The sequence below is a fragment of the Ictalurus furcatus genome, chromosome 14 (genome assembly GCF_023375685.1).
Source record: "Ictalurus furcatus strain D&B chromosome 14, Billie_1.0, whole genome shotgun sequence".
Classification (NCBI taxonomy): Eukaryota; Metazoa; Chordata; class Actinopteri; order Siluriformes; family Ictaluridae; genus Ictalurus; species Ictalurus furcatus.
The window spans coordinates 23,407,545-23,462,551 of record NC_071268.1 but is presented as its reverse complement, the minus strand read 5'-3'; the positions used below and the strand labels follow the sequence as shown (position 1 = coordinate 23,462,551).

Sequence of the window (55,007 nt, the reverse complement as noted above, 5' to 3'; positions counted from 1 at the left end):
AAGTATTGAAAATATTGTCATGCGTCACTACATGACTTTATTAGAAGGTCTCGGCATGCATGCGCACTTGGAAAAGATTCACACCTCCCCTAGTGGTTATCTGGGGTTCATACAACCAGTTACATACCTAACTAGCGTTTACATACAGTATGCAAGTATGAATACGTATGGTATTTCAAGTAAAATGTCTGCAGTGACATGCCGTCTGTATACGATATCTGGTTAAACTCTAATTAATCTGTTCTTAACAAAGCAAGCCAACATGTTTACTCAACCAATCATACAGTATTTATTTGTTTTTGTATGTACATGCTGCAAGAGTGTGCTGTGTTACTTTAAGTGCTGTCTTTGCCATGGTTCGGTAGATTAACCTCTGCCCTGGTAATCTGTTGGTTTCCTCCTTACCTTAACCCATATAAAAGACATTTTATAGCCAGGTTTACAGCCTACAGGTATCTCTGCCAGCCAATCTAAGTATCATTCAGTGCTGTGAAATAGGCCTTCTTCATCTTTGTCTATCCTACTCCCTTTATTTGAGTGAACTTCAGATGTGAACAGATCATCTACTCTAGGGGTGTAATACAATGACGTCATTTAAACACAAAGTGGGAAAATTAGAATATATATATATATATATATATATATATATATATATATATATATATATATATATATATATATATATATATATATATATTAAATATAAACCTTACTATTAGACCCCTAACAAAAACCATGAAACATGGGTAGAACAGCGTTGCGCCTGCACGGTCAGCATGGTGTGTTCATTCTGTCTCTTGAGTCCTACTTCACTCAGGTTCATAACTGCTCTCACCTAGAGATGTGTGCAAGAATGTTTTTGTTTTTTTTAATCACCATGTGCAACTATTATTTTGTTTGTACATAACCATGAATTTAGTTTCACGCCCACAGGAGTAAAAACCTTCCACTCCTGTGACACATTTTTTTTTCTGTTGCATCCCACTACATCCGTGTACCTTTCTGGCAAGCTGTCTTGAGATTAAAAAAAAAAAGTATGCACTAAGCATTAATATATGTGTATATAGTATACACTGTATCTGTTCAATCTGAATGATGAAATTAGAGCTTATGAATATCTGCTACAGTGAATACAGATCTTGAATGCGTCTTCATTCACACTCACTACTCAATGTTATATTGTAATATTTTATTGCAGTGTATTAATCCACTAGGCAAGGAGTTAAGCGTAAACATAAAGAAAAAAAAAAAAAAAAAAAAAAAAAGCACAAAATATTACCAAACGCAATACACCGTAATATTTGTGTATCAAATGACAAGATCCTCCCTGACGTAACCAATACATCGATCCATGATCTTTAGGTTTGATACTATGCTTAACGTAAATAAAGATTTATGAGCTATGCATAGATTTGCGCTGTGCCAATATTAAACAGAAATGCATTTTTCTCCATGTCATTTTGATTGTCAAATCATGCAATTATTATTATTATTGTTAAAAGTTACAAAATAATTTAGACCCAAAGTCCCACCTAATTGTGTGTCTCAGTTTAGTAAAAAATAAAATAATGATAGTAAAAGGCTTTAAATGCAAGCATTCACGCTCCTATAAACCGTGCAGATTTTGAATGATGAATTTATACCATCAAACACCATAATTATTATCAAGACGCTGAAGGAAATCTAGTCTTTCGGACCCCAGGTCAAACTTTCATTAAATGACTTCATACTGATTAAAATAAATCTGTTTCTGATTGCTTGAATTTCTATTCATGTGCTCTTTTTTTAAAATTCTAGTAAATACACACACTGAATATATTACAGCCCACAATCAGGCATCAACTGATATTCCACTATATTCCCTCCACTAATATTGGCACGCTCTGTAAATATGAGCAAAGAAGGCTGTGAAAAATTGTCTTTATTGTTTAACCTATTGATCTTTTGTTAAAGAAAAAATGAACAAAAATAGTCTGCTCTCATGGATATCAAACAATTGCAATACAGGTTTATCCAAACCAAAAAAAATATTTGCTAAATATAGGTATGCAACAATTACTGGCACCCCTATGAATTCATATGAGGAAAATATATTTGAACTATATTTCCATTTATATTTTACTTTTTTTTTTTTTTTTTTTAAATCTCAGATCCCTTGCCATGTATTCTCCAACCTCATCAGGCATTATAGGAGAAGACTCAGAGCTGTTATCTTGGCAAAGGGAGGTAGCACAAAGTATTGACTAAAAGGGTGCCAATAATTGTTGCACACCTATATTTAATTTTATATATATATATATATATATATATATATCTTTTTTTTTTCTTTTGTGGATAAACCTGTGTTTTGTTTGATATCCATGAGAGCAGAGTATTTTTGTGAAGTGCAAAGATCAAAAGATTAAATAATAAAGACAATTTTTCACAGCCTTCTTTGCTCATATTTACCAACGGTGCCAATATTAGTGGAGGGGACTGTATTGTCTACTAAGCAATGTGTCTCAGGTAGCATTGACGTGTAGTGTGTCTTGGTATTTTACGTAAGTGAATCTGTACACAGTGTGACATCTTATTGAGACTCTGCGTTGAACAGGTTCCAACTATGAGGACCTAAAGTTCTGTAAACTGTATCTGCACCAACAAATAATCCAAAAAAAAAAAAAACCCCCAACATTAATCCCATATTTTGTTCCCCATTAAGAAGTGTGTTATACGGAGTGTAGAGAGAGAGTGAAAAATCTCACTCCAGTCCAATACTGATCATCAGCACAGAACTCCTTTCACAGATTTCCTCTGGGCTTTTAATGTAACGGTCACTGACACAATAACGGAGTGTATCTATGGGAAATCTTTTATCGAACTGCTGAGTGTAGAAAACTTGCCACAGAATCTGGGCGTCTTTTAGTTTGCATCTGCAAAGAAGAACCCTAACTTGGCTACGGACATCTCCCGTCGCAAGCGCATCACCTCACAGAACATCTGCTCGGCTGCAGAGAGAGAGAGAGAGAGAAAGAGAGAGAGAGAGAGAGAGAGAGAGAGAGAGAGAGAGAGTGCGTTACTCCATCATGTGAAACACTGTATATTGAGTCTGAAAACTGAAGTCTCTTAATCACAAGCATATGAAGGTGATTCATGTGAGACCCGTTTCGTCACTCACCGTCATGTCTGACCAGACCCTGCTGGATGTATCGGATATAAGTGAAGAAGTTACACACTGCTGTGATCTGGCGTCAGAGAAAGAAAGAAGTCAACACCTACGTACGCTGTCGAAATTAAAAAACGATCATGTTTACTACAAGTATGAAGTATTTACTTCAGCCTGTGTGGAAAGTACAAAGACAGACAAGGAGAGGTTTGTACCCTAGCTCTGCTGGAGGGAGAGATGTAGTAATAATTCTCTTTATCTCCCAGTTTGATGCGATGTCGGCAGAGGTGGGACATACCGCTCAGGGCACACTTCCTGTATCCGCACATAAGAGACTTATTACCAATGCTGTCAAACATACAGTAGTCTACTAAACATCCAGTACACCACCACAGGGGCAGGAAAATACATTTAAAAGTACATTTAAGAAAATGTATAGAGTCCAACCAAAACCCAGGTTCTCCTCCCAACCAACAAGGTTAATTCTCTAGTGTTAAAGTCTAAAAATAACTAGTGCTGGTGTTATTTATGTCAGGCAGGGGTGTCCAAACTGTTTTCAGTAGGGGCCAGATTGAACCTCATTAAAACCAGTCACACTGCATTTTAGCTAACTGTGTTAACACAGTCTGCTGCCACCATCAGGTGAAAGGAAAAATTGCAACATGCTGACCAGCGGGCCACCTATCGCACTTTGTAACAGGGAAGCCGTGGTCCAGTAAACATCTGTCTACAGGCCGCATTTGGCCCTGGGGCCGGACTTTGGACACCCCTGATGTAAGGAATAAAACAAGAAAAACAAGAGTGTGCTGTTACAAGATGAAGCTTTGATTAGTGCAAAGTCCCCTGTCCTAAAGTTATAAACTGTTATATCAACTGTTATAAAGCTCTGACACTAGAGACTCCTTCCGTAAACATGACATAATTGTCTCCTTGCAGAAAACGTCACCATATCAACGATGACAAATTTTTCCTTTGAAAATTGCAACGCTTTTATTTTTAAAAATCCATGTACTATTAGCCTTAGATTATGTGGCGCCACCACCGTATGAATCCCTGTTTAAACTGTAATTACAGAAATGTTAACATGTTAGAACGAGTGATTTAACATAAACATGTGATTTGCCTCATAGCCAACACTACTGTCAGAGTTTCTGTTACAGAAAATCATTCAACACCTTCTAACCAATCAGATTCGAGCAGTCAACCAACAGCTGTCGTATAAGACGATATAACATCATGCTGTAATTTCATTGTTCAACTAAAAATGTGGTAATAAACTGAGTCACTATGCACTTATCAGATCTTGTAGGTATCTTGGGTACTTTTCTAACCGACTAACACGGAGTAGCTGCTTGGACATAAAACTATTTTGGGCACTGGTTATTGAATTACTCCTTTCATGTGTTACATAATAAGCAATAAAAATGTCTAAATTTTTTTTTTTTTTTTAAATGTCACGCTACTGTTCAAACTAATATTTAACAAACCTAAACACTGTGATACACATCATGTATTGTGGATATGTTTCCAAGTAGCTCGATACGACATTTTTATTATTACAGCGACAACTAGAGAATCCAGAGAGACAGTTCGGTAGAAACAAATTCAATCCACAGCAGCACACCAAAAGATACATGAAAGGGAAAAGGCAAGAAGCTGAATTAGAACAGTGATTTGACGTGATAGGCTTCTAAAGTCACTTACGTCTCTACCGGTGCTCGGCAGCCACTGCAAAAACAACCCCATATCAAACTGTGATCAAACTCTGATTAAAAACATAGCCCCCAAATCATAATGCGATTTGCAAGCCCCATAATTAAACCCATGGTGTAATATATATATATATATATATTTATATATAAACACATCATGCAGAGCCCAGAAATGTTGCCATAACATCGTGTACGGTGCACGACTCACTTGGGTCCTCCAAACTCAACAGTCGAGGCTTTGTCCGTGGATATTGCGGTCAAAGCAACAGGCTCAATAGTCAAAAAGTTATTCTCCACAGCATTCTGAACTGAATGAGACAGCTAGAGAAAGAGACAATGACATCTGCACCAGTCTTCTTTTTCACTGTATACAAATATAAGGAACACATATGCATACAAGCTTGAACAAACTTACTTCTGAGCACGTGAAAGAGAGACAGGGCCCAATGTCTTCTTTGTAGATTCGGCTCAGGAAGGCAGATGACCGATCCAGACTTGGTTTCTCTCTCCAAGACAAAAACTCGGCAAACAACATAGAGTCCAACTATGAAGAACAATAAACATCATGATTTTATTTCAATTTATTTGTTTGGAATTCCTCAGTTAATTAAACATAAATGTACTGCAATAGTGGTTAGCTAATTGCCGAACATTAATTATACCACAGTGTGGTGGAATCTCGATTCCGATTGGTCAAAAGATATGCGTTGTGTTTGTATAACCTCACGGCTCAGACAGCAGTTCTGGCTGGAACATGAACCATAGGGTTACATCAATGCCTTCATTGAAATACGTTATTGTTTCTATAGTAACAGGGACTTGGTGAACGTTCCACATAATCCAAGAGTAATAATAAACAGATTTTTTTTTAAGCATGTTGTCGTTTAACGAAGAATCATCGATGTGGTGAAGTTTTTTTTTTAACGACACATCTATTTAACATTTCTCGAGTGTCACCGCTTTGCAACCGTAACGGTGCCTTGCAAAGTTTCCCAGCACGTGAAAACCTTCAGGACACACAAGAAATCTTCAGTTTCTCAGTAAAAGGACAAAGCTGTGTGTTTTGAGAGAGACAGAGATGCTTCTGTTTGGCATATTCTTTTCTAATCGAATACAAACATTTTCAACTACAAATTATTTTATTCAATTCAAGATGTGTGTCACAGTTATATACACCGTATATAACTTGCAGTGAAATGAAAACCTGTCCTACTCCGCATTAGACTGTGCATTTAAATATTAAATAAAAATTTTAAAAATCTGAAATGAATAATAAATAATAATATGAAATATTTGTACAGGAATGTGCAAAAAGGGATGCACAAAATATGCAGTTTGTTAAGTGTACATAATATGCAAGTATGTTACGTGTAGTAACAACATAAAAGTACGAAGTGCGGCGTGTCGATGGAGTGCAGAGTCACTGGAGAGATCTTATGGAGTTCTAAGGGATTTTTTAGGGCTGACATATCCGTGTTGAGGCGAGGTGTATGATAGCCTGACAGAGGAAGCTCCTCCTGAGCCTCTCAGTTTTAACCATCAGACTACGGAAGCGCTTTGATTGCAGCAGGCTGAACAGATAGTTACCGCGGTGGGTGAAGTCCCTGCTGATTTGAGCAGCTCTTGTACTGCATCGCCTAGTGTAGATGTCATGCAGAGAGGGGAGAGCAGACCCGGAGATGCGCTCGGCTAAGTGCACCACTCTCTGCAGGGCTTTGCGGTCCTGGGTTGAGCAGTTATCAGCAATAACTTGAGCGAAAAGTTAAATCTCAGAAATATTTACATGAATTGCAGAATTTCTTCTTATTTGACATTCGCTTTAATGACAGTTGTGCATTCGAGCTGGCATGGACTCATCACTGATCAAATCCATCCGAGCGTTGTCGGAAAACATGCTTCGCTGGAAGGAATTAATAAATCTCAAGGAAAATCTGACCTTTTCTACAAACGATTTAACACACATTTGCTTAAATATAAACCGTGACCTAGAAATAGTGCAAAACTTGCAAACCTAATATTCAAGATATAAAAAATGTTATTTCTCAGTTGTAAAATTTTACAAAGTCTAAAACTTTGCCATCTTAGACTTTTGGACTCCGCTGTATATTCCGTGTAACCCGGTATATATTTAGCATTCAAAACATACGCTCAATCACAGTGACTACGGAGCAATCTTATTCAAAGTCTTCTACATGTAAAGGAATGTAGGATTATTTAAGAAACGTATCTTGTAGCCCTACTGGCCAACTGTATAATATACGCCGACTCTCAATATGGCGACCAAAAAATGTCAGTATGAGTAAAACAGGCCGTGTTGAACTCTGTAGTCAAACTCTGTAGCTTCATTTTGATTCTAGTGTGCAGACAGCAAGTGGGTAAGCACAACTAAGTATCTGAGCCCCATACCTGACAGTTACCTGGCAACAGTAAGCTCCTGCAGAGTCACACACTGAGCTGGACAAGACACAAAATAAGAGAGGAAAGAAGCATGAGCTGCAGACTGAGAGAAAGCGAGAGAGAGAGAGAGAGAGAGAGAGAGAGAGAGTGAGAACAAGAGTGGTGGAAGTAACAGAGGAAAGGGGAGAATTGTAGATGAAAGTTAAGGTCACAGCAAGACCTATGAAAATAAAAAAAATTACCTCTAGAGGAAACTCTAGTGAAAGCTGGATGATTTTGTAATTGCCTAATTCCTGCACCGTGACATAATACTGTCTTTGCATATACCTCTTTTTCTTCCCGGCTTATATGTGCGTTTTCACTGGGTGACTCTGATTGTAGCTGAGGCAGAGTAAGGGTGGCACTCTTGTGGCGCGTGTGTCCTCTGGACCCTGGGGACAGTAGCTGGGGGTGGAGCTGGCGGTTAGGGGAGGACGGGGTGGAGGTCAACACAAGCGTCTTTAGCGCGGTCACTTCTGCCTGTAGCACATCAATCTGAGAGAGGGGGGAAAAGAAAAAAAAAGGTGAATAGCTGAGACTGATTTTAAGGATGGATTTACATATGTAGTAAAGTAAGACCCTACCTTGCCCTGTGCCTCTTTCAGTTGCTTTTCTGCAGTTGCCTGTTTGACATTGGCCTCCCGCACCATCTTGTGAGCCTCCTGGAGAAGTGATTTCAGGGCTCAGGTGAGTAACAGTAATATAGTTACATTAATACATTAATCAACTACTGAAAATTGGTATGTTCAGCCTCTCTCATTCCTGCTTTAAAAGAAACAAACAAAATAGGATTATACCACTGGCAGTCACATACGATTATGTGCTATGATGCTGATGTTCCTATTCACCTCAAAGAGACTTGCAGTCAATTCCTCTAGTTCCTGCTCCAGCTGGTTTCTCAGATGAGACAGTCGCTCACATTCCTCCCCCTTTAGTTTCAACTCCTGCAGGCAATATTAACAAACCATTTATTGAACAGAATAGCTGACTGTTAAGCTGTACCGTAGCTGCAGGGCCCATATTCATCGAAACTGCATGAGAAATTTAATTAGTTTCATCTCTGGCATATCTCTATGATCAAACAAAAATCATATGGTTAGAGGATGTGCAAATTTCCGCATAAGACCTGAAGAACAGTTCACGTCATTTTCAGTACTCAAATCAAAGCTAGTTCCTAGACAACTTTATAGACTGAATATAGACTTACAGTCCCCTCCGAAAATATTGGAACGGCAAGGCCAATTCTTTTGCTTTTGCTAGACACTGAAGACATTTGGGTTTGAAATCAAAAGATGAATATGGGACGATAGATCAGAATTTCAGCTTTCGTTTTCTGATAAGTACGTCTAGACGTGTTAAAAGACTTAGAACATAGCACCTGTTAGACTGACTGTTTAAGCAATTAATAGCTCGGAATGTCTGCTCTTGGTTTGAGCCCTGTGTTTCGCCTATGAAGACTGCATTTGTTGTAAGGATAAACCAACAGGAAGCCCAAAGAGCTGTCTATGGGAGAAAAGCAAGCCATTTTGATGCAGAGAAAAGATGGAAAATCGAAATTAGAGCCACTGCAGAAACATTGGGCATAGCCAATACAACAATTTGGAATGTCCTGATAAAGAAAGAAACCACTGGTGTACTGAACAACCAGACATGGGACAGGTGGGCCACGGAAAACAACAGCAGCTGATGACAGAAACATTGTGAGAGCTGTGGAGAAAAACCAAAAAACAACAGTTAGTGACATCACCAACAACCTGCACAGGACAGGGTGAAGGTATCACAATCCACCGTTTGAAGAAGACTTCGAGAGCAGAAATATAGAGGCCATACCACAAGATGCAAAAACCACTCATCAGCAGTAAGAATCAGAAAGCCAGACTGGAATTTGCAAAGAAATACAGAGATGAGCCACAAAAGTTCTGGAACCAAGATTAACCTCTACCAAAGTGATGGAAAGGCCAAAGTGTGGAGAAAGAAAGGGTCTGTTCATGATCCAAAACATACAAGCTCATCTATGAAGCATGGTGGAGATAGAGTCATGGCTTGGGCTTGCACGGCTGCTTCTGGAACATTCTCACTAATCTTTATTGATGATGGAACTCATGATGGCAGCAGCAGAATAAATTCAGAAGTTTACAGAAACGTTCAGTCTGCTAATTTACAAAGAAATGCATCTAATCTAATTGGGAGGAAATTGGAAAGTGGAAGGTTTTAGACTGACCAAGTCAATCACCAGACCTTAACCCAGTTGAGCAGCATTCCACCTCCTGAAGACGAGACTGAAGGGAGAAATCTTGTTGAAATATTGATATGTCGCCCGATCTAAAACAAATAGTTGTGTATATATAGTATGACTCTATTAAACGAAAAAAAAGTGCTACTTTATTTACTGCCGATGCTGTGTGCCGCCATGTTGATTTGACGTCACTCTCTGAACTTGGAGGAATTCGGAGCGGAGGGAGCATTTTCTTTGCTGGTCAGAGGTTGGGAATTACGAGTTATGTTCTCTAGTCAAATGTAGCATAATGTCTTGAAACTCTCCGTATCTATTTATAAGTAAAAGAGTTTAATTTAATTTGATCTTGAGTAACCACTTTATCCTGGGCAGACTGGCTGTTGATTCAGAGCAGATTCAAAGCACAGCAAAGCAGGACCAGACTATCCCAGGGCGTGTGGAAAGATTTGTTTCTCAAATGCTCTACTATCCGATATTTACAATTTCTTTCCAATGCGTCTCTTTAAATTTTACGTAAGCACATCTTGCCCCATCTCATCACATATTCAAGTGCTGAACACAGGAATAGCAGGAAGATGTACAGTAAGAAACGTTTAGTCCGTCTGGAGGGAAAAAAAACGTTTGTAAATATTTATGTACTAATCAATACTTAAATTTACCCCATATATTTTCCTTCTACTCCTGTGCTCAGCATTGAAACAGCGTAGCGAGCTAAAAATGAAACGTACGCTGTATGAAGTAATGAAATAAAATAAAAAACCATGGGCTGCAGTAGAATCAAACATGATATGGTGATACGGATGAGAACGAGAATGATGCACCTTCTGCGCCTCGTCCAGCTGCTCTCTGAGGAACTCCGTGCCTTTCTCTCTAATCTCTATAGAAGAGCTTCGTAGACGAGACATGCTGTAGGCTTCTCGTCTCTGAGCTTCTGCCTCGTCCTGGAGCATCGTGTCCCCTCGGCCTTCTCCAGACTCTGTGCCAGGTTCCAGCTCTGCCTCTAGGTCTATCAACCTGCAGAGACAAACAGCACATGACACCACTTTTGTCATGTCATGTCATGTCATGTTTGTAACCAACACTTTGATTCAAGATGAACTACTAGTAGGCCTAGTTTATTTACACTTCATAAATATACGAACACAATGTGGGTGTACCTGTGTGTTTACAAAATAGGTCACAACATGAAACAACTTATTTATTTCTACGAATGCCCACAAACCAAAACACTTAAACCATAACCCTTGTTTAGTCTTAAAACAGCCAGAGTATTCTTGGAAAATATGTTGAATGGTAACTAGACCGGAAATCCACACCCTTACCCCGACGCTGTTTGACAGAAGCATCCGCTTCAAACTGCTACAAAACTGCTACAAAAAAACGATGAATAACCAAAACAAAACAGCCGTTTGAAGTCGTTTCCTCAATAGTATCCACAAACGAACTTCTTTAGAATAGGTTAGGTTTTAAAATAAATAAATAAATAAATAAAAATACGCCCAGACTCTTGAAGCGCAAACACAACAAACTCGTATAAGGTTTCAGAAGGTGTTTTGATTTCTCACTCCGAGACACGGAGCAGGAATAGTTTCGGTGGTTAGTCCAGCTGGAGCCGGTCACATGACCCTCGGGCGTCGCTCAGATTCCGAAAGCAGTGACGAACGCGCTCAGAAACCTACAAATTGGCCACGCCCACAAAGGTGTGTGACGCAATGACGCTGTATTTGCATTTGAACGGGGCGTGGCCTAAATCTGAAGGAATTTTCTTTCTTTTTCTTTTTTGCACACAGACTGTAGCGACCCAGAGGTTGAAATGCCAGCACTGTCAGCACGGTTCTGACTCTGACTCCAACAGCCCCTGCTGGGAAAAAAAAATAACAACAACAAAAAACAAAACAATAGAAACCCTCATAGAATTTGTAATGGTTTTAATGGTTATAATGAGAATTGTATTGGTTTTAATGGAAACTGTAATGGTCCCTGTGGGTCTCTACTGCGAATTTGTTGCCTTCTACTGGTGGCACGGTACAGTATGTCTAGTGGATACGTCCTTCTACGTAATGGAAACCATTTGGTAATGGTCTTAATGGTTAACAGCTGATGGTTTGTAATGGTATTTGTAGTGGAAAAAATTTTCTGTGAATTTCTGTGATGGTTTTTATTGTTTTTTGTTTGTTTGTTTGTTTTTTCAGCAGGGAGTTCATAATTATTCTCAACTTGAAATGTACATGGGACACACTATTTGTTTGCAGTATTTTCTCATGAATTTAGTTGGCTCTATTTCCCAAAATACAAATAAACTAGGAGTCTAATTTAAACCACCGCCAGCACAAACTTCTTACACTATATGGCCAAACATTTGTCGAGACTGTGCTTGTTGAAAATCCCATTCCCGATTTAGTTCCCACTTTGCTGTTATAATAAGCGCCATTCTTCTAGGAAGGCTTTCCATTAGATTTTGGAGCGTGGCCGTGGGGATTTATGATCATTCAGCTACAAGAACATTAGTGAGAACAAGCACTGATGTTAGATGAGGAGGTCTGGGGTGCGGTCGGTGTTCCAGTTCATCCCAAAGGTGTTTAGCGGGGTTGATTTCAGGGCTCTGTGCAGCACACTCGAGTTCTTCCACTCCAACCTTGGCAAACCATGTCTTCATGGAGCTCGCTTTGTGCACAGGGGAACAGATTTGAGCCCCTTAGTTTCAGTAAAGAGAATTTCCTAATGCTACAGCATACAAAGACATTCTAGACAATTCTGTGCTTCAGACTTTGTAGCAACAGTCTGATGGACTTTTACTCCACTGGCAATGTACAAGTTGCTACAAAGTTGCACTGTCCGTTTCAGGTTTTTAACTTTCGAGCCTCTCAATGAGGCACCACAGCATTTATCAGTGCCATTCAATTCATTCATATATTTACTATATTTCACCACTAACTGTTTTGCACAGTGTTCTTGGGTAACTGGAACAGCACTTTTTTTTTTTTTTTTCTTTTTTTTTTAAAGAAAATGTTATTATTTAATTATTAATTTAGCTAGAGTAACCACTTTTTCTTGGTCAAGGCCATGGTGGATCCAGAGGCTATACCATAAAATACTGTGCGCAACACAGGATTACACCCTGTAACAGACTCAAATGTTATAATTTTTTAATAACAATAAGAATTATTATATTATTATTTGTAGGCGCTGGAAATTCTCCAATAAAATTCCATTTTATTCATTCTTACCTCAAACTTTGAGCTATGTTGTCTATGTCTGTAATGCATAACCACAGATTCTCTCCACTAAATAAGGAGTCCCTTTTTTAAAATAAAAAATAATACCGATTTAGATATTAACATACAAATTTCTTTCATTGAAAGCATTCTACATGTTCTGACCCAACACCTGTGCGTCGTTATTATGTGATTTTTGTTTCTCAATACATGTAAACGTTTCAAAATACTTGTCTTTGGTAATCACACTTATTTAACATGTGCACTACACTGAGATAAAACTGATGTAGTCTGAGTCTTCATTTAATAGCAATACTAAAAAGCTAGGGTTATCCTTGCATTGTAAATAATTTTGCATTCAACAAAACATACTTTCCAACAGGACATTCCTCTTTTTTAGCTCTGCTATGCTTGCTGTGCTGGTGACCTGAAGAATCCACTTTCCCAAAAAATGCATGGGAGGAGTACAGTGCTATTCCTTTGCTGCCCGTCACCAGGAGTTCATATCCAGGGCTAGGTGTGGATACTGCTGGAGGAGAAGACGAAATACACACAGCGTGGATTCCCTCAAAAGCATCCATCTTCCAGGGAGAGCTAAGAAAACCATGCCTCCATGGTTCTTAAGTGTCTTCCTGTACCTGGATATGACAAAAGACCTAGAAAGTGATTTGTCTTTTCACAGTAAAAGATGACAATGTGATCACTCTGTACTAATGTCTTTTAGAGCTGTCCAGAAGTATCAAACCACTCCCAGATATATTTTTCTCACACTTCAATGCTAAGTTACAAGTGCCTTTTTTAATATGTGTGGTTTTTATTTGCAAGATTCTCTCACACACACTGTTTGTGTGTGGTCAACTTTTCCAGAACACTGCGTGCAAATGTGTAAGTGCTTGAACAATAAATAATAGTTATAGTCCATATAAAGTTACAGTCAGGTCCATAGTAATTGGACAATTGAATGATTCACAATTTCATGGCCAGGTGTGGTCTGTTTCCTTGTTATTTCATGACAAATTAAGAAGATAAAAGGTCTGGAGGTGAGTCCAAGCATTGAATTTGCATTTGGTAGCTGTTTGTGGGAACTCTCAATATGTTTGTCAAGCATGCTGGAGGAAGTGTTATGGCGTGGGCATGTATCGCTGCCAATGGAAGTGAGTCACTGGTGTTTATGGTGGGTCAGTGCTGGTACACTGCAGACATGGCTATTAATCTATTGATTAGCATTGTCTAAAGATTTGAGAAAGGGAATAACAAATTTTAATCAGCTCTGTCCTTGTCTAGTCAAAATAGGCAAATGTTAAATGGTTGAGCCTAACTGCCAGAGTTTTAGCAAATGTTTATGGTCACAGTTCAAAGGCCTATTGGGTTAACGTCAGCCATTTCATCGTCCCAACTTAACACTAGCCCAGTGTTGGCAGGGTTGTTATGAAAACTGCTCCTTTGCTAACAACAGCCCAACCATGTGTACGTAGAGCCACCCAAAGATAGTCAATGGGCCAGTGTCAGTTTGTTACCTGAGTAAACACTTATTTCAGTGGGACCCTTTTCATTTTTGAGACTGGCTTCATTCAGTGATGGTGTGACTGGTCTTTATTGCCGTAACCCACATGAAAAATTACTATAGTATTTTAGAGTAAAATGTAGTAGAATTCCTGTAGTAAATACTATAGTGAATTTGAACCTTACTATAGTAAAAATACTGTAGTAAATTGCAGTGAATTGTGGTAATGGAAACACTTTAAAATACAGATCCGTCATTAATGATTAATTACACAGGAAGAAATGAATAATGCGGTATTAACTTTCTAGTAACTGCTATTAACTAACTAGAAACTCTGATTAACATATTAGTAAGTAATAGCGCTCAGATGAACGCGGTAGTTCACTATTAGCTCATCAATAACTACTATTTCTTTCATGCCTCCTGGAAAACTCCTAGTTATTAATCGTTTCTTAGTAGTTCTCCAGGAGGCATGAAAGAAATAGTAGTTATTGATGAGCTAATAGTGAACTACCGCATTCATCTGTGCGCTATTACTTACTAATATGTTAATCACAGTATTTTTTCATGTGGGAATTCTCAGAATAAAGGTTAAAATAGATGTTTTAGTCTGTTGGTCTTTGTCATAGTGTACATACTGTACATACTATACACTAAACATCACTAGCTGTGTATACTGCACAGTAATAGTCTGTACTCCACTGCTTTGGATTTTATTAAAGTAAAACGTGTGGTATAATACTAATACAGTACATGTGCTGATGTGAAGTCTGTAACAAGCCTTTCGTTGCCCTAAAGCTCATCTTTTGCATATTTGCGGGCAAATAAGGTGAAGAATTTTCCATATCAACCATGCTTTCACAGATGGTGTTACTTGAGGTCATGGTCTGTTTCTGATTTGTCCTACACTATCCCCCCCCCCACCCCCCACCCCACACACACACACACACACACACACACACTTGAGAGCAGGTTAATCTTTGTCTGTGGTTTCCGTAGTTGTATTTACTAAACTGTAACTGTCTGTTCTTTAGACTCACTTACCTGTAACTTGTAGTGTACTATTTGAACATAAATGTTTCTGCATTTTCTGTACTCACAGGTTAAGGAATTTCTTGTGCTCATGTGGTTTGCAGATTTGGCAATCATTTCTCCCTCCTGCTTAGGATGTTTTAGACTTCTTTGGGCCTCATGATATCAATCTATGAGCAAACATAAAACCCTGAGACTATGACTAATGCTGAACACACCTGAACACAGAACTAACTGTAAATTCCAGAAGTCTATCTAAATGTTTTTGGTGCGCTAAAATAAAGTGAGGATGATTATGTAAATGTCATGCTGCAATTGTTTGTTTTGTTTTTGTTTGTTTGTAGCAATAGCAACAGTGTGAGCAAATTCAAGAGTATGCCACTAGAATTTGCTTTAAAGTATCTCTTCTGCTGGTTTTCTCCATGCTAGCCCATGAGACATTATAGTATATCCATACAATTTTTTTATATATATACATATATATAAATTGAACTTGTCTTACCTAGCAATGAACAGTGGTGGTATATGGATCATTCAGTAGTATACCAGTGGACTAAGTGGGACAACAGAGCTTATTTTGAAGTCCTCCTTTGGTTTCTCCAGTATGAACAATGGTGAATTCGCACTCAGAGAAACTCTGCTCTTAGGCAGATGAAGTCCAGGTTGCCAGATTGGAGCACAATCACGATGCAAATTCATGCCCTCCATTCAATAGAAAATCCACTCAGAATATCATATCACACAGGAAATCTGGGTTATAACACAATTCAAATCTTGTAACCACATAATCAAATCACAGAAACACAATAACCCCATGTATCTTTAAGACATGCATTCACCGGCCACTTAAATAGGAACACCTCTATACCTGCTCATTCATGCATCAGACAATCATGCAGGTACAGATACAGTGCACTGTGTTAACACTGTTGCGTGTGAAAAATCCCAGATCAACAGTTATATATATATATATATATATATATATATATATATATATATATATATATATATATATATATAAAGAAATACTCAAACCAACCCATCTGGCACCAACAACCATGCCACAGTCACAGAGATCACATTTTTCCCCGTTCTGACCTTTAATGTGAACATTAGCTGAAGCTCTTGACCTGTATCCGCATGATTTTATGCATTGTACTGCTAGCACATAATTGGCTAATTGGATAATTGTATGAATGTGTTCCCAATAAAGTGGCTGGTGAGTGTATGGTCAAATCTAATTTGATCCATTAATCTGATTCTGCTAAAAAAAAATAAATAAAAAAAAATAACCCCCAAGAGGTCACTTTTGTATTAGCAGCTGGTAGGTTATATTAGGTTGTTTGGTTACATTTTGCAGTGTTTGTCCTTCCGGCATCCGTTGTTTTATTTCATTGTGTCTTTGTGTCAAGGTTGTGGCTGTCAACTGTCCAGAGTCAGCTTCTTCTCTCAATATCTAGCTTTATGCTGGTTTCGCACTAAAGGTACTATACTGTGTTTCTCAACACAACCACTTGCAAATGCAATTTGCAGTGCCTTTGTCTTTATTAAATCAGTGAAATACGTCCAAGATATAGATTATACTTGGCTTTAAATCTGTATTTGGGTCATATTTTACAGTTCTAATGTTAACGTATAGCAGTTTTAACCTAGAACCTATTGCCACATTATGTTTTTTTATTTAGTTAGTTAGTCTGCTAGTATGCCTACTGCATGTTTTCTAGCCTAGTTACAATTAGTTTCGGACAATTTAATAGCAATTTTCACTATTTTGGCTGTTTTGAAACTTGAAATCTTAACAAACACAGTGCATTCCCTCCAAAGACACACTTAAAAAACATTTGAAAACTAGTGCAACATGGGAAGTTTTGTAAATATATAAACATTATAGAAAGGTAAGTGGACACACCTCCTTATCCTGATTGGCTGGATGTTGATAGTCCACATCCATTTCTAGATTTGGGTGGAGAAAAGTCCCACAAAGTTTTGGTGAAGAATGAGTTGTGATTGCAATTCGCGATTGCTCAACACCTCATTAGTATTTTCAGTAGATGTTTCACTGCAGTGTGTAGTATACCCTAGTTACCGATACCTTATCCAGGTTTCTCATCATACATAATATACATTCACGTAGCCTGAATTCATTTCATATCTGGGCTTCCTCTTCATCTGAATCTGTCCACAGACTCCCACAAAGTGGAATATTTTGACTAGAAGAATGTAGGACATATACATTTTGTAATTGCTGAGTTTTGAGGATTGTTTTATACAAAACGTAATGAAATAAATGAAGGTACAGACTCCAGTTACAGCAGTACCATAATACTTCATTAGAATTGTGAATTGTGGTAAGAAGGGAAGTGTTTGCGCAAGATTTGTCTAAAATGATATTGATAGTAATTTGGGGTGTTCAAAGCTACTGGCACATTCTTAGTGCAGTATAACCTGAGAGGAAAGTTAATATTTAGTATAAATCTTCAATCATGTAACGAGTCTTGTGCCACGTCCCTGTCGATCTCCATGTGAGGAGAACTTTCTAAAATATCGCAAAAATGTGTTATGATTTAAAAGACCACCTTTATCATAAATCCAGACTATTCCAGATATTGCAAATATGTCTAGTGCAAGCTTCTTCTTTTGTTCAGAGCTAATGGGTTTCCCTAGGATGAATGACTAAATTGCGTGAGCGCATGACTGGCATTTTCTCCAGCAGGTGTTGCTAGCTGCTCTGAAATTATGAACATAATTACAGCAATATTCATTCTTTTTTAAAAAATAAATGTCAATAGCTTCTTTATTCATCAGCCTTTAAATGGATTGTTGCTGATTCACAAAATTGCTCATTGCACTATTATAGGATAAACAATGTCCTGGCAGTGTATGTAGGTTATTTTTCACTGGAGGATTACTGAAGATTACTAAACTACCTCTTCCCCCCACAATGCTCTTTTGTTGCTGAAAAGAGATTAACATGTCAAGTGACTTGAGCTGTAGGCGTCTCCTTTCTCTGTTTTTCCTCTCCAGCATCTCTCACTCCACTGCTGCTCATGAAGCCTGTCACCCTTCATTTCCTTACATACTGTGAGTAGCTTTAATATTTCCCTTCCATCTGATCAATATTTTGGTGTGTGGCAGCGAGGAAGTGCTTAGGTGTTATTTACATTAGATCAGGGGAACCCAATTCTGATCCTGTATGTCTGTAATCCAGCACATTTGGATCATTTCAGTGCTCTGACACACCAGATGATAACCTTCATGAGTTAAGAAAGTGTGTTTGAGTAGGGAAATCCCCAAACTGTGCTGTACTCCTTCTCTCTAGGGCATGAATTTGGACCCCCTGTGTTAAATTTTGTCAAACCAGCAATGAGGAAGAAACTAAATTGTACAAAAATTGAAAATCCTGACTGATTAAATTATACTTCCTTTCTCTAATTTCTCTTTTGATCCATAACTGAATCAACATACACACTAATATACACAAACTAACACTAATATCATACTCTAATATCATTTTACTGACTCTGTGTTTTTCTGTTGTTGTATGTATGTATGTGTTTTTTTAAATGCCACACCAACTTCAAGAACCTGCAGCCTGAGTGGCAGCGTTAGTAGTGTTCTGGTAAGCTGGTGTTCCTCAGCAGCAGAGAGTAAGAGATGACGGTGACGTACTCGCGCAGGGTTGCAGATGCCCGTCTTGGGACCTTCTCTTACCTGCTACTGCGTTGGAAAGGGAGCATTTACAAGCTGCTGTACCGAGAGCTGCTCATCTTCATTGTGCTTTACTACATCATCAGTGTCCTCTACAGGTACAGGCAACCACCGGTGCCACTGCTCTAGTCTATTTTGTTTTGTTGGGGTTATATATATATATATATATATATATATATATATATATATATATATATATATATATAAAAGCTCTAATTAGGATTTGGGAAAAGACAGCTTGTCTTAAATCTATTGCACAAAGCAATACAGAATGTCATCTTGGTTTTGCTGAGAAAATGTACCATGTCAAAGAGTATGACAAGTGATCACTATATCCTGTTACAGGTTCCTCTTGGATGATGGGCAGAGGAGGCTGTTTGAGAAACTCGCCATCTACTGTGATCAGTATGCACAACTCATTCCTGTATCATTCGTATTGGGTGAGTGCAGGTCTCTCAGATCAAACCCCCAACCTCCCCCCCCCTTCCTTACGTTGACCAAATACATTTTCCCTCTTATTCAAAATTAACACTTGAAAGCCCCAGAAGGCAAAGTGCCTATGAGACTCCTTGCGGATGTACTTACTTTACACTTTCAGTATAATCAGGTGTCTTACCATAAATGTCTACATTTCCATCCTCCCAAGCTGAGCACATGTTTATTTGTTTGTGTGAGCCAGGTTTTTATGTGACCCTGGTGGTATCTCGCTGGTGGGGGCAGTTTGAAAGCATCCCATGGCCGGACCGCTTGGCAGTGTTGGTGGGAGGATACATCCGGGGGGCAGATGAAGGTGCCAGGCTGATCCGCAGGAGTCTGGTGCGTTATGCCAACCTGTCTGGCATCCTCATCTACCGCTCCATCAGCACTGCTGTCTATAAGAGGTTTCCCACCATGCAGCATCTTGTACAAGGAGGTATGTTGGATTCTCTCAGTCTACAATGTTGCATACTATGTTGGTATAATGATAACCCGTTATGGTTATTGTCCTCACCCAAGCTTACAGTGATACCCACACATGTATACTGCTAGAATACACACTTCCTATTGCAGGTGCATTATTAAACATGTGAGTTCATCTATATAGCCATGTTGTGTTTCTGACTGAGATTTTTTCGATGTTGGATTTGGGAAGTACATACATTTTAGTGATGCCTAGAAATGTAACCTTTAGATTTTAGTTCACTAAAATTGCAGGTTGCATAGGAATGGGTGGTTGTTCTACACAAACACACATTATCAGAAGTATCAGTAAGCACAATGAACATAGTAGTAGATTTCTGATTGCAGTAAATTCACAGTGTGAAACAGGAAATAAGTTGGTCTAAGTAATGTGGCATGGAGCAGTGAAGTCTGTGGAATGCAGCAGCCATTGCTGTGGTGCCTCCCACTGTCAGGTATTGAACTCAGCTTGGAAATAACAGGGACTAACGGTCTGTTTCTCCAGAACTTTGGCTCTCACAGACCAGGGGGATATTCCAGAAAGCAGGTTATGCAACTTACCTGGGTAGGTTTACTCAGAGTAAATGGATAACCTCAATTTTCAGTACCAAACATGGAGGTATCTTTTAGGGTATCTAAGTAGCCATAGCAACTTACTCTCTGAAAATTGCTTTACCATACAACAATAATTGACAGAATAATAATCAATAGGCAAATACTTTGTCCACCTTTATCCAATGCTTCAGCACTTCAATTTCAAGCCTGGCCTTTTTTATATACTTTTTTTCCCTCCATTTGAAGTTGTAGAAGGTCCATCTCCAGGTCACTTTTTCTAATTTGCCTTTGAATCTGGACCTTATACTGCTCCGTTGCAGGTAGACAGAATGATAATTCAATATGATTGATATCATAAACGTCTGTAATACATACACTGGGGAAAATAAGTATTGGACTCCTCAACAATTTTTTCAGTAAATATATTTCCACTGAGATTATTCACATGAAAATTACACCAGACATCAGTATTAACTTAAGAAATCCGGAAATATAAAGAATTCACAACATTAAAGTCCATAAATAAAGTTATGTGTAATTTGCCATCGGGAGCAACTTGGGGTTCAGTGTCTTGCCCGAGGACACTTCGGCACGTGGAGTCATGTGGGCCGGGAATCGAACCGCCAATTCTACAATTACCGGACAACCCACTCTACCACCTGAGCCACAGCTGCTCACGTGACCTCTGTGGGCCTCCCAGCATCTTTATTTTGTACCTCTGTCACAGCAGAGGCGTTCTCTTCTTCTTCATCCTACAGTGCAAATTACTAATGATGTTTGAAACCTAGCAGGATGTGCTGTTGCAGGAGGGTCAGTTAATACAATGTGTCCATCAGCAACTGTAAGAAAATGAAATCAGATGCTCAATGTACATTCTCAAACAAATACAACTAATATACCAAGACATAAGGAACATCTAGTAGGGGCACTAGAATTAAGATTACAGTACACACCATATGCAGTCAAATAAAATAAGCATGCATAATACACAAATGAAACATTGCCAATAAAGAGTTCTTTTAAAACTCCTTTTTTTTTAGACCATGTGTTTATTGTCATCTTGATTGTTTAAGGATAAGTCACTTAAAGCACTGGAAACTTAAAAAAAAAACTTTTTGAAAAAAGTCCTAAGTGCTACACAATTTTTACCAAGCCACTTCTATCATGGCTTCTATCATGGGAGGTAGTTGACTCTGATGAACTGTCCCCTTGATTAAGGGACAGTGCCAGCTCCTCAGCCGGAGTGAGTGAAGGTGCTGGTGGTCCCCACCCATTTTACGGGTCTCTGCCTTCTTCCTGTGGCTATATAGAACCTAGAGAGTAGTTATTATAGAAGGTTGGGCCAATTAGTTAGGTTACAATTTAGGAAGTTTATGAAATATGATCTTTTTTGTGTTTCATTTTGACTTGACTCCAAGTTCTTCTGAGTCCAGAAGGATCACACCTGATAAAATATAAAGCCTATTATATTATTAGTACTATGTACAATGTTAAGAAAGTGATGGAGGTATAAAAGTAAAGGCATATCTATTAAATATTACGGCACGGGTCTAATAGGATCAATGTTCAATTTTGCATCATAATGAAAGGAAACTTTTCAGATATTTATGAACTTATAAATTCACACATAGTCGAGCCGTTACTTTTTTCCAAGCCAACTCTCTGTCCGATGTAGCAGTTTTTTTTGTTTGTTTGGTTTTTTTTTGTAGAAATGGCTTATATTCCTCATAAGCATGCATTAAAACCTCTTTTTTCACCTGGGTTTCCATGGTGACTCCTGAAATCGGCGATCCATTGACATTCTTTATGTACTCAATGTGCGCATGTATTAACTCTGAGTTACCAATTTGAGGTTGATTGAACTAACCCCTAACAGGTGTTCTGGAACCGACATTCAGGTGCATCTCAAAAAATCTCTGCATTATAAATTCTTTATTCTAATATTTTGATTTATTTATAAAAAAAACATTATTTCCATGAGCTATAAGATGTAATCATCAAGATTAAAACAAAAAATTCTTGAAATATTTCACTGTACGTGTAATGAATCTAGAATATTTTAAAGTTCCACTTTTTGAATTAAATTACAGAATTTTTTTTTTACTTTTCCATGATATTCAAATTTTTTGAGATGTACCTGTAGTCCAAGTAAACAAGGTTTTCATTAATCAGGGTTTATAATACGGTACGTTAAGCTTGCTTTCTGGAATACCCCCCTGAAGTTATTTGTTTGTTTTGTTTGCCCTGTGAGTCTGCCACATAATGTTAGACTCTTAAATCTGAACATCCAATTATATGACTGCATTAACCTGCATTATATTTTAAAAAAACCCCAAAAACAACTAATTCCCCTTCAGGATTGATGACAGTAGAGGAACTAAGACATCTGGAAGAACTGCCTTCTCCTCATAATAAATTCTGGGTTCCTTGCATGTGGTTTGTGAATCTGGCACTGAGAGCCCGGACAGATGGACGCATCAACAATGATGTCGCGCTCTCTGCCATTCTAAACGTACGTCTGACAGCTGTATCTCTGTGACACTATATTAAATACATAGTTTCCTAAATTACTTCATTTCTGAAGCTCATTCATTTAAACATTTCTTCTATTTGGTAAAAGAACAAATATTTGCAGAACTATATGAGTCGATTGTGCTGTTCTAGAGAATTGCTGTGTAAAAGCTTTATCAAATAGTACTGGCAATTCTGCATGTGCCTGTGTGTGTGTGTATGTGTGTGTCTTTTCTCCTTTTAGGAGTTAAATACGTTGCGCTCACAGTGCATGAAGCTGTACAGTTATGACTGGATCAGTCTGCCACTTGTATACACTCAGGTCTGACTGATCAGGCTAGAATAGTGTCAGACTAATGCTACTAACAACCAAAAGGTGTTCATGTGGAATTATTGATTTATCCATACACACCATAGTTGTACTTGCTGATCTTACCTTAGTAGCAGTTAGTAAGTGTTGATTTTTGAATGGAGAAATGGTTTATTTTTCAAAAAATTAACACAGAAAATTTAATTCATCTTCCCTTCATGTTTGAATCAGCATAAACAGGCCATTAAAGTCTGCACATGAAAACTGACATAAGTCTGCCATCTTTCAAAGGTAGTAACTGTGGCTGTATACAGTTTCTTCTTGACTTGTCTGATTGGTCGGCAGTTTCTCGACCCCGCCCAGGGCTATCAGGGCCACAACCTCGACTTCTACCTTCCTGTCTTCACACTGCTGCAGTTCTTCTTCTATGTCGGCTGGCTCAAGGTACGTATTCCGCATACCCGATACAAGCAAATCAAAACAACCATTTATACTTGTTTTATACAGGAGACAGTAAATAACTCTGCAGTTGTTTTATTGGTTATATTCTGTCTGTCATGCAACTCAATAATGACAATCCAAGGTGGCAGAGCAACTCATCAATCCATTCGGGGAAGATGATGATGACTTTGAGACGAACTGGCTAGTAGATCGCAACTTACAGGTATCTTCATGCGTTCAAATTTCCCTTCCTTACACTGTAGGAAAAACTGGGACGGATTAGGTCAAATAATGAATCAATTTGAATGGGGTACAATCTATAGGAGACGAAAATTCTTAATATCAACATGTCCATCTACATCTCAGGTGTCTCTGCTGTCAGTTGATGAAATGTATGATATGCTTCCGATGATAAAGAAGGATAAATACTGGAATGAATCAGAGCCTCAGCCGCCGTACACAGCTGCCAGTGCTGAACACCAAAAACCCTCTTACATGGGGTCTGCTCTGGACATCAGGTGACTAATTGATGTAATCTACGAATTTTCAGCTAGCAAAATCATTTTTGTAGAACTTGTTATTTTTCTGTCTATCCCAGTGTACCTAAAGAAGATATGGAGTTCCAGCATAACCTGGAGCAGATCAAGGAGCATGAGGAAGCCAACCACTCCACTCCTCTTCTGGGCAGTTTGACTCGTTTGCTGGGTTTGCAGTCACCTAGCTTTCCCCGCTCTTCTCCTTCTTCTTCTTCTAGGGCTTCTCTTCTCCGTCGCCGGCCACGTGCTCCTTTCAGCCGCTTCCCACTCTATCTGCATCCTGAAGCCCCTGTGATGCACAGCCAGAACCAAAATCAACCTGAATGTGACATGGCTGAGTATGCTTTTTCCTCCATGCCCCTGTACGAGAGACCTGGTTTCTATAGTTGCCCACAGACACCCATCCACTGTATTCCCCCGCCTGTTAATCGTCTCCGCCCACCCCGCAGGGTACAGGGCGACCTGGCACACAGCATCAGCTCACTTTCTCACCCTTTGCTGGGATCCCAGCTGCTGCCTCCTGATACACCAGGCCACATGCCCCGTGCCACATCCTCAGGCTTTTCTGGGATGGGAGAAGACGGCTCAGGACACCCTTCTGTGCCCACTTTCTCCTTCCCCGATCCTGTAGCAGAGATGTGCCCTCCGAGCAAACTATGGATAAATCAGGCGCTGCTGTCGCATCACCCTCCAACTTCTTGTCTCTCTATGGACACTCCTCCTCCAACAGAAGGACAGCAGGGACCCTTAAGTGCCCGTGCGATGAGTGGAGGCGGAGAGAGAGTGTTCTCCTTCACTCCTCCCATACGGAACCCCATTCAGAGCAGCATGAGCTCAGGGTGCATAAATGCATCCAGCACATCCAACAGCAACACCAACAATACCAACAACAGCATGGGTAGCCTGTGTGATCTCACAGGTCTTGCATGTGGCTTGAGCAGCAACGCAAGAATTCTCAACAGAAGCACCATGGCACTGACTAACTCAGCCAGTGTCATCACTCCTACTACTGCCAACACAACACAGCAAACACCCAGTCAGCACAATTCCCCCAAGGATTTGGGGGAGGATTTATTGGGAGGGTTAGTGGTGCAGAGTGGAGCTGTGATACCCAGTGGGGCAGGGAACAGTTCTGAGAGAGGATGAGGAGTTCACAAAAACAACTTATATACAAAAACAAGCCACATACTTCAATGTTTTCAATATGCTGCAAGTAACTTTGACCAAATATATGTTTACTTCACGTAATGTATAATCAAAGGAACAATTACCGCGGTCACGATAAGATAATCCATGGCATGATGAGCATCCCTATGTCTATCCATTTTCCTTACCACTTATCTTACACAGGATCATGGGGAGCCTGGAGTCTATCCCAGGGGACTCAGGACACAGGGTGGAGGACTCCCTGGACAGGGCGCCAACCCATCGCAGGGCACAATCGAACACACACTTAAACAGTATGGACAATTTGGAAATGTCAGTCAGCCTACAATGCTTGTCTTTGAACTGGGGAAGGAAACCGGAGTACCTGGAGGAAACCAACAAAAACCCTGGGAGAATATGTAAACTCTACGCACACAGAGCGGAGGTAGGAATCAAACCCCCAAATCCCGGAAGTGCGAGGCAAACGTGCTAACTACTAAGCCACCGGGCATGATGAACATATGGATTAGAATATGTCTGATGACGATTAGATAAGACAAATGCGGTAATGGCACTCCACCTAAGAAGCACAGGAAGCAGAAAGTGCCACTTGGCAGCAGCTTCTTTAATATTTAGTAAGCAATCACAAAATAGCAACCTTTATCAAAGCATATCAACCAGTTATTTAAGCACAAACAATAACAAGACAATAACAATTTGGTGGACCTTGAAAATCTGCTGTGGGGAATGTGAGCATTGGGAAAAGCAATATAAAAGAAGACACACATATTAAAACAAAGTCCGGTAAATCTTAAAACATATTTCTCTATTAACATCCTATTATATTTCACTAGTAACTTTTAATCTTTGGTGCTTTAAATAAAATGTTTTGTATTTTTAAACCTTGTATAATCAAATTTACATGTACATTACTCTCATGTAAAAATGTGTGCATTTTTACATCCATAGTCAAACATTTTCTCCAGTAAGTATTATGAAGTATGTGTAATATGTTATTTAATCAATACCTGGGATTTTCTATCCTCCTTTCATAAATGATAGTTATAAATGTTATTTACATGCCACTGAGAGGGCTATGTGTGAGATGTTTTACAACACAATATTTAGGACACAACTATAGAGTAAAATATCCCGCTGATAAAAACAACAGAAACCCTAGTAGAATTTGTACTGGTTTTATTGGGAATTGTACTGGTTTTAATGGAAACTGTAATAGTCCCTGTGGGTCTCTATTGGTAATTTGTTGCCTGATACTGTTGGTATGTCTAGTGGATACCATTAAGGACCAATAATGGTAATGGTTTTACTGGTTAGCTGATGGTTTGTAATGGTATTTGTAGTGGTGGAAACCATTAGAATTTCTGTGATTTCTATTGTTTGGATGTTGTTTTTTCAGTAGAGATATTATTGATCAATAGCTTAAAATCGCAGAATTGTCAGACAGCATTATGTATAAATGCTTGTTGTTTACAGTGTGGTTTAATTTATTGATGAGTGTCAAATAAAAGGAAAAAGTACATCTACTCAGGACATCCACATATACCTCGTACATCCGCTCAGTATGTACACATATAACATCACATCCGCTCAGTACGTACTCATATACCCATCACATCCGCTCAGTACGTGCTCATATACCCATCACATCCGCTCAGTACGTACTCATATACCATCACATCCACTCAGTATGTACTCATATACCATCACATCCGCTCAGTACGTACTCATATACCCATCACATCCGCTCAGTACGTACTCATATACCCAGTACATCCGCTCAGTACATACTCATATACCCATCACATCCGCTCAGTACGTACTCATATACCCATCACATCCACTCAGTACATACTCATATACCATCACATCCGCTCAGTACATACTCATATACTCATCACATCCGCTCAGTACATACTCATATACCCATCACATCAGCTCAGTACGTACTCATATACCATCACATCCACTCAGTATGTACTCATATACCATCACATCCGCTCAGTACGTACTCATATACCCATCACATCCGCTCAGTACGTACTCATATACCCAGTACATCCGCTCAGTACATACTCATTTACCCATCACATCCGCTCAGTACATACTCATATACCATCACATCCGCTCAGTACATACTCATATACCCATCACATCCGCTCAGTACATACTCATATACCCATCACATCAGCTCAGTACGTACTCATATACCATCACATCCACTCAGTATGTACTCATATACCATCACATCCGCTCAGTACGTACTCATATACCCATCACATCCACTCAGTACGTACTCATATACCCAGTACATCCGCTCAGTACGTGCTCATATACCCATCACATCCGCTCAGTACGTACTCATATACCATCACATCCACTCAGTACGTACTCATATACCATCATATCCACTCAGTATGTACTCATATACCATCACATCCGCTCAGTACGTACTCATATACCCATCACATCCGCTCAGTACGTACTCATATACCCAGTACATCCGCTCAGTACATAGTCATATACACATCAAATCCGCTCAGTACGTACTCATATACCCATCACATCCACTCAGTACATACTCATATACCATCACATCCGCTCAGTACATACTCATATACCCATCACATCCGCTCAGTACATACTCATATACCCATCACATCCGCTCAGTACATACTCATATACCCATCACATCAGCTCAGTACGTACTCATATACCATCACATCCACTCAGTATGTACTCATATACCATCACATCCGCTCAGTACATACTCATATACCATCACATCCGCTCAGTACATACTCATATACCCATCACATCCACTCAGTACATACTCATATACCATCACATCCGCTCAGTACATACTCATATACCATCACATCCGCTCAGTACGTACTCATATACCCATCACATCCGCTCAGTACATACTCATATACCCATCACATCAGCTCAGTACGTACTCATATACGATCACATCCACTCAGTATGTACTCATATACCATCACATCCGCTCAGTACGTACTCATATACCCAGTACATCCGCTCAGTACATACTCATATACCCATCACATCCGCTCAGTACGTACTCATATACCCATCACATCCACTCAGTACATACTCATATACCCATCACATCCGTTCAGTACATGCTCATATACCATCACATCCGCTCAGTACATACTCATATACCCATCACATCCGCTCAGTACGTACTCATATACCCATCACACCCGCTCAGTACGTACTCATATACCATCACATCCGCTCAGTACATACTCATATACCCATCACATCCGCTCAGTACGTACTCATATACCCATCACATCCACTCAGTACATACTCATATACCCATCACATCCGTTCAGTACATGCTCATATACCATCACATCCGCTCAGTACATACTCATATACCCATCACATCCGCTCAGTACGTACTCATATACCCATCACACCCGCTCAGTACGTACTCATATACCCATCACATCCGCTCAGTACGTGCTCATATACCCATCACATCCGCTCAGTACAAAAATATAAACAAACGCACCATTATTAAATGTGCCAGTATTTTATTTGTGTCTTTCTGTTTCATTAGAAAATGGTCATAAAAATGAAAATAGCATTAAAGCCCATATTTTGTTTCTACACACGATACAACAGAGCATTCTTTAATAATATCGCAAATGTTCAAATTATTGAAATTTTTTTGTTTTAAAAAAACCCCTCAGAATAATTAAGTAAACAATCCCCCAGTCGTCTAGTTAGCAACAACACACACTAGCGGCTGAACCCGGAAGTATGAGCTGTAGCTCAGAGTCTTCTTCTCCACTCCCATAGTGCACTACAATGGGGAGGAAACAATGTCGTCTACAGCCTATATAGTGCACTGTATGTTCAAGATGGAGTCGTTTGGGATACAACCTAAATTTTGAGTAACGTGAGCGCGGAAATTAACTTGGATACAATGGAATAAATTGTGTGCAGTGGGACATGGCGGTCAGTTTTGGTGAAACTGATTTACCTAACATGGTGTTCTTTGATTTGGAGACTACTGGCCTTGGTATGTACAGTATTTGTTAACATTATTGAGAATTTCCTGCATTGTTAAAACACCAGATTATAAATGTCCAGCACAGTTTGATGGTTTCCCTACTTTAATACACCTGAATTCCCCTGCTGAAAAATCCAATGTGGTCTGACCTGCTACCAAAACACAGACTTACCTGGTCAAACTGGTAGACTTCAATCCAATTCAGTTCATCCATCCATCCATCCATTTTCTATACGGCTTATCCTACAGGGTCATGGGGAACCTGGAGCCTATCCCAGGGAGCATGGGGCACAAGGTGAGGTACACCCTGGACAGGGTGCCAATCCATCCATCGCAGGGTACAAGTATATACACATTCACACACCCATTCATACACTACGGACACTTTGGTCATGCCAATCAACCCACCATAGCCTTGGACTGGGGGAGGAAACCGGAGTCCCCGGAGGAAACCCCCATAGCACGGGGAGAACATGCAAACTCCACACACACACACACACAGGGAAGCGGCGGGAATCGAACCCCCAACCTTGGAGGTGTGTATATTTTATGTATATAGTGCTTTTTGTAATGCGCATTGTCATTGCAAAAAAAAGCAGCTTTACAAATGACTGGATATAGATAAAGATTTGGGGGGCATGTTTGCCTCGCATCTCCAGGGTTTGGAGTTCAAATCCTGTCCTGTGTGCTCGTAATTTGCACGTTCTCCCCATGCTTTGGGGGTTTCCTCTGGGTCCTCCAGTTCTTCCCAAAGACATGAGTTGTAGGCTGATTGGCATTTCCAAATTGTCCATAATGTGTAAATGTTTGTGCAGTTGAGCCCAGTGACTGTTTGGCACCCCATCCATGGTGTCCCAAGCCTTGTGCCCCAGTTTCCAGGGATAAGCTCCAGGCTCTCCTGCGACCTGCGTAGGATAAGCATTATGGACAAAGATTTACATTTGTCCCTAATGATCAAGCCAGTGGTGAAGGTGGAAAGGAAAGGAACAACTCTACAGAAAATACTACATGAGAAAGAAACCTTGAGAAGAACCAGACTCATCTATGATACCTTTTCAGGGTGACAGCAGATAGTCAGAATAAAAATCGTTACTCTTCTACAATTGTATAGTATAGAATCAAGCAGTGCCAAGTGTGTTGGAAAGATCTTCAGTAGGGTTTTTATAGCTTTTAGTCTATAACATCCAGATGAAGTTATCCACTGTGTAATGAATGAGACTTGAGCATAGTTATCATCTTTAGGGTATCTTTAGGGAACCACCACCATGCCAACTAGTAAGTTATCTTTCAGCTTCCTTGTTGCTTTTTAAATAGATGTTCCAGTTGACTTATGTTATTTTCTTTTAAAGGAACTTGTCTACAATGTTGCAATAGTAGAGGTTTCCTTTCTACCAGCTATCTAAGATGGTCTACCACTTGGTCCAGCCCCGTCTGTGTTTTGGAAGATGGTACCTGGTCAGACTAAGCTGGATTTTTCAGCAGGGTTCGGCAAGGACTGCAGGCATACTTCACACTAGCTTTGTAAAGTAAAGATCATATTACCTGGTAGAGAATGTTCCATCAGGTGTTTTTAATCAGGAAAAAAAAAATTTCACTGGAGCTCCCTTGACTTATCTTGACTCCAACATGCACTCCATGATCATTTCTTCTCCAGGGCCCTCATGTGACATTGTTCAGCTTGCAGCGGTGAGCGGTCATCACACATTAAACCTCTTCATGGTTCCTCGATGCAGGATGGAGCCTGGTGCTTCCAGAATCACCGGCTTCAGAGTACGGCGTCATCGACTCTTTCTTCACCGCAGACCGGTGCTCACCAACTCACTGAAGGAAGCCCTGGTGTCCTTCATAACCTTCCTTCGTATGTTTGGACGCCCGCTGCTGGTGGGTCACAACATTCGCAGATTTGATTGCCTTGTACTGGCCAGAGTTTTGGATGAGTTTGACCTGAAAGCAGTCTTCCAGGCTGGAATTGTGGGCTTTCTGGACAGTCTCCCATTGACCCGGCAGCTTCTCAAGCACCGTGGCGTCCACAGTTTTAAGCAGGAGAACTTAGTTAAGACTGTGCTTGGGGTTTCCTATGCGGCTCATAATGCCTTGGGCGATGTCCAGGCCCTACAGAAGCTTTACTGGGCTCTGGGACCCACAGCCAGTCAGATTCAGCAGCACATTTTCAGCTTGGACTCACTGTGTAAACACTCGAAAGACAGAATAACTTGTGTGAACAGCAAATCGGACAGCAACGGCGGAGTCCAACTACTACAGTCCTAAAATTGGGAGTTTATTGTTGAAATGGCTCAACTGATCCTCCAGCACAATAATATATGTAAAGTTTACTGCGTGTTACAACTTTATGGTGAATCGGTCCATTTCAAATGCATTATCAGCGAGTTCTGAGTGGACAAAATTTCAAACTTAGCACTTTGTTTTTAAAGAATATTCATAAAATTCGAATAAATGTTTATTTAACTACAATGTGTGCTGTATCAGGTGTTTGTAGTTGTTTGGATTGAATTACAGTTTTGGTCAGCATGATTTCAAATTCGAATAACCTGTCCGTATAGGATTTCCATCCATCCATCTTCTATACCGCTTAGCCTTCCTTCAGGGTCACGGGGAACCTGGAGCCTATCCCAGGGAGCATCGGGCACAAGGCGGGGTACACCCTGGACGGGGTGCCAATCCATCGCAGGGCAGTACAGGATTTCAGGGATTAAAATTTTTTGTGATTGTTGCTACCAAAATGCTTGATTTTGCGAAATTGAATTGGTGAAGTTGCGATTGTGTGATATTGTTTTGCACAGCGGTCTTTCACAGTGATGTTTGCTGGTAATTGAGACCTTTTAGCTGTACACACGTCAGTCGCACATGAATCGAAAAGGGCTTTGGCTGAATATGACGTCACACGAGGCGTCTAGACCTGAATGTGCGGCAAATCTGCTTGAATTTCGAAAAATCGCACGCTCCTCCGAATGTCGCGGAGTTTGCTTAATTTAGCGTTCATTTCTGCGACCGCGAAATCCTGGAGGGACAGAAACACATTTAGGTTTATTTAATTCGTTTACTCGCATTGCTCAGGTGTCACATGGCATAGCAGGTAACGCCTAACGGCACCTGTGTCCCCTGTCTTATCCTGATCTCAGGTTAATCTGGGTTTGCTGGTTTCCTCCCACTTCCCAAGATCATGCTGACAAACTGCTCCTAGGTGAGTAAAGGACTGTGAATGTGTGTGCATGGTGCCTCGCTATGAACTGACGTCACAGAAGTAATGAACTTGTGTCATACAAGGTAACTAAAATGGAGACACGATGAGTAGACAGAATTGTAGTTTATTAGGGTTTACGTAGAGTTTACACAACCTCATGCCACAGCAGATTCAAAAATGCTAATCCATGCCTTCACTGGAGGTAGCAAACCCTGAACTCTGATCAAGGATCTGGGACACAAACCGCTTCGGGCAACCTCGTGTAAAAGTGCATGGAGTTTACAGTAAACAGATATTAAGATACTTCATAAAATATCTTTCGTTATTCCAGTGAGTGCATTCTCGGGGGGGATGGGAAGGAGAAGGTTATATTGTGGGGGGGGGTGTTTACAGAGAACAGGTAACAACGTTCACAGTCATACAAACGAAAGTCATGTACAGTAAAAACACTTTTTATCAGCAACTTGATCACTGGTTTCCTCTTTCACAGTACATATTTGACAAAGCATCCTGTTAGAAAGGGTAAACCTACTAAAAAGTGTAAAAGCAGTTTGCTTTCTTTAAAAAAAAAAAAAACAACAACCCCAAATACACTAGATTTATCAGTAGTGGCTATTGTTGCACTTAAAAAGTCCCTGAATAGTGAGTTGTGTTTGACTTGAGAGTGACAAGACTGCTGTTTTGAGCATGTGCGTTCATGTCTTCTAGGTTAAAACCTTTCCTAGTGAAGAATTGATTTGACTTACCATAAGCATAACCTTCCTTATTTTTTAGACTGAATGCTAATTTTAAAAAGTCAACTATTTTATTAAACGTAAAACATGCATCTGCGCATTCAAATGATGAATCTAATGATGACGGGGCTATTTCTTCTAAAGCACATGCTTATTAATAGGGAGGAGAAAGAATTCCCCAAGAGAGATTTGTTTAACTGGATTTTCTTCAGGCAAACACGAAAGCAATCGTGATTTCTCATGCTCGGCCTTAAGTATGTTCGTAATATGTTCATGATGAGAAAATGGGCACTTCATAAATCCACTCGTCACCCTGTTATTAAAATAGCAATACCTCAATTCAACTGCTATACGGTTTAAATAACGGGACCACAAGCAAAAGACACCACATATATATTTTTGTGTGTGTGTGTGTGTGTGTGAGATGTCACTATACTGATTCTTATAACTTGGCATATTGCCAAAGTGTGCGTCTGAAGTTATATCCATAGTGGTTCTGTTCCCTTGTAGTTGCTGATGAATGAGCAATATTAAAACAAAGGTAGAAGGTTAAAACCATACATCCTGAACTTTTTGCCTAGAGAAGACAGCAGGCCCGGAACATCATCATCCCGGAAGATGATGTCACCTGCAGCGTGACGCTCTCGTTGGCGGAGATGAACAGCACGGAACCCCTGTGCAGCATGATGTCTGAGAGCGCGCTGGCCTCGCCCTGGATCACTAATAGGATGGACGCACAGTCCAAAGGGCTCATTGTGTACTGCTTCACCGATGGAGGGACCTGGAGATAAGAGCATAGCAAAAATATTCAACTGTACTGTAAAGGAATCACCAAAACAGTCAGTACGTTTACATGGACAACAATATTCCGATATTAACCCGATATAGACGATACTCTGATTAAGAAACTAGCATGTAAACAGCGATTATCGATGACCTTAATCCGATTAAAGCCATACTCTAAATAAACACAATTGAAATTAAGACGTGTGGAGTATTCCTGTTTTATTCGCATTACAGACATGTAAACACCTTAATCACAATTCCCACCTATCAGTCAGCTCTCTATCACGCAGCAGCTACTAACCAGACCACATGCTTCCTCTGAGCTGACTGCATCGTTTTAAACTGCTGCTCGTGCAGTGTCAGGGGGGCGGTGTAACACACTCGGTATCCGATATTTACCCACTTCCACATACACACGCCCATGATTGCGTAGTGTTCCTGTGATTGATCGGGGATAGAGAGTATGCCACCCTGACCAGCCCGTACAAGATTTCGCGGAGTTTTTTCGTGATTGTTTTGGCCAAAAATGGTTGATTTTGTTCCGAGTTTTTTCTTTCTTTTCGGTTGCAGTTTTTCAAAATTGTAGTTGCACAAGAGTTTTGCACGCTCTTTCACAGTGGTGTTTGTTGGTAAATGCGACCTTTTAGCTGTACTCAAATTTTGTGCTCTTGGACTCCTGGCCACGGATGGCAGTGGCATTGCCAGGATTCGAACTCGAGCTCTCCAGACGATATGACGAACGCTTTTCTGATGCGCTACACAGGAGCCCATTTTCCTCTTGCAATGTAAACCATGGCACGTAATGTTACAGCTTTAAAGTGTCATTCATTCATTTTCAAGGTCACAGTGCATCTGGAGCCTCGGAAACCCGAGCTCAGGATCGAACTAAAGCTGTGAGGCGACAAAAATACCCAGTGCACTGCCTGAAAGTGCAACAGAAGCCCTAATTCTGCTTTCCTCAGTTCCTCAGACACAGAAACACAATCCCACAGCTTGGAAGACCTGATGAAGAACTAATCAAGAACTACTCTCGAACTGTCTCGAGCCTATAGCTTGTGTGAACCCTGTGTAACTTACCTGTATCCTCATGACGGTGAAGTCCGGTACAGGAGGGTCGTACAGGTGAACGCAGGGGTCTGAAGGGTCCTGAACTGAGGGAAATTTTTTGGCACTGGCTGGAGCAGGACTGTAGTTTAACATTTCACACAACGTGTTCACATCGATGTACTTCGGGGTCAGTCCGGCACGCACAGTGTTATCCGAACAGGCCATGCATTCAACGCAATCTGGAAGATGAATTATGGTCAGTATTTTCGTTTCATTTCAGGTTTTCATTTAAAAAAAAAAAGAAACTGATGAACTCGATGAAACAATGACCAATCTATCTAGTCTATCTATCAGCCAAGTAGAAATGACTTGGAGATGATGCATGTTCTCAACGCCGTTCTCTATGAAATGTTTGCAAGGGCTCCCGTGATGCCTCAAACAGGAACGCTCCAAGGCGGGTGTATGGATGATCTTATAGATTTTAAATGCGTACGTTGCTTCCAGTGGGTTATAACTGATGTATTGTCAGGGTCAGTGGAAACTCCTGCGTCTGACTCGATGTGTCCAACGTACTTGACTTCAGCTTTGCGGATTTGACATTTCTCAATTGAAACCTTGAGGCGAACCTCTTCAAGCCTGTCGAGGACTTTCAAAAGGCGCTGCTTACACTTTGCATACACAGTAATATGGCATATACTGGAAATATCATACGTAATTATAACTAAACTTTACCTGGCCAAAAAAAAAAGTAAGTTGGAAACCTTATAATTTCAATATCATGTCGTATTCAGATCCTGTTCCGCTTGAAATGTACACTCAGTGGTCAGTTTAATAGGAATACCTGTACATCTGCTCACTTATGCATTTGTCCAATCAACCGATCATGTGACAGGTCAAGAGGATCAGGGGAGAATGACCAGACTGGTTCAAGCCACCAGGAAGGATATAGTAACTGAAATAATCACTCTTTAGATTAGAAAAAGAACAGGTGATTTTTTTCCCCAATCTTCAGCTGTCCAGTTTCGGTGAGTCTGCGTCCATTATAGCCTCAGATTCCTGTTCTTGGCTGACAGGAGTGGAACATGATGTGGTCTTCTGCTGTTGTAGCTCATCCACCTCAAGGTTCGATGTGTTGTGCGTGCCGAGATGCTTTTCTGCTCACCCCGCTTGTAAAGAGTGATTATATGAGTTACTATTGATTGGATAAATTGGGTTTTTTTTTTTTGATCAGTTGATTGGATAATTGCATAAATGAGCAGATGTACAGGTGTTCCTATTAATATGACCAATGAGTGTACATTTCAGGAGGAGCAGGATCTGAATACGACATGATATTGAAATGATAAGGTTCCAACTTAATTTTTGTTAAATTGTTGCAAATAAACAGATCAAAAGGAGAGAGTAACCTCCAGACAGGTAGGCATGAGGTTCATTAGCTCCCAGAAACATGGCCTGTCCTGGTTGAAGCACGATGCGGTTCAGGAAGTAGATGGAGAAACAGCCGATATCACCCGGGTACTGGGAGTGGAGCCGAAGCAGCAGCTCTCCGTTATTGCGTGATGTGTCTTTACCTGCTGCCTCTACGACAATAAGAGCATGAATTCATTTTTTTCCATTCAAATAACATACAGCCAGTGTACGTCTTGCACGGCACAAGGTAAAGTACAGCTAGAAAGTGACATTTCAAGATCTTACCTTCTTCCGAGACTCTTTTCACAAGCATGTTCAGCTGATCTACAAATACTTTCTTCTCACAGTTCATCATCCTGCTGAAGCACTTCTTCAGTGCCAGAGAGGCACGGGCAGGGTTATTCCTGCTGCTCTGCAGCTCATCCGCGGCCTCATTACCTACCAGAGCATGGAATTCTGGGACATCTGATAAAACAAATATATATATATATTTTTAAAAAGACAGATTTAGAAAAATGTACATGCAACAATGAGAACACTGACATACTTTACACACACTGGGCTGATCATATAGCACTGTAACAATGTACTGTGATGCAATATGGTGTGTAAAATCACTGTGTTCATCACTCACTTTTGAGAAAGGAAATGATTTCTTCCACCGGCCGAAAACCACAGAGGCCTTCGAACTCAGTCAGTGCAATCGCCATCTCGGGCTTATGATTGTTATCGGGGTAGTGCTCGGGGAATTGCGCATGTAGCTTAGCTGCTAGCTCCTGAGAAGTATTTAGTAACTGATTAGAAGCTGGGAATATGCTTTAAATAGAACGTATTGTACAGTGAAGTACAGTGTAGAGGTCGACCGATCGATCGGTTTTGCAGATAAATCAGCACATGATGACCGATCGCTGGAACTATCGGTTATGGGCAAAAATCCACACCGATAGTTTTCCCCGGTTGCGTCCGTTGCGTGAGCGGCCTCTAGAGGCGAAATAAAAACGATCGCTGATGAATTTTGTTGTGCTATTTGAAGTGTTTTTTATTCACTTTGTATGTCTCTATTTTTACTGGTTATTGTGGAGTATTACTTTTTGGTTCAGTTTGTATGTATATCTTTTATTTACGTTAATATTTATTTCATTTTAAACAGTACAGTACATTTTCACGGTACAGTCAGTGCTGTTTATTTTTGTAATAAAGTTCAGCAGTATTTTACTTTGAGCGTTATGTTTTCATTCAGTATCAATTTAAAAAAAAAAACTATCGGTCGATTAATCGGTTATCCGCAGGTAGGTACTGCCCGACTTAATTATCTGTAAAATCCATTATCGGTCCACCTCTAGTACAGTCTATGTATTATTCTACAGTACAGTATGTTAACCCTTCTATACTCACTCTGTTGGGATGAGCTTGGATGGACAGCGCAGTGTTGACGGACAGCACTTTAAACAAGAAGGGGAGCTGTCCGTGAAATGTGTCTTTGACCTTTGACCCCAAACACGCTGGGTAATCAGCGATCCACTGGCCCAGTGTCCTCTGTGATATTCGATTGTCTTTGATAAGAGCATCTCCCTTAGGGTGGGCACCCATCCAAAGCTAATAAACACACATACTGTATATTACAACATGCTCTAGAGACTAACTGCAGATTTATGAACAACTGTAGACTTTTTATTAGGTAATGATGGAACCCAGAGTCAGCCAAGATACAACTAACTAAACAGCCTGAGTGTCTAATTATTAAACCCCCCCCCCCCCACCCTTTAATGATTATGCCAAAAGAAATGAGCCTACTAAGACAAAAGCTTCTATAGATTTTTCCACATACACTACACCTTCACACAGGCCCTGCTTGACTTATGACATTTATATGTGTCTCACAGGAGGGGTTCCATTATTTTAAATAGACCCAGTAGTTTTGTTAGGATCCAGGCCAAGACGAGAATAGACATCCTAAAAAGACCAAGCCTATTTATGGATTTGTTCAGCTAAACGGTATGCGTCAGTTTCAATTCATTTGAAATGTATAGCACTTTTAACGATACACACCGTCATAAAGCAGCTTTATAAAAATCTGGATGTAGATTTAGATCCCAAATGAGCAAGCCAGATATGACAGTAGCAAGGAAAAATTCCCAGAGATGACACAAGGAAGAGGAGAATCCAGACTCAAAAGGATTCTCCTCTTCTATAAAATAACGACTCTTCGACAACTATGCAGTATACTGTGATTGCAGTCTACACTTTCCAGGTGAGATTATCCACTGAAGCAAGGTGTGGGCTGAATCTATTAACAAACCAGTGATTAAAATCCTCACTGATTAAAACCTCGACGTGGGATTCATTCGAACTATTAATACTGAGACTAATCGAGGACAGAACTTTTTTTCCTTTCCTTCTGACTGAAAATAAAACAAAGTACTTTTTTCTGCCATCAACCTAATAGACGCTGCCACTGTGGTAACCACGTCATGTCAGCTGCAAGAATCAAGTGAATCCTAACGTAAAATTAATCTGTATGACTAATCAAGCAGGATTACAGTTAATGTAAGTAGCCAAAAGTATGTGGACACCCGGCAATATGTGGTTTTTCCCCAAACGCTTGCCACAAAGTCGGAAGCACAACTGTATAGGATGTCTCAGTATGCTGTAACTCGAACTAAGAGGCCAAAACCTGTTCCAGAAGGGGTGGCACCACTGCTATAAAAGTGGTGCGGCAAATTTTTTATCTGAGCGAAGAGGTACATCTGTCATTTGTCTATAAACCCAATAACAGGGCACAACACACCTTTTAATGAACGTCAGCGTAGTTTGTTTCGACCTCACAACCATCAGTTCACATTTTATTCCTCAAGCAGCTCATAACAGCCAAAAATTCGTCCACAAAGTCAGATACCACTCATTCTAAAATATGTTTTAAAAATCGAAGAAATGTTCATGTTCTGCTGCGCTAAACATTTTTCCAGCAAGCCTTACTTACTTTATTTGAAGGATGTCATTTGAGGAATGTCCCTGTAATCGATTCAGAATACAGAATATGTGCATATGTCACTTAAAATATTGAAACGTTAGAGATACTGACTCAACACACGTTTATTAAGCAGTAGTGAGCACCAAAGTGCGATTAACCCTTTATCGCTCATAGAACCCCCTACCCCCCCCCCCGGTTTTTCAACCGATTCAGACCTGTCTGTTATTGCCTGAAGTGCTGGGTCACCGCCCCAGTAGTTTGAAAAGTGCCGGGTAAAATGCCAGCTCGCCCCTGTTGCTCTGGCGCCCCTGTGTTCCAGCATGACAACACTCCTGTGCACAAAGCGAGGCCCAAGAAGAAATGGTTCACCGAGGTTGGAGTGGAAGAACTCGAGTGAGACCTCAACCCCACCAAACACCTTTGGGACGAACTGGAACGCCGACTGCACTCCAGACCTCCTCAATTAACATCACTAACACAAATCCCCACAGCCACACTCCAAAACGTAGTGGAAAGCCTTCCCAGAAGAGTGGAGGTTATTATAACAGCAGATACGATGTTCAACTAGCACATGTGGGTGTGACGGTCAGGTGTCCACATACTTTTGACCATATAGTGTGTATCAGATGAATCAAAAGCAAGGTGACCTAATGATCAGGAAAGCCTGGATCAGTGATCAGCTCTAACAAGAACACATGCTTACCTCGGCATATGGTCTGTCATCCTGTATGACAGCTTGAGGATCTCCACCTAGGACCAGCTTAGCCACCTCACTGTCCAGCCCCACCTTCCCCCAGGCATAGTTTTGGACAAGGCATGACAGCGGAAACACTACAGACACACAAAAAGGTTCAGATTTTACGTTTCCCTGTCTACCTCACACTGTCATGTGCTCTGAGATCTAAAATAAGCATTTAATTGTCTGTCATGGTCCAGCAGCAGGGCTTTCTCAGGTCCTACTGCGGCTACTGGCAAATCCACACTGACAGTCAGCTGCACTGCGCTATGGAGCCCAAGTGCACAATAAACACACAGTCACTAACACACACTAACACACACACACACACACACACACACACACACACACACAGAGACACGCTCATCCTGACCGCTTTCATTTAATGTAACTGATGTAAAAAAAGAAAGAAAATGAAAGCCGAATGAAAACAGTGGAGGAAACCCACCTCTCACTTCCTCCATCTCTGCAACGGTGGCTCTAGCGCTGGTGTGACGTCACACGACGGCTACCAAACCGGAAATCCATCATGTTTTACACAACTAATAATGTTATGATATAAAATTCTCACCAAAAAGACTTTAAAATAATTTAACCACTTCCCGTGTTTATATGTTTTGTCGTTTTTAACTCTAATCACGTTTATATTAGACGTTAACATTGTGAATAATATATACTCTATACTATACTGGGGGGGGGGCGAATAATTTTATTATTTAATTATTTTTAATTAATTTCTGAATATTCAAATCTCCACAGAGTGATGTAAAAATTATTTATATATATATTTTTTAAATATATAGATTTTTTTTAACGTGTAACGCGTGACGCGTAGGTCAGCCTGATGCGCATGCGCGCTGTGTATCAACTGCGGAAGTGCGTAGAGCCGTTCCAACGTTTGCAACTGCTACACGACGGATCTGTTTATTATATTTCAGTTCCGGATAAACCTCCGTCAGGATGTCAGGTTTCGAGAATAACTTTGACTACCCAGTAGACGTCAACCCTTTTCAGGTAAGACGGTAAGGTTTGTAGGGATTAAACGGTAAGGTTTGTAGGGATAAAACGGTGTATGTAAATCTCCTTACACACCGAGTTTGAGTGATATTCTACAGGAAGCCAATGATGTGGGATAGGCACAGATTCGGGTGGGATGCATCATGTGATTGACATGTCCGTGAGCCAATCAGCGCTCGGCTTTACTTCGAGGCGGATTGGTAATGTTGGAGGAAGTGCTTCGGGTAATTCTTTGTCATGTTACAAAGATTACAGCGGTGTTGGCATGAAAACGTATTTATTATTGTGGTATTTTGCACACCCCATGTATACCTGCTCGTTTATTTTTATTCCATTAACTTCTTAATTGAGTTTAGACTGGCTGGTTTTGTTTAATGGTGTAGGCCTTCAAGCCTGCTGCGCCAACAGAATGAAACATAAGACACACCACATCTGACTGGCATGAAGTCGATATTTATTCAGATAAACAGTGTACTATATTTAGCATATATTACACCAAATATACCAATAAAATATACACCATACTTTAAATCTTAATAGCATTTGATGAGTGACTTAGTTATACAACCAAATGTAAAGTGTTGATCTAGGTGTCAGGTATGATGCACACACCTTTTAACATTTTTGATATTTATTAAAATAAATATCACACTTTACAGTTGGGTTTGTGACTGTAAGTCATCCTCTTCAAATCTTATTAAGCTTTAAATTATGGTATATTTTGTGTACGAGTCCATTCTGTAGTGAAATACGTGGCAATATTTGCATATGATTTGCTATTTTATGAAATATGATAAGTCTAAAAGGTGTGCATTATAGCTGACACCTACATGAACAGTTGGTTAAGTGACTGTAAATCATTCTCTTCAAAAGCTATTGAAGATAGAAACATGTATAAGAATGTCGTATTTAAATTGAGACGTTTCCTTAATTTGCGAAGATCGAATATACGTCAAGCCAAATTTATGCCAGTCCACATCTACATAACAACCCCAGTGTCATGAGGGCAGAGCCTTCATTTGAAACTCGGTGTGTTTCTCTACTGTATGGTATTCATGTGTATGATTTTGCTTCACAGAAATACAGGAAAGTAGTGTACCGCCGTCTGTAGAGGCGTAAAATCTACAAGTCTTATAATAATTGTTTAGCAGAAGTGTTCCCGTTCAGTTCTTTTACGTGGGTTGATGTTAAGCAGTGTATCTAATATCCACATATAATTAAAAGAATATAATATTAAGTGAAACTGTTCATTTAGGTGCACAATTTGGGCTTTTCCTCTTTTTGTATCCCTTCAAGGTGAGGTGCAGTGTTTAATAAAGGCAAGAAATTCTGTCAGAAATCCCTTATGTTATGATTATCCGTTTGTCTCTGAGAAAAAAATAGATCGATCATGTTTCCGAACATCCAAATTTATGGCACATTTTAGCTCACATATTGGAACAGGACAATGGAGCAGGTGGCTTTCTCTCCCCCTCCTAAAACTTTGCTTTGGGAAGTGAACGTTCCTCTTGTTGTCTTTGTGACGTGACTGCTCTTAATGTTTGCTTACAGGGCGTGAGCGATTTTTCTAAAATAGAGTGAATGGGTTCAGTGGACTAGCCAGTTATTTAATTAGGCAATTCAGTAAAAAAAATTCTTCAATGGCTGAGAGGAACTGCTGGTTAGGTTAGTCTATAGCCTAGAGCACGGTCTGAGGTCTAGCTGACTGAACAGAGCTGTCTCGGTCAGGTACAAGGTGCTGTCTTTTGAATATATTCGTGTAAAATGATTAGCAGAACTATTTAACTTGGGGAGGGGAAAAAAAATCTCGTCCCTCGTGTGGTTGTGTAACGTCTACTCCAGTAAAACTTTGTGAGAATTCTACCAGGTGTGATCCGAGATGACTCGATCTTCTGGATGTGTTCGATGGCGTGAGGTTAATTTGTAGTTCTGAACTCTGGAAATCGAAAGCTTGAACGCTCTTTAAATATTTGCTTCAGTTTATGCTGTGTCATGTCCGGTGGATATAAAAAGTCGACACACCCCTGTTAAAATGGCAGGTTTTTGTGATTGTGAAAAGTGAAGGGGGGGGGTGGCAGCAATCAAACATTTTAAAGGAAAAATAACCTTACAATAAACAGGTCGCATAAGTTTGCACACCCTTTTATAATTGAGGACGTGGCTGTGTTCAGAATGAACCAATCACATTCAATCTCATGTTCAAAAGTAATTGTTATACATCTGTCATCAATGAAATTATTCAGATTAACCCCAAATAAAGATCAGCTGTTTCTGTAGGATTTTCTGTACGTCTTCTCGGTTTCATCTGACTGCTGAAGCCGCACAGAGCTGACAATGCATGTACAGGGTCTCACTGTCGAAAGGACTGAATCAGGAGAGTGGTATAAAAGTATTTACAAAACATTAGTTATACCATGGAACACTGTGAAGGCCATCATCAACAAGTGGAGAAAATGGAGCAGCACAGTGATATCACCAAGGACAGGACGTCCGTCCAAAATTGACAAAAGGACAAGACAAAAACTTACCAGGGAGGCTGACAGGAGACCTACATCAAAATTAAAGGAGCTGCAGGAATGTCTGACAAGTACTGATTACTCTGTGCATATGACAAGAATCTCTTGTATTCTTCACATGTCTGGGCTATGGGGAAGGGTGACTAGACCAAAGCCTTTTCTCACAAAAATCATCCAAGCTCAAGTGAATCACCCCAAACTGTGTGGCAAAATGTGTTGTAGTCTGATGAGACCAATTCCAAAAGGTAATAGAATAATTCCATAATTGCAAAAGGCTTGTTTTGTGCAAAAAAAAACCCCACATCACTAAAAGAACACCATACCCACGGTGAAGCATGGTGGTGGCAGCATCATGCTTTAGGGCTGCTTTACTTCATCCAGAACTGGGGCTTTTATCAAGGTGGAGGAAATCATGAATAGCTACAAATACCAGCTGATTTTAGTGCAAATCTTTCAGGTATCTGCTAGTAAACTGAAGATGAAAAGGAATTTCACCTTTCAGCATGAAAATGATCCAAAGCATACACCCAAATCAACAAAGGAACAGTTTAACCAAAAGAAGGCCAATGTTTATGAATGCCCCAGCCCGAGCCCAGACCTGAATCCAACTACAAATCAGTGGGGTGACCTGAAGATCATTCAGTCTAGAATGTTTTTGCACCAAAGAGTGGACAAAAGATAAGCCACGTTGATAGACTCTTACCCAAAAAGACTGAGTATTGTAATAAAATCAAAAGGTGCTTCAACAAAGTCTTTGTTTACGGGTGTGCACACTTATGCAACTAGGTTATTGTAAGTTTATTTTTCTTTACTTATAAATGTTTCTGATTTGTTTTTCACGTTATTTATTTACTTTGCAATTTCACATTGAAGGTAGGAAAAGATCTGACATGGTTTATCTTGGCTTCATTCCTTTACGTCACAAAACCCTGCCATTTTAACAGGGTGGTGTGGAATCTTTTAAATCCATTGTACATTGCATTGTAAAAATTCCTTCCCCCCCCCTTTTTCTTTTCTTTTTTTTTTTTTGCTTTGTAAGGTGGTGGTGTAATTTGGGCTTTAAAAACATGTGACTTGCCACTGAAGGATCTAAACAACGACCTTTTGCACATGGGTTATGAAAACATGTATATACTACAATAGATTACATCCTGTGGTTTTTGCAGAGTCATGTGCACCTCGTTTTGCTATGAATGATGATGCTACACGTTCGGTATTTTGCCTTTTATCTCCAGCCATCAATAATACATTGCTCCAGCTGATTCAGTATTAAATATTTAGATGATGAATGACTAAGCGATTCTAATGATAGGTGATTATAAGTGATTTATGCATACTTGTCCTACACAGTTTGTGAGCTGCACATATCTAAGAGCTGAATCACAGAATCCTAATAAACCGTGACATGTGGCGTTCTCTTTCAGGATCCATCTGTCACACAGGTGACTCATCCTGGAGTGGATCATGTGCAGCAATACCAGCCTTTCCCTGGCAACGACTCTGTAAGTATTCATAACAGAATAAGAAATATCTCAAATGAAGGGATGTCGGGAAAGTAAAGAAAGTCCAACGGGAGGTTGTGATTATCTTTCGTGCATGAGAGCGGGTGAAGATATGAAGCTCAAGGTTGAAAATCTGACCTGGTGATTAGCGTGGGAGTGTACTGGGAAAAGTGGGTTGCTTGTGTGGCATGCTGCGCATTCGTTCTTCAGTCAAATCCTTCTAGATTAGTCCTAGTCAGGGTTGCTGTGTTTTGAGTGACTGATTTGTTAATATTTTGAGGAAATACAGGGTGTCCCAAAAGTCTCTATACACAGGGGACTATGTTTGCTAGTACCACGTCGGTTGTGCCTTCGTCAGTGGATGTCCGTGGACGTCCACTTCCTGTTTGGGGGAATTAGGGAATTTATCCCTAATAAATTCATATATTTAAAATCTATATCCTGAGACAATGTCTGTTGTTAAACTATACAAATACAATTGAATTGAATTGTTTGGTCAACAACACTTCCAGTCTTTTTGAATTTGTTAATAAGTTTGGCAACAGAGTCGTGTGTGTGTGTGTGTGTGTGTGTGGGGGGGGGGGGGGGGGTGTGATGTGTTTGCCATGTTTCCTGTTAAAGTTTATCGCAACCTTGTGACAGTTTCCTGATCCAGCCATGAGAATGTTCTCAATACGTTCTTCTTTTGTCAGTGGCGTTCTTAAAGGCCATCTAATATATATATATATACATATGAATAAAATATACACACACTACCGGTCAAAAGTTTTGGGACGCTCGACTGAAATGTTTCTCATGATGTTAAAAAGCTTTTGATCTGAAGGTGTGTGATTAAATGTTTGAAATCGGTGTTGTAGACAAAAATATAATCGTGCCGACACATTCATTTCTTTCATTAGAAAACTAACATTTTATTTACAAAAAATCTTTTTTTAAACCGACGACTCGGAGCGAAATATTCCGACAAGCAGCCGATAAGAGTCCAGTGTCGTTGTGAACTTCTTTAATACTGTTTAAAAAGCATCTCAGGCGAAATTCCTCAAGAAATCGGTCGAGAAAATGCCAAGAATACATCTCTGGAAATTCTAGACAAAAAGGGCGTCTACTTTAAATATGCTAAAATCTTCAATTATTTTGATTTATTTTGGATTTATTTTTTTTTATCACAACATAATTCCCATAGTTCCATTTGTGTTACTCCAGAGTTTTGATGACTTTATTATTATTCTAATATGTGTGGAAAATAAAAATAAAAAACGAGTGTGTCTAAACCGGTTGTGTATATATAAAATATAAACTAAATATGAAAAATTTTGGAAGGCATTTTGCTGAAAAGTGTTACTTTCCTGAACGTATGGAGCTTTTTTGGACACCCTGTAGAACCAATTAAGTTCTTTAGGAAATATTGTATGCAGATACAAACCAATTGAGTAACTGAAGGAGGAGGTGAGAATGTCCCACACACAGTCCCACACACCTTTAGCATTTACCCCTTCTTCCTGTTTATACACTTTGCAGAAAATGTCTTCTAGGAAATAGAAGGGTTGCAGCCTTGTCTTTTTTTCTGTGTCAGGTCTATTTGTGCCATCTCTAGATTGGTATCTATAGAAAACAACCGATACACATATGATGACACAAGAGATTGACTAAGATGGGTTGAATAAAATAAAATGACAAACAAATAAACCAGCGGGTGGCTCTTTAGGGATCGTCTGTTAAACCTTTGCATGCGTTCTCTGGTCATTGGAGTTAAGTTTGACCTTTAACTCTCGTGTGTGTTTTGTTAATTGTGTGTAGGAAGGCACCACTATCCCAGCCTCTACCGTCCCGTCCCAGCCTGCTGTGCTGCAGCCCTCTTTGGAGCCCAGCCCTCAGGTCAGCATCACACAAGAGCGTGTGAAATAGCAGTATAATGAAATGGCTACAGTGCAGCTATTTGTGGACCCTTCCACGATGTGATGCACAGTACACATTAGCTGAACGTACGTATAAACCCCTGTGCTGCTCCCACAGGCAGCCGCAGCCACAGGCCAGGCCAATCTGCTGAGACAGCAGGAGGAGCTGGAGAGGAAAGCAGCCGAGCTCGAGCGCAGAGAACAGGAGCTACAGACCAGAGAGCGAGTTACAGGTACTGTGCGCAGCCTCTATAATGGACATGCATCAAAGTAATATAAATGTATGTAGGTATTTTAGGTGGGGTGCATACGTTCCACTTCCTCTCCACAGGCAAAGAGAACAACTGGCCCCCCTTGCCCAAAGTGTTTCCCATAAAGCCATGCTTCTACCAGGACTTCTCAGAGGAAATTCCAGAGCAACACAGACGTCTCTGCAAAATGATGTATTACCTGTGGATGCGTATGTATTTACAAAATCTCATTTAAAAAAAGAAAAGGTCATTTTAATTGTCATATCTTTAAAGCGAAAAATTCAAATCTGCTCAGTTTTCCCTGTTCGGTTTACATTGGCGTTGTGACGCTAACGTTGCCAATGGGGGGGGTTGCAGTATGGTGGGGGATTGCAGTATGATGGGGGAGGGGTTTGCAGTATGATGGGGGCGATTGCAGTATGGTGGAGGGGATTGCAGTATGGAGTGGGGGAGTGCAGAATGGTGGGGGGGAATGCAGTATGCTGGTGGGGGGGGATGCAGTATGGTGGGGGGATTGCAGTATGGACTGGGGGATTGCAGTATGCTGGGGGGGGGGAATGCAGTATGGTGGGGGGAATTGCAGTATGCTGGGGGGGGGGAATGCAGTATGGTGGGGGGGATTGCAGTATGCTGGGGGGGGGGATTGCAGTATGCTGGGGGGGAATGCAGTATGCTGGGGGGGGGAATGCAGTATGGGGGGGGTTGCAGTATGGTGGGGGATTGCAGTATGATGGGGGCGATTGCAGTATGGTGGAGGGGATTGCAGTATGGTGGAGGGGATTGCAGTATGGAGTGGGGGAGTGCAGAATGGTGGGGGGATTGCAGAATGGTGGGGGGGATTGCAGTATGGTGGAGGGGAGTGCAGTATGGTGGAGGGGATTGCAGTATGGAGTGGGGGAGTGCAGAATGGTGGGGGGGATTGCAGAATGGTGGGGGGGATTGCAGAATGGTGGGGGGGATTGCAGTATGGTGGGGGGGATTGCAGTATGGTGGGGGGGAGTGCAGTATGGTGGAGGGGATTGCAGTATGGAGTGGGGGAGTGCAGTATGGTGGGGGGGAATGCAGTATGGTGGGGGGGAATGCAGTATGGTGGGGGGGATTGCAGTATGCTGGTGGGGGGGGGATGCAGTATGGAGTGGGGGATTGCAGTATGGAGTGGGGGATTGCAGTATGGAGTGGGGGATTGCAGTATGCTGGTGGGTGGGAATGCAGTATGGTGGGGGGGAATGCAGTATGGTGGGGGGGATTGCAGTATGCTGGTGGGGGGGAATGCAGTATGGTGGGGGGGATTGCAGTATGCTGGGGGGGGAATGAAGTATGGTGGGGGGATTGCAGTATAGTGGAGGGGAGTGCAGTATGGTGGAGGGGATTGCAGTATGGAGTGGGGGAGTGCAGTATGGTGGGGGGGAATGCAGTATGGTGGGGGGGATTGCAGTATGCTGGTGGGGGGGGGTGCAGTATGGTGGGGGGATTGCAGTATGGTGGGGGGATTGCAGTATGGAGTGGGGGATTGCAGTATGGAGTGGGGGATTGCAGTATGCTGGTGGGTGGGAATGCAGTATGGTGGGGGGGAATGCAGTATGGCGGGGGGGATTGCAGTATGCTGGTGGGGGGGAATGCAGTATGGTGGGGGGGATTGCAGTATGCTGGTGGGGGGGAATGCAGTATGGTGGGGGGGATTGCAGTATGCTGGGGGGGGCGAATGAAGTATGGTGGGGGGATTGCAGTATGGAGTGGGGGAGTGCAGAATGGTGGGGGGATTGCAGTATGGTGGGGGGGGGGTTGCAGTATCAGAATGAGTGGTGAAACAAACATGGACCAAAGTTTAACTTGTGTTCAGCTGTGAATGTCTGAGGGGAGCGTATTGTGAGTGACTACGTTTACATGGACAGCAGTAATCTAATTATTGACCTTAATCTGAGTAAGATAATAATGTGATTAAGGTGTTTACATGAGTCGCTTTTAGAATACTCCTGTCATGTTCCCGTTTTACATGTTTTAGAACATAGTTAGATTAACAGCCCGCGTCATTACGTCACCGCGCCACGCCGTCCGACGTCCCTCCAGAATTTCACGTATCAACATACAGTTCGTCTTCGTTATGGAACCGTATACAGTTTTGGGTGTTTTTATTTATTTATTTTTTTTTACGAACGCTTCAAGTGCGGTTAATTATTTGTCATGCTGTACGTGCTAATAGACAACTGCTTGAAGCGGTGGGTGTGTCCCAAATCGCGTAGTTACCGTCTATATAGTAGCCGAGATACATGTATTTTTCCCCACTACAGGCCTATGGTAGGAAAGTATGCGATTTGTGACACAGCCGAACTCTCTTGTTCGCCGTAAAATGTAAAACTGCTGTGTGTGATCGTGTCCTGTCGTAAAATGCAGTGAAAACTCCCACACGACGTTCATAATGTGATTAAGGTGTTTACATGTCACTACTACACGTCCATAATGCGACTAAAACAGGAGTGCTCCACCTGTCTTAATTAGATTATTGCTTACTTCGATTATGACCTTAATTAGATTAAGGTAAGTAAAAATTGCTGTTTACATGGTAGTTTCTTAATTAGAGTATGGTCTTAATCGGATTAAGAGTGGATTATTGTTGTCCATGTAAACGCAGCTAGTGTGGAAGAAAAAGAACCAAGAAAGAGGTCAATAGTAACGCCCAGGTGATACACTACTGATGAGGGGTTGATAATGATCGATCAGTGTGCTCTTGATTTAGGGCCAATAATTATTTCACATTCTTCGTTGCTTTAGAAAACTTGCCATTCAGTCATATAGTTTTATATCTGGGTTACATGACGTAAGAGCAGGTGGTGGTATGCTTGTGGTAGATCTAGGCTTACATAAATCTGAGTATCATTATACCAAATAAGAGTGAACACTGAGATTGTGAATGCTGTGTGATGTGACTCGGAGACACTGGGTAAGTAATGGAAAGGACAGGGCCAAGAACTGATCCTGAGCTGCAGAAGCATTGGCTGGTTTTTGATTCCTGATTGTGACAGATTGGTGTCTGTTGAACAAGAGCTTAAGTCTGTAGCCTCAATAGATATGGCAAACGCATATGCTGTGATTCACAGTATTGAAGGCGGCACCTCAGAGAGATGAGATCACTGAAACGTGTTCGCGTGAGTGTGTCCTGGGTGCTGTGAAGTGTTTGAAAGCCAGAGTGAAATATTTCAAAAAAGTATTATTGTTCAGCAAGGTTTGTAACTGTGACGCAACTACATTTTCACCAATAGAAAGGTAACTCTCGAAAGGTAGAGTAAAATTAGGTTGATAGTTTTCCAGTAAGGCAGGGTTAAGATTCCTAAGAATGGGTGTGGCAGCTGCTGTGATAAAAGCAACAGGGATATCTAACCCGAATCAAGTGACCGAGATGTCAGACGACTTGCTGGTCACACCCAAACTATTGTATACTTCTGTATTCTGCTCTTATTTCATACCCAAGTACTGTTGTCTTTTGTCCCTTCTTTCCTTCTTTATCTCCTACTTTCTCAGTGTATTGTGTGACACTGTTTTTAAACGTACTGGCGTGTCTGGCGTACTTCACGGTTAAAGCCGATTACGGAGTGGATTTTGGCCTCTCCATTCTGTGGTTCATCCTCTTCACCCCCTGCTCTTTCCTCTGCTGGTTCCGGCCCGTCTACAAGGCTTTCAAGTGAGGATCTCCACAGTTTTACGCAGCCATATTAAACTGGGAACTGCATTAGAAATATTAGAGGTCGACCGATTAGTGGATTTTACAGATACCGATAACTAACTAAGCCGGTAACCGATTAATCGACCGATTTAGGTTTTTAAAATCGATACTGAAGGAAAAGTAAAATACTGCTGAACTTTACTACAAAAATAAACAGTACCGACTGTAGCATGATGATGTGCTGTACTTTTTAAAAACGAAATAAATGTTAATATATATAAAAGTAAATAATAGATCTACAATCAAACTGAACCAAAAAGTAAGACTCCAAATAGCAAATAAAAATAGAGACATCCAAAATTAATTAAAAAAAAAAACACTTCAGATATCACAACAAAATTTGTCAGCGATGGTTTTCATTTAGCCTGTAGAGGCCGCTCTCGTACTGTATAATAATGACAGCGGACCCTTCTCAACGGACACAACCGGGAAAAACTATCGGTGTGGATTTTTCCGATAACCGAATAGTTCCAGCGATCGGTTACCGGTGCTTATTAATCTGCAAAACCGATCGATCAGTCGACCTCAAATTAGTGTTGATGTTAGTTTTCATTTTGGATTATGGTGGCAGTTTATTGATTATAACATAGTTGTGTCAGGAGATCTGTACCTCATAATATAAAAATGTTTTGAGATGGAAGCGTCCCGTGTTGTGTAGGATTTTGCCGTTGAATTTTCTAACTGATGTTTTGTTTTTTCTCTTTCAGGTCCGACAGCTCCTTCAGTTTCTTTTCCTTCTTCTTTATCTTCTTTTCCCAAGTTGTGGTGATGATTATTCAGTCTGTCGGTATACCCCGATGGGGCAACAGGTGAGTGCGCAAACTCCTATAATCTGTCAGTTTTATTATTATTATTTAAAAAAAATCCTTTTCTGGGATGTTGTAGTGAGAATATGTGCATTGGAGAGGCGTGAGGAAGTGCATCTCTTGAACAAACATGAAACTTGTTAAATATTTGCACAACTTTAGTGTTTCTTTGAATCAGTACCTAAAGAACCCTTCTTTTTAATAAAATAAATAAATAAACCCAATAACTGAAAGAAACACTAAACTTTCCTTGTAAAGCTCTCCTTGATTCAGTTGAACAGCTGAACGTTTTGTTCACAGCCAATACGGAGATGATTAATTGAAACCTCGTTAAACGTTGCTGGGATCACTTTGCTCACCTATACGTCTTCTTTATTGGTCAGAAGGTGTGGATTAATTCTCTATAACGGCTCAGACAGTAAGTTCTGCCGCAAGGCAAATCGCAAGTTTATTTTAACGCACTCGTTCGAATACGTTTCTGTAGTCACAACTTACGCAGGGACGTGTATGACATGTAAACTGATTTAAAAAAAACGTGTAATTGTTGATCTGGTGAAGTTTTCTGGACAGAGACGTTTATTTGACATTTATGGAAAAAGTCTCAGGTGTCTGCTTTTTTTTATTATTATTATTATTTTTTTTTAAATAGTCCGAGGTAAAGCTGTAACCTTCCAACATGTGAGGAGTCTTCAGGACAGATAGGCTGTATTGATTTGTCATAATAACTACAAGATAGATAACAAAAGAGGCTAGTAAGGGAATGACTGTTTATAGCTGCTATAATGTAAGGAATAACAGGAACTAAATGTTCTATAACACTGAATGTAACTATAAAGTGATAAAAAAAAAAGTATGAGCCGTTCTTTATTTAAATGTTTTTTGGGGGGGAGGGGAATCGTTCGCAAATTGCTGTAGTATAAGAGGAATAAAATACACTACGTATATGAACCTCCTGTTCCAGCTTTATTCCCACTTTTGCTGTTATAATAAGCTCCACTCTTCTGGGAAGGCTTTCCACTAGATTTTGGAGCGTGGCTGTGTGGATTTGTGTTCATTCAGCTACAAGAGCATTAATAATTTCGGAGGTCTGGGGTGCAGTCGGTGTTCAGTGGGGTTGAGGTCAGGGATCTGTGCAGGATACTCGAGTTCTTGCACATAAAACTTGGCAAACCGTGTCTTCACGGAGCTCGCTTTGTGAACAGCGGTATACAAACACATCCTCTACAACTGTGTGCTTCCAACTTGTAGAAAATGTGTGCGATGGTCAGGTGTGCACATACTTCAGGATGTGCTGTTATTGGAAAGTAACTTCAGGGGTAACGGTATCTCTGCTCACACCTGAAATGTCTGTGAGAAGACATTAGCATGTGAATATTGCAGCCTTTTGAAATCTCGCGCTAGAGTCCAGTATAGAAATAAACAAACAGGATATCGGTTTCTGCGTATTTGGTGGAAGCTGTCGATGCTGTGACACGAAATGCTTTGTATTTCCGTCAAAGTGAGGAACACCAGCTGCTGAATTCATTAGTTCAGTGAAGTTCAGGTTCTTGTGGTGTTCTGTAGTACATTCAGCAGCATTGAGATTACATATACATGTAAAAAAAAAAAATAATAATAATAATCATTTTTTAAATGAAGGCAACATTTGATAAAGGGGTGTGCTTACTTCCTCAGAGAAGCTTATGATTATTTTTTTTAACCCAAGAGCTCTTTTTTCTGGCCTCTCACTTGTGGAACAGGAGTCTTTGTGCTGATCTCTAAGGCTTCTGCTCTGTCTATGCTGAAGGCTCCATCTCCTTGCATTAACACCTATCGGGCCTTTCTGCGCTTTCCTCCTCTGTATCTGAAGTAGGTCTCTCCCTGCATCTGTGCGCTCTGTCGCCTCATTTTCTCTCTCCTGCTTCATTTATCTTCATCATGCTAGTCATCTTTTTGACCTGGCCGGTTTACTAAAGGATTTCCGTCGTTACACTCCCGCTGTTGTGTTTACAGCGGTTGGATTTCGGCTCTCACGGAGATCAGCGGCCACCTGGCGGTGAGCGCAGTAATGATGGTGGTCGCAGTGTTCTTCACCGTGTGCGCCGTGCTGTCGGTCATCCTTCTTAAAATGGTACGTGGTGTTTTATTTATTTATTTATTTTTATTTTTTAAATATCACTTGATTTATCCTAGTGTCACTCCTGAGCCGTCACTGCGACTGTTTTCAGGTTCACTCTCATTACCGCCACACCGGTGCGAGCTTCCAGAAAGCGCAGCAGGAGTTTTCTCAGGGCGTGCTCACCAATCGCACGTTCCAGACGGCAGCGGCGAGCGCGGCCACGTCAGCAGCCCAGAGTTCCCTCCAGAGGAACTAAAACTCGGCAGAGAACAGCCCGAATCCCCTCAGAGCCACAGCGCCGAAGCGCACGCCTGTGCAGGCTGTGTCGCTCCCCCGTAACGCTTTGGCCTTCAGACTGCAGTCAACACTTTGGGAGTTCACATATAGAGTATGTGAAGCTGAGGGGGTGGAGTTGCAGCACTCAGTAACATGTCTGTATGTTTGTATGTATGCTTTCAGTTTGAATGGGTATTGTGATATATATATATATATATATATGTATATATATATATATATATATATATATATATATATATGTTGTTTGTTTTGTTTTTTTTTTGCCGAAAACTAAATTAATAATTAGTCATGTTGGTGAAGGGACAACAGAATGAACAATGAACAGACTTTTCTCCTAAGTGATGTCCGCTTATCTGGGATCGTTTGCTTTCATTTGGCTAATAAGTTGTTGTGCTTGGAGCTTTAATTAGTAATGCCTCCGAACAGTGGACTTGTTGTGCCTTGCAATTTCAGCCTTTATTGTATTCATTCATTTCTTACATTCTGTCCAAGTGCCATTCATTCTTGGGGACAAACAAAAAAAACA

The 55,007-nt window shown here is 40.6% G+C and overlaps 5 protein-coding genes across 9 annotated transcripts; 3 read left to right on the top strand and 2 right to left on the bottom strand.

Annotated features, from left to right (window-relative positions):
- Positions 1-1,174: 1,174 nt before the first annotated feature.
- On the bottom strand, positions 1,175-15,897 carry rab3il1 (RAB3A interacting protein (rabin3)-like 1). Of its 4 annotated transcripts, XM_053641889.1 has the most exons (13): positions 15,783-15,896; positions 15,349-15,450; positions 13,117-13,382; positions 10,351-10,543; positions 8,142-8,237; positions 7,878-7,955; positions 7,582-7,788; positions 5,273-5,401; positions 5,066-5,178; positions 4,850-4,873; positions 3,361-3,460; positions 3,158-3,224; positions 1,175-2,987 (listed from the first exon to the last, which is right to left on the bottom strand). In XM_053641889.1, exons 3-13 carry the CDS (start codon positions 13,323-13,325, stop codon positions 2,902-2,904), a joined length of 1,302 nt encoding a protein of 433 aa, XP_053497864.1. In that variant the 5' UTR covers positions 13,326-13,382; positions 15,349-15,450; positions 15,783-15,896; the 3' UTR covers positions 1,175-2,901. The 4 variants fall into 4 exon arrangements, with proteins under 4 accessions (XP_053497864.1, XP_053497866.1, XP_053497865.1 ...); XM_053641891.1 differs by lacking the exon at positions 4,850-4,873 and having other exon boundaries at positions 15,783-15,897; XM_053641890.1 differs by lacking the exon at positions 15,349-15,450 and having other exon boundaries at positions 15,783-15,892.
- Positions 15,898-18,313: 2,416 nt separating this feature from the next.
- On the top strand, positions 18,314-27,106 carry best1 (bestrophin 1). Its single transcript, XM_053642415.1, has 10 exons — positions 18,314-18,361; positions 18,863-19,086; positions 19,334-19,428; positions 19,668-19,901; positions 22,840-22,994; positions 23,238-23,315; positions 23,595-23,747; positions 23,887-23,967; positions 24,111-24,262; positions 24,343-27,106. Exons 2-10 carry the CDS (start codon positions 18,935-18,937, stop codon positions 25,424-25,426), a joined length of 2,184 nt encoding a protein of 727 aa, XP_053498390.1. The 5' UTR covers positions 18,314-18,361; positions 18,863-18,934; the 3' UTR covers positions 25,427-27,106.
- Positions 27,107-29,005: 1,899 nt separating this feature from the next.
- plex9.2 (PML-like exon 9.2) lies at positions 29,006-32,231 on the top strand. 2 transcript variants are annotated; one of them, XM_053642163.1, is made up of 2 exons: positions 29,006-29,504; positions 31,150-32,231. In XM_053642163.1, the coding sequence occupies exons 1-2, from the start codon at positions 29,435-29,437 to the stop codon at positions 31,761-31,763; spliced, it is 684 nt and encodes a 227-aa protein (XP_053498138.1). In that variant the 5' UTR covers positions 29,006-29,434; the 3' UTR covers positions 31,764-32,231. The 2 variants fall into 2 exon arrangements, with proteins under 2 accessions (XP_053498138.1, XP_053498139.1); XM_053642164.1 differs by lacking the exon at positions 29,006-29,504 and adding an exon at positions 30,782-31,021.
- A 292-nt stretch (positions 32,232-32,523) lies between these two features.
- mpi (mannose phosphate isomerase) lies at positions 32,524-40,877 on the bottom strand. Its single transcript, XM_053642322.1, has 8 exons — positions 40,830-40,877; positions 40,349-40,476; positions 38,070-38,270; positions 37,309-37,450; positions 36,960-37,139; positions 36,671-36,844; positions 35,295-35,503; positions 32,524-34,212 (listed from the first exon to the last, which is right to left on the bottom strand). The coding sequence occupies exons 1-8, from the start codon at positions 40,843-40,845 to the stop codon at positions 34,009-34,011; spliced, it is 1,254 nt and encodes a 417-aa protein (XP_053498297.1). The 5' UTR covers positions 40,846-40,877; the 3' UTR covers positions 32,524-34,008.
- Positions 40,878-41,243: 366 nt separating this feature from the next.
- On the top strand, positions 41,244-54,690 carry scamp2 (secretory carrier membrane protein 2). Its single transcript, XM_053642519.1, has 9 exons — positions 41,244-41,395; positions 45,339-45,416; positions 47,214-47,291; positions 47,430-47,544; positions 47,643-47,771; positions 51,079-51,238; positions 51,988-52,089; positions 54,079-54,196; positions 54,294-54,690. Exons 1-9 carry the CDS (start codon positions 41,342-41,344, stop codon positions 54,438-54,440), a joined length of 981 nt encoding a protein of 326 aa, XP_053498494.1. The 5' UTR covers positions 41,244-41,341; the 3' UTR covers positions 54,441-54,690.
- The last annotated feature ends 317 nt before the right edge of the window (positions 54,691-55,007 follow it).

Excerpts from the sequence above, each read along its gene's own strand:
- rab3il1 (XM_053641889.1), bottom strand. The coding sequence starts at position 13,325 with ATGGATGCTTTTGAGGGAATCCACGCTGTGTGTATTTCGTCTTCTCCT. Across the intron at positions 4,874-5,065 it reads GTTGAGTTTGGAGGACCCAA|TGGCTGCCGAGCACCGGTAG; the intron begins GTGAGTCGTGCA and ends TTGTTTTTGCAG. Across the intron at positions 2,988-3,157 it reads GGGTCTGGTCAGACATGACG|CCGAGCAGATGTTCTGTGAG; the intron begins GTGAGTGACGAA and ends CTCTCTCTGCAG.
- best1 (XM_053642415.1), top strand. The coding sequence starts at position 18,935 with ATGACGGTGACGTACTCGCGCAGGGTTGCAGATGCCCGTCTTGGGACC. Across the intron at positions 19,429-19,667 it reads TCCTGTATCATTCGTATTGG|GTTTTTATGTGACCCTGGTG; the intron begins GTGAGTGCAGGT and ends TGTGTGAGCCAG. Across the intron at positions 24,263-24,342 it reads GGGTCTGCTCTGGACATCAG|TGTACCTAAAGAAGATATGG; the intron begins GTGACTAATTGA and ends TGTCTATCCCAG.
- plex9.2 (XM_053642163.1), top strand. The coding sequence starts at position 29,435 with ATGGCGGTCAGTTTTGGTGAAACTGATTTACCTAACATGGTGTTCTTT. Across the intron at positions 29,505-31,149 it reads TTTGGAGACTACTGGCCTTG|GGCCCTCATGTGACATTGTT; the intron begins GTATGTACAGTA and ends TTTCTTCTCCAG.
- mpi (XM_053642322.1), bottom strand. Across the intron at positions 36,845-36,959 it reads GAAAAGAGTCTCGGAAGAAG|AGGCAGCAGGTAAAGACACA; the intron begins GTAAGATCTTGA and ends TTATTGTCGTAG. Across the intron at positions 34,213-35,294 it reads TCACCGTCATGAGGATACAG|GTCCCTCCATCGGTGAAGCA; the intron begins GTAAGTTACACA and ends TCTTATCTCCAG.
- scamp2 (XM_053642519.1), top strand. The coding sequence starts at position 41,342 with ATGTCAGGTTTCGAGAATAACTTTGACTACCCAGTAGACGTCAACCCT. Across the intron at positions 41,396-45,338 it reads TAGACGTCAACCCTTTTCAG|GATCCATCTGTCACACAGGT; the intron begins GTAAGACGGTAA and ends GTTCTCTTTCAG. Across the intron at positions 47,772-51,078 it reads GATGTATTACCTGTGGATGC|TGTATTGTGTGACACTGTTT; the intron begins GTATGTATTTAC and ends CTACTTTCTCAG.